The sequence below is a fragment of the Perissodus microlepis genome, chromosome 9 (assembly GCF_051167445.1).
Source record: "Perissodus microlepis isolate ML-2025 ecotype Zambia chromosome 9, ASM5116744v1, whole genome shotgun sequence".
Taxonomy (NCBI): Eukaryota; Metazoa; Chordata; class Actinopteri; order Cichliformes; family Cichlidae; genus Perissodus; species Perissodus microlepis.
The window spans coordinates 17,491,380-17,563,468 of NC_140469.1; the positions used below are offsets into that span (position 1 = coordinate 17,491,380).

Below are 72,089 nucleotides of genomic sequence, written 5' to 3' on the forward strand. Positions count from 1 at the left end.
AGGCTTTTACCCCAACATTAGGGTAACGAGCTGCTGGCCACCTGCACTAGACGCGTCTCCTCCTTCCTGCCACTACAACCACAGAGTGCATCTTCAACCTCATAACTTTTGTTTTCAGAAAACTTTCAGAAACCTTTATCTTATTATCATGCCTTCAAGGATTATTGTATTAATTTATACTGTTGTAAGAGTGGATATACAGTAATGGTTTCCAAACAAAGATGCCTTTAGGCAGCTTTTTTTTTGTATTTGCAGGTACATTAAATTACTGTGAGTGATTATTCAAGCTACCTTTGTGCCATTTTATGTGTCAGATGTCTGTAATTTTTTGCAGGAGTTTGATTCAGTCTTGCCTAAGTTCAGAGTTATAAGTGCGATCCCCACGCAGGGAACAGGGAAGCTGGGTTCCCTGTTCCTAGCTCCCAGCTAAAATGTCCAGGCTTAGTGACTTAAAGTTAGATGGTCACTTTATTTGGTAGGCAGATGTTAACACAGGCTGCTAGAGATTTGCTAGGTCTAACCTCACCTAATTCAAGCATTTCATCTCTGTTTTTGGAGCGTTTTCAGTGCAATTACCCAGCAAATGATACGTCTTCTTGTAGTTAATTGTTAACAGAGTACATTCAAGAAGTCTGCACTGATTTTTGTGTGAGTGAAATTCCATCCATCCATTTTTTTTCATCTAATTCAGGAGGGCGGACTGGAGCCTGTCTCAACTATCATTGGCAGTTACTTGCAGGGTACACCCTGGACAGGTCCAATCCATCACAGAGCTATCACATTAAGTGTGCCCTAAGCATCCTTCGAAGGACGTGGCCTATCACGAGGAGCCGAAGTGAGCGGTTAAATGGGATGGTCTAGCCTACGATGCGCCGCTTCTGTTGCCTAGCAGCTACAGACCTTATCATTGCTCAACATAGATGGAGGAGAAAATCTTCATTTTGCCTCATTTGTTTTTACTTTTACTAGAGGAAATTAAGATGTCTGTGATCTGTCTGAGGCTGAGAGACTATAGTCACATAAAAACAAGACTGTTAGCCAAATGTAAAACGTTAGCTTGTAAACAACAGCTAGCTAATGTCATTTATGTGACTGGTGTCATTACAATATAATTTGAATAATATAAAGGGGCCTACATTGACAATGTTATATATATTTTTAATCAAAAATGACAAGTGGTGCAGTTTAACTCAGATGACTCATACTGAGCTTCAGTAAAAGTTCAAGATACATTTGCATTTCATATCACTGAATATCATCACTGCTCTATCTCAGCGATAAAAAATATTGTTAATATAGCGCAACCTACATTTGTCTGAAAGCTTAACTTATTTATATCTTCTGTCTTTCCCCAGGCTGTCGGACTACCTTACTTCGATCACTACTCAATTAATGTGTTACAATAAGGCACTTACTTATACAGGCTATAATAGCTTTGCACACTGGACTGAATATAAGCATTTTGATCATGAACATCATGATCCACCTACATATTGCATTTGCTCCCTTCTTGCTCATAACATTTACATATTTTTGAAATTCTGATTTGTATCCTAATAATATCTGTAGGCAGTTGGTATATATTCCTATTGTGTGCACTTATATTAATATTTATATGGCTATGTATGTATTGCATATACTATTCTATATTTTATTTCTGTGTCACTATTTTATTACACCATGACACCGAAACAAATTCCTCCTGGTTTACATTTAAGCGCAGTATCCCGTAATTTTAGCAAAAGTTATAAAAAGAACTAACAAGATGTGACCATTTTATGTTTCTCATAAAGTGAAGGACAAATTGATGCTCTTAATATTTCTTTACTGAGTTATAAAATAATTTCATAACTACCATGACAGGGACAGCAAACCATTCACACCAACAGACAGTTAATAGATAAGTAAGCACATGTTATTTCTTTATTTAAAAGCTAAATGCTAATTACCTTAAAAATCTAACTCACAAACTTACCCAACATGCATAGCGGTTCCAGCCCAGGACCTTATTGCTGTAAATCAACAGGGCTAGCTACACAAAGTCAAAGTCTAGCAATATTTTATTTAAAAGTTAGCAGAGTTAGCAGCTATTGTCTGAATGCTACAGCAATACAGATGGATGGGCTCTGATAACCAAGCTAGCTTTTCTTAGCTTATAACGCAACACTTCACTGCTCCTGTCCAAACATCCAGCTGCAAAAGATAAAAGTGCTTAAACCAGGCGTCAGAACCTCTAATCTACAAACCAATGGGTGTCTTCGCAGTGACTTTCTCTGTGTCGTACTGTATACAAGCATATACAAACATTATGCTTCCTTGCAGTTAGTTTCACAGCCCCCTCTTGATTTACATTTGATGGTAGTGAAATGCAAAGTAGTGACGCACCGAAGAAGAAAACACTAAGCAAGAAAACAATACGACAAATATTTAGTGAGTCAGCTTGGTAAATATTTCATGTTTCAGGAAGAAACATAAAATTGTATGTCATGTTTATTTCTGATTGTAATATTCTCAGTCTCTCCATAATCAATGTTTTGACTCTTTGAATAATGCAATCATCTACATGCAACACAATACTTCATAAAATCTGCAGGAAAACACCAACCCACACTTGCAGGGTTTATTCCGCAGTGTGTGTTGTCACTAGCCCCGCTGTCGGCGTGTTTGTCTACAAAAGCATGCATTGTGTTCACAATTAACCAGCCTGACAGACTTGTCAGCAGTCTTCAGGGACGTGACAGGCGGCGTGGAGTTGTGAATGGGAGAGGGGGCGGGTACAGGGAAGCAGACGCAGCTCTCCTGCCGGAGGAGCGCACACAGAAAAGCGCAATCCGATGGAGCGTAGGCGGTTTACCTCACACACCTAAACACGCGTAAACATACGCACTCACTTCTCCTCAAACACTTAAACCAGTCTCCAAAGGAGTTTTTTTACCCAAAGAAAATAAAAAAATCTAAGGACAGGATGGATTCTGCACAGCTGCTCCTTCTGGTGTTGTGCGGATACCTGCCAAAAGTAAGTCTCTGTCTCTCTTCATACGGAAACCATTAATTTATACTTTTACTACAGGCATATTAGATTAAATCCGCTTTTGGACTCTTAAAAATTTTTTTCGAGTGTGTTTAATGTAATAAAACAAAAACCCTTTTACTACTATTTTACTTTTCCTGCTCTATGATATTTCCTGTTCATCTCCTCGTAAGACATCTGGCTTTAGAAAGATAAACTAGGCTGCTTTCACCCAGCAATATATGTGTGGTTAGGTAATTTCAGTAGCTGGCAACGTGAACGGTTGTTTTTTTGTTTTTGTTTTTTTCAAAACTGTGAGTGTAGTAAAATAAAAAGTCCTCTAAATTCTTAAAGATCGCACATGATAGTGGTTCAGATCAGAATTCGTTGTGAAACCTTTGTGTGTGAAATCCACCAGCCTGGCTGCTTTTTACTTTGTTCCTCTGCCTGTTTGATTTATTGTATACAAGTGGACACCTCATACAGGGCTCCCCACACTTTTCATCCATTCTCCCAGGTGGATGAGTGGAGTAATTTACCCAGGCTCTATTTTTACTACTCTAGTAAATAGTTGTACTCTCTCTAGGTTTATATAATTACATAGAAAGCCTTTGAGCGTTGCCACCTGGTAATAAGTCACCTTTTAGTGGCACTCAGTGTTGCTGCAGGGAGTTTTTCTAAGCCTGCACTGTGAGTGATGGATGCATAGGCTTTCCCGCATCTCCTTAAAATTACACTCACTGTAGACGTAAGCAGGAGTGAGGCATGAGTCTCTGCTGGTCTGCTCGGTTGTACCTTTCGGTCCTTTTGTGAGCAACAAACTGAAGCGCCGTCAGGTTTTGCCTCATTTTTCAGAAATGTTATGTCAATTTCACTTCAGTTTTATTTTTTTACTACACAATAGCACCGGTTCACAACAGTCAATATTTGAGAATATTTGGAATATGAAGAGGGCTCTCACTGCATTTCAGTAACTGAGGGCAGAGATTTGCTCGTTATTCATCTGATCTCTGTCAGGAACCTGTAGTTTCAGTGAACTGAAGAGGCTTTTTGTTACAATTTTCAGACATGTGGGAGAGAAAAGAAATAGACAAATATCTACAAATAGTTATAATTTTGTGCTGATCTGAGTCATCTGTCCCTGAAGCACGGCTTCCTCAATGCTTTCCACAGAAGCTCTCTTCAGGCAGACTACACTGTGAACATTTACTGTATTTGTCTGTCTGAGAATTTCTCCCCGCTCACCTCTCATGACTCTTTGATATCAGGCTCAGCCTGACGTTTTAGCTTAGCCAGATGTGTGATTAGTTGACATACTTTATTGGCTCATATGCAGTATATTTGTCTCTTCCCCCCCCCCCCCAAGTCCTTAGATGGCTGCTTTATAATAACACACTGTGACATGTTTCATCAGTATGTCCAATAAGGAGTTGTGGTGCTGAGTGAAGTGAAGAAAGTGGTTAAAAAGGGTATGTTAGTGGCTGGATGTTGCTGTTATTGATTTAACAGAATGCAGATGAGAGAAGGAGAAGAGCAGGGACAGGGATGACAGGTGGTGGTGGGGGGTGGGGGTGGGGGCAATAATGATTTCTCTTCCTCGTCTCTCTCTGAATATGAAACCAGGCGAGAAAAACCTTAAGGAACTTTTCTTCCAAATAATCACAGAAACCCATTTACGCTGTGGGGTGGTGTGGGAGGTGCAGCACAAACGTATTTTATTTCTTCAAACAGTTTCCGTTCCGATGCTTGAAAATGACTTTTCTGTTTTGGTTCAAGTGTGGAAAAAAAAGCAAATATATTTTCTGCCTTAATATCCTTATGTGTCTGTACCAGTGGCTGAATGTAACTAAGTACATTTACTCAGGTGCTGTTTTGAATTTTATGATAATTTAAATCTCTACTCCATCTCAGAGACAAATATTAATATTATGTATTTGTCCGTAAGCTTTAGTGGCATATTAAAACTATCATATTCCTCCTCTCAAGTCGAGGCAAACCGCATATCTCCAAATTTGGAGATTTTAAAATAAAATCAAGCTGAAGGATATAGTGTTCCTTTGTTGGCTGACAATTCTTTTTAAATATTAGCAGGTTATAAATGTAAAATAAAGCTAGAAAATGCAGAAAACAGGACTTTGAGATGCATAGTTCTCACAGGGCTCTGATCCTACAAACACATGGTGCAGATTAAACTGTCCAACAATTTATGAAGTTTGTTCAAAATAACTCAACCTTAAATTTCTGCAGCAGTAAAACTCAGCAAACACATTAATGAATCAGCTATATTACCCCTAAAACATCATGGAAGATAGTAAAACACTTTTACTTGTGGAGTATTTCAACAGTAGTATCATATTGCTTCTTAAAGTAAGCAAGTGAAGGCACTGAATACTTCTTCCACCACGGGCTCTTAAAGTTTAGAGATGTTTCCACTCTCTCTGCAGTCACACAGTAAGTCAGCATTTCCAAACTTTGACTGCGTAAAAATAGAAATGAAAATATCTGTAGCATTGTAGGATTACTTTCAAAGGATAAGCATAAAGAATGCTTCAGAAATAATGGTGTGCAATCAAAAACAGTTGTCTAAGGAAGCAGAAGGCCACAAGAATGCAGTTCAAAGCAGACCTATATTTCTAAATGTGCATGTAATATGATCTTTTTTTAAATACTAGCACGTGCAGATGTTACAGTATTGTTTGGTCTCTTCATGCTGTTGGCAAACTGTAATACTTAATCACATTGAAAAAACAGGGGTTGTAAATCTTATTTATATAAATAAGTAAAAGATAAATATGAGGCCTATTGTATAAAAATTAATCCCTGCAACACTCAAAGCCTGCTCTATTATATAAATCTGGCTATAGTCTACTATTGTGTTGTCCATTATGTAACCTCTTATGGCAACACAGTGGCATCATAATATCTACATGTCATAGTTTTGTGCATATAAATTAGATGTTGCTGTGCTGAATGTAAAATAAAACAATGATATGTTATAGGTGCACGGACATTAAAAGTTATTCATTTGAGCCCATCGGTAGGTGGTTGCTAGGCAACAGGATTACATCATATATGTAATATTGATAAGAACCTTCTGTGGCCGGAGAGGTACCTGTGTGTCAAGTTTGGTTGTTCAGCTCCTGATTGTGTTGGAGGAGTTTGTGGACCAACAAACAAACAAACAGACAAACAGACGTTTGGTCCATTAGGATGTACATGGAGAAAACTGCGCTGTGAAAGACTGATGTGAAATATTCCAAAATTTTAGCTTTATTTATCAAAGATTGTAGTTCACAAATACCGCACAATTGATGAAAGCTCACTCTGAACTGATCATAGAGCAACAAGTTGTGTTAAAGCAGAGCTGCTTTGGGTTATTGGTTACAGATATGTGGCAGCAGCTACTCCGTCAGCTAATTTTGGCACTTGTACTGGCAACTGGAAACAGCACTGCATAATTGGAACCACATAAATCCACAGCCTGATGTTTGATCATTCAGAAACAACATGATAATCACTCAAGCTCTTTGAAGACCATGCATAAGCACATTGTTCTCAGTAACTGAGAGCAATTCAAAATACTGCTCAAGTCGTGTCAGACGTGTCCTGTGTTCTTGTTTGTTTGGCTTGCAATACTTCGTTTTTTGTCAGATTTTTAACAACAGGCAACCATTATGTAGATGCTGCTTTATTTTTGTTCAGTGAAGTTTCGAATTGGGAAAAACACATTAGTCCACAATGTCAGACACGAGTTTCACCTTTCATTCTTCTGTCAGCTCTTCCTCCTTTTTAGAATTTGATTGTTATCTCAAACAATGCCAGACTGGGAGCCACTTTGAATAACAACAATCACTAAATACTTCCTTGCACTGCTCACGATGAGGTCTACGCAACCAAAACTTTAAATCCTGCAGGTATTTATGCAACGTTTTCCACACTGAGACAACGTGCATACGTGTTCTGTGTGTATATGTGCTTGTAGCTAAGTCTTTGGTCCACTTATCATCTGTACAATTTTGCGTAGTTTGGCGCTGACATTTTGATTCATTCCTCAATACAGTCATCTCCATAGTTGGCTGTCTAAGTGCTTGGTATTAGTAGGTTTCCAGTATCTCAAGCGGCAAGCACTTAGTTTTTGTCTCCTCCTTTTTGAGCCCAGTTATAGATCACTGTCGCATCTCCTCCCCTCCTGTATCACTCCAGCTGTATGAATCCCTTGCCGTGAACTCTGATGACTGTTTTATCATTGGTCTACCTCTTTGTGTGCTCTGGCTCTATTCACAATATACAGGATTATGTGAACTAATAAACTACCTCCATGCAATAGAGAAATCTTGATCCCAGCAGCCTACAGTAGAAAGCCATGCTCACATTCCACCGCTATGTCTGTTTTCTTCCCTGATGAGGGACTTTGTTTCAGTTTTTCTTCTGTTTATGCAGCATTAATGGCTTTTGGGAAACGTCACATTCAAAATGAGTTACATTTTGCAAAAGCTGCAAGACACGAAGCAACTTTAATTATCATTGACATTTTTAAAATTGTTGGCTGTTACCCAGATCTTTTTATTGTTATTATTATTATTATTATTTTTTTTAGAAAACACAATTTATTCAAATAAACATAAAAAAAAAGAATTTAAATGCAGATTTGTCATTGTAAAGATAACACGCGTGTTGGGTGTTAATGAGATTCAGGATGGCCCTGTTATACTGTGGGGAGTCAGCATGCATAATCACTAGAGTTGAAAACACAAACAGATAAAGTTTAATTATTTAAACTTATTGAGTCTCTTGCTTTAAGTCCTTTGGTTAAACCCTGCCAGTAGGGGGCAGAAGAACAAACGTGAAATACAAAATATAAGTACATTAATCTCTATAAGTAAATATTTGCATGTTAACAGAGTCTGTATGAAAGGGACACAATTTATTGTCCTGTTTTTTAAATTTTATGTTGTAGTCTGATTTCTATTGACCAATCACAGTTGACAGACATCGACCCGAAGTCCTGAAACAGTGGCCATTCAAAAGACACCAGACGCCAAGTAATCAGAAAACACCTGACAGTAGATTACAAGTCAAATAAATTTAGATTTTCACACATAGTTAATGACTTGGAGGGATTTTTCTAAGACATTAGGACATAAAACTGCTTTTTGCTCTATTTTTGGTCCCCACGATAAAGTACCTGATAGGACAGCTGGGACTCCGGAGGTAGAGCTGGTCACTTTCTATACAGAAGGTTGGTGGCTTGATCTTCAGGTCCTCCAAAATTTCAAAGTGCCCTTGGGCAAGACACTAAATTTCACTTGACTCTTGATGGATCCATCAGACAGTGTGACATCCATGTGACTGAAGTGCTTAAAGGCATAGAATAAAGTGCTGTATGAATGGGTGAATTAATCTTTTGGTAAAAACATCTTCTGAAGACTCAGAGTAGAAAAGCACTCTATAAGTACCAGACAATTTACTTTTTGTTTGGCTGCTAAATTCTGCAGTAGGTTAGCTGCTTAACACACTAAATAACCAATGACAAGGCAGCAACTCAAACCATTTAGGCTTGTAGGGATGCTCAGAATGACCTGCTGAGGCTCAAGCTGAGTATCAGAATGTGGAAGAAAGGTGATTTAAGTCACTTTGGCATGGTTGTTGGTGTCGGTCTGAGTATTGCAGAAACTGCTGATCTACTCGAATTCTCTCACACAACCATCTCTAGGGTTTACAGCGATCTGTACAACTATCAAACATCAAGTGAGCTCCAGTTCTATGGGTGAAAATGCCAAGTTGAGGAGAATTTGAGCTGATAGGAAAGCAACATTAACTTAAATTATCACATGTTAAAACCAAGGTATGCAGAAGAGCATATCTGAATGCACAACATGGTAAATCTTGAAGCAGATGGGCTCTGGGAACAGAAGACCACACCAAGGTCTACTCCTGTCAGCTACAAACTCAAAACAGTGGCTCAAACAGTTAGTTCGTGGGGCTAAAATTGCTCAAATCTGCAGCAACTGCATGACACTATCATGTCACTGTGAACCAAATCTCTGATGTTTCTGTCACATAATTCATGATTCATGAAGTAGCCCAACACAATACAAGTAAGGTATAACTAAAGTGGCCAGTGAGTGAATATTTGACGCTGGGTAATCAGACTGCTGTGGGGTTGTCCAACATTTGGCGACTACAGATGCAAATCAGCTTTAATCTACATTTGCCAAAGTAAATATAATGTTTTGATCAGTACATTTAGTGCATTGGTGAACCCTATTACAGTGATATCATTACTACACCATTTTGCACACATTTAATAACACTATACTGATAGCAAACAAATATTCTCAATGGTGTAATGATTTTTTTAAAAGGAGCTTTTAGTGACTAATGTAACCGTCACTGTACTTGACATTATAATTGCAGTGGAGATGTTAAATCACTCGCGCACATAATAAAACTTTCTGTCACAGACTGGAGGAACTTGTAGTCTGCAATGTAAACTCACTATGAGGATAGTATTTTCCACTCAGAGAGGTTTCTGGACCCAGATCATCTCTAAAGTGCTTCATTTTTACATTGCCTTACAATCAACATCATTCTAATGAAAAACAGGGTTACTGAAAGGTCTGCCCAACATGAGAGTTAGCAGTTTTCTTTCCTCTCAAGCAGTGCTGCTACCATTTCCTGAGGATATGTTGGACTTTCTGCTGTAATCAGTCACAGGCAAAGACTCTCATCCCAAAGTTGTGTGGATTATGAGAGTGTCAGGATGACCTTCAAGAGAGCAAGCGAGGCAATGAGTAACACTCAGGGAAGGCAGTGCAGTGTAGACAGGCAAATTACAGCGAGGTTTTACATGGTTCGTACCGTGCACTGAACTTCATCAATTAAAATTTTGCTAACTTTTTAAAGGAAAGCCATCTTATTATACTTTACAATGTTTGAATTATTAATATCCAAGAAGGAAGGACTCAGTCTGGGAAAACATGAACCATAGCCCTGGCAGAACAACAACAACATGCAATCTCAATTTTTTAAATGTCATTCTTCTGATTGCCGACCGTTAAACAGTTTGTAAATATACAGAGAGTGTTGTTCTGCTTGAAAACGCATCAGATGAGAAAATCCTTATATGTGCTCTCACTGGAGGCAATGGTTTGCCATCTTTAGATAGCCGACAGATATCACAAGGTTAAACTAAAACATATTAAGTTTAACATAGTGTAGTGTAGTGGTTTGCACATTTGCTTAAAAAATGACCCCCCCCCCCCCCCCCCCCCCCCCCCCCCAGTTTGATCTTGGGGGATGACTGGAAGGGTAACTGGTGTACAGACTACCATGTCAAACAAAATCAAACCCACTGTGGTGATTCCACAGCATACGGGAGCAACCAGAAGTAGCTTCTTCTGACAGCTTTTCTTGTGTTTGATCAATCATTGTTTGCAGGTCAGTCACTGGGGGCATCTTTTAATTATCTTTATGTTAGGTTAGCAAAGCTGTGACAACAAAGGTGGCTTCCTAGATTCACAAACATCCTCATCAGTTATATATAGTTTTCATCAATTGTCAAAGGTGGGGCCGAAGGGAGGCCCCTGGAACAAAATGCAACAATGGGTGGAAGCTACACAGGGGATAAAGAGGTCTCGCTAGTCCTACCACTCTGTTAAAATTAAATATATTTACTGTTGAAAACAGACTATTTCTTATCCGGTTAAATCGCTGTAAGATCTTGTGCATCAGGGCACCTGCTATTAAATACTGGTCTCCAAATGTATGGAGGCAGGAGGTCTGTGCTCGTTACCATCATTGTAACTCAGTGAATGGTCAACATCTGGTAGAAACAACCCCCCACCCCCCTTACTCATTGCTGGATCCCCCTGTGCCACCCGAATCTAAAAAAAAAAAAAATCCTGGAAGTGCTCCTGTAAGCATTATTTATGCATGAATAAAAACAGAGTTGTGAAGTAAAGCACTCCAGCCTTCCTGATCTCATTCAAGAATAATTTACTGCTCTTCATAATATTTTAATCTAAGTCTAATATAATGAGTAGGGAGTTGTTTTTGAACTAACTCTGTTGTTGCCAGAAGCATTGAGGCTGCACTAATTTGTTCTTCCCAAAGCTGGATCCCACTTGGATTCTACTATTTGAACTTTAACTAAAAGTAAAAGTAGGTGTCGCTTAAAAGTTCAACTTGAATAGATTTTTACTACTAAAAAAGGCTGATGGGGTATTGTTGTTACCCTGTCGGGCAGCTGGACAACTCGATTTCATAGATATACCTGCTAAAAATCTCAGCCGAACTCGAATCTCAGTGACCTCGACCTCAAGGTCAAGTTTTCGGAACATTTTGTGAATGCAATAACTGTAGGCGTGTCTACTAGGGCACAGGGGTAGCACTGGGGGCTCCCAGTATTTTTAATGTTGATGTAGTGGTCCTGAGTGCATGTGATACTGCTTATTTTTGATACTGCTTACTGAGTAACCTCAATTTTAAACAGGAATGTAACACTGGCAACCAGTTAGGTCAAGTCTCCTATCGCAAAGAAACACGTTGCAGACAAGTTGCACTGATCACAGCAGACACACTCAGACTGATTGTAATGTCATAGAAATCTGTGTTTATAAATTAGATGGCAATTGTTTGCAAAGCTTCACTAATGAAGAGTGTTTGCAGTCAGTCCAAGTCAGACGATGATTGTTTGGAGACAGGTTGCTTCCCACCAGGTGTCTTGAGCAATCACCTTGACATCGAAAGTGGTCATCTAGAGGTTGAGTGTATTGCATGCTTAACCTATGAGCGACCAGTTAATCACCCCATCTTCTTGTAATTCAATTAGGTCACTGGGAATCACACGGGTTAGTGTTCTATTTTTAATCTAGTGTGACTGTGCTTTTTGTGCTTCTGTTTTTGTTTTGTGTCTCCCACCTGCCTCTGTGTTCTGCTTGTAGGTCCTCTCATCACTGTTTTATGACAGCTGATAAAGCGGGACATTTTTATTAGCACGTGTAAATGTCACCTCATTTGGTGTTTGACCTTTGGCAGTTAAGACGAATATTGGGCTCATATCAGCGTATGATAATGTAACACTGACATATCAGTGTTCGTGCTGCGAGAGGATCACTTGTTTAACAGATGAACCTCTGACTATCCCATGCCTCATTAAACTACTAACATGAGACGTGTCCTTTTTCATTTGTGATGGTTTGAGGTGTTTCTCTCGCCCGGGGTGCGCATTGCATCGCTGACTGCTGTTTACAGCAACGTAATATCATTTGGGAACTCAACCCTGCACTAAGTAGGACATTTCTGGATGATTGATGAGGATCATTTGATGTTTGACAGCTCAAAGGTGGCCAGGACTCGTGACGGACCACTTATAGAGAGGATGAGTCGAACAAGCGTAAATGCATCTTTGTGCTTTAGCCCTCCTCACTGTGACCTTTGCTGCTTTGAGCGTTGCCGCTTGGTTAGCAAGGTGCACACTGAAGCTCTTCACTAGGAGTTCATGAATACGCTCTGCTTCACGTCGACTTTTCTCTCCTCATCTCCAGTGACCTTCTCAAGCTCCTCACTGCTCGTCTTACACATTTTCATTGACCCACCGGCTCTCCACTAGCAGCTGTCATCCTGCATTTTTCAGCGTGTGTTGACACAGATGAACAGTCACAGCAGATTACTCAGTGGCTCCCTTCTCCTCTCCCTAATTTATTTGCACAAGACAATCTATTTCCCTGGAAAAAAAAGGCTCAGTTTGAGAACATTTCTTTCTACTTAGCGTATTATTAGTCATTAGTTCAGTCTAATAAAATATAGCATGAAAAGCTGGTGACGGTGACGAGAAAATGTTTACTAATATAACTGCAAGCTCATATTTTCTGGTGTTCTTGTGTGCACCTTGCTAAATAGAAGTTCTTTCTGTTGCAGGCCAATAGGGGCATTTTTTCACTCCTGAAACTTAAATGTGCTTTCTGTTTCGTCCGTAGGTGCTATCGGTGCAGATGTGCGACGTGGTGAACGAGATCCAGCTGGAGAAAGAGCGCTGTGAAAATAGCACCTCTGGGAACGTCACTTCAGGTCATTATGGAAAACATATGTAGTCTCTCCAGCTCTTTAGGGTGTGCAAAAGGCTACTTAAAGAAAAAGGGAGGCATAGTTAGTAAATATATAGTAAGGTGAGGTCAGACAGTGTGTGAATTTATATTTCAGAAATACATTTCTTCAGGACATAACAGCCACATTAAGACATGAGAGGGAAAATAACTTTCAAAATAAAACAGGAAGAGACTGAAATAGAAACATGTAACACAATGACAGACAAACAGCAGGAGAAACAAACAAGGAGGCACAGCAGTAAGCCACATGCATAACAGTAGTACACTTTTATCCTGTTAAAGTAGCTAAAAATACACCAATGCCTTTTAACTCAGACACCAATTTAGATTCAAAATGTAATGTATGCTTCTCTTTTTGGCCCACTGAGATATCTGCTTGGCCGTCCTTCCTGTGACTTTAGGAACGCAGTGAAATATTGATGTTAAACGTTGTTGGCACTATCTCCATTTCCTTTCATTTTAATAAAAAATCACTACACATGCTGTATATACGGCATGCTGCGTTAAGGTAACAGTGGAAACAGCGTTCTTTATTGCTGTAATGGCCCTTATTTTTCTACTTTCTTATCTACTTCCTCAACCGGAAGATAGTTGAAGTGGCAGTCAGGGGTCACATCCTGAGTAACTGAGTTAACATGAGTGTTTGTGGGGAACCATAAGCTTACAGACTATGGCGGTGCAACATAATACATCAAGGGATCCTTCAGCAGTTCCTTGGTTTTCTTATAATATTTTAGACATTAAAACATTTTGATTGAAAGTAGATTTTAGCATGTAGCATTAATCAAATATAAACATTTTATTAAAGGACAATATGGTGATTGCACAAGATGTCATAATGAAGCTGTTTGTTTGCTTTGCATTGCTCACGTCATCATTTCCTGGGGTTAACTCGGGTGTTATAAGTCAAGTAAGTCATGTATTTGAAAGGTGCAGCTGAATAACACTTTCAGACTGCTAGGTTTTCACTTTTGTTTTTCAAAATTATTATTTAGAAATTTGTATTTTTTATTAGATTTTATTAGATTAATAAAAAAAACTAATTATAAATAAAATAATAAAAATGAATTAAGAATTTAAAATACTTAAAATAAAAACAATTAAAAATATGTTCAAAATAATAATAGATCAAAGAAAAACAATGGTGTGCTTGGTTTCAACGTAACTTTATTCTTTCATGAGTTATTTACAAGTTTCTGACCACTTATAAAATGTGTTCAATGTGCTGCCCATTGTGTTGGATTGTCAATGCAACCCTCTTCTCCCACTCTTCACACACTGATAGCAACACCGCAGGAGAAATGCCAGCACAGGCATCCAGTATCCGTAGTTTCAGGTGCTGCACATCTCGTATCTTCACACCATAGACAATTGCCTTCAGATGACCCCAAAGATAAAAGTCTAAGGGGGTCACCATTGTTTTTCTTGTGACATTACCAATAAGTTTGATGTGTCACATGGCCCTCTTCCTATTGAAAAAACAAAAGTTGTATCCAAGATGGCCGACTTCTAAATGGCCACCATGGTCACCACCCATCTTGAGGAGTTTGCCCCCTCACATATACTAATGTGCCACAAACAGGACTTTAATATCACCAACCATTCCCATTTTATTGCGGTGTATCCATATAAATGGCCCACCCTGTAGAGTCAGAATTTGATGTAAACAACATGAAAGCATGGGTCCATTTTACCACGTATCACCATGTCACAAAGCTCGAATCATTTTAAACTCAGTATCATTTCTTATATATGACAGTGAGTTCACTGGACTCAAACGGCATCCACAGTCACCAGATCTCAGCAAACCTGCAGCAACTGTGGATGAAAATCTCCATCTTTCCCCCCAAAGTTGTTTCATCTATAGAATAATTATTATTAAGGTAGGGGCCTAACTCCATATTAGTGTCTCTGATAAAGTTTCCACTGAGACTCTCAGGCAGTCCATTATATCAGATAAATGTCAAGCTGATTAAATATTGATTGTGACAAATCAATATGTTTAAAAATAAATTTCATTTGTTGCTTGAAGATTGGAGGCATAGAAGATGAAACCACCATGAATGAGTTTTTCTTTAACCCATATTATGACATTTACAAAACTGTAAACCTGTAACTAAGTCCCTAAAGTGAAACTGAGTGATAACACGCAGCTGCTGCTTGCCATTAATTATTTATTCAATTTGGCTTCAGTGTTGAACATGATTTCATTTTGTAATCGTGATGTTGGTGCTTGCACGTGTGTCTCTTACAATATGAGCGATGCCATGTTGATGTTATTATGTTCACCTGGCAGGGTGCCAAGGCATGTGGGACATCATCGCCTGCTGGCCTTCAGCTCGGGTCGGAGAGGTGGTTACAATAACCTGCCCGCCTTATTTCAGCTACTTCAGTGACCATCAGAAAGGTAAATCGTTTGCATTCAGTTTATGTAAGTGCACAAAACAAGGAATAACAGATGTTCTCTATGTGCTCTTCCGTGAAATAACAAGCTCGAGAAGAAGAAAACTAACCGTCATTTAAATGTATGTAATTTTCTTTATGAAGGAAATAACTGCTTTGTGGCCAAAAAGCCTAAAGATGCCATAGCAGGACTTCGCTCAGCAGTGCTGTCACGGGCTAACACATTTATTTATTCTTTTATAACTGTGAGTATTTTCATATTTAAAAGGTTATTTGCATACAGTTGAGCCTTTGGGTAGAAACTGAAGATAAAATTTGCTCCTTGCATACAAATGGACATTTAAAATATCAAGGACAGTCACTGCAAACATCTCAGGGGAGATTGGATTGGATATTGATTCATGAGGCCCATAAAGAGCTTCATTTCATCATTTTTGACACGACAAATCCATAAAATATCAAAAGGTTTTGCATGTATCCATTTTATTAAAATGCAAAAGGAATAGGCTGAATTTAACCATGTCAGCCTAAAATCAACCAAAGCACATGATTATCAACTTTAATGTTAAAACAGTCCTGTAATAGTGGAGCGGGAAACACAGACAGGATAGTGGGGAGAGAGAGAGAGAGTAAGGGAGGACATGCAGGTTGAATCAAAGCCAGGCCTCTAGACATTCGGCATACTGTCGTCTGCTCACCCACTGAGCTAAACTGATGCCCACTAGCACAGTTTTTAAAAGTTGACTACTGTTAGTGAAGCTTACCGATTAGCTGTAGAAGTCAGGTTGGTGCTTGGAAGTGTTCAGCTGACTCAAGCCTCTGATAAGCGGAATAAAACCATAAATATCAAACATCTCAGGGGCAAGCCGATGCAAGCAATTGCAAGGGTTTTAAAATGAATCCTAAGCTGTACAGGTAGCCAGTTTAACGATACCAAGGTAAGTTTAATATGTTCATCTTTTCATTTACGAGTAGCAGCATTTTGGACTAACTGCAATCGTCATAAACGTGCCTGGAACGCTGTGGCATATAAAGAACTGCAGTAATCGAGTGTGGCTGTGGTAAAATCACGGATCACATTCTGAAAGTTATTAGAAAAATAAAAGGTCTCATTTAGCTTTCACTGAGAAAAGCTTAAAAAAAATCTAATCTGCAAATCTCATTTCAGACTCTGTTCAAATTTGTCTTTTTCTACCACATTTTCCCTGATTCCTGATCACGTGCTGTGAGGGTTTTCTGAAGGAATCGATTTTGCAACTTATTAAGCTGTGCTTAATACCTCAAAGGAAGTTGTGGAGTGAAGTTTTACTGTACAGAATTTACCTGCATTCAGTTGGTTATGCAGATGTATAAATGCATAAATTCTTTTACATTTGACTGTAATTTACCACCAAGTCTATTTTATGCTGCTGGAACTGCAGGTAAAAGAGTAAAGATGAGAAGACTAAATTAAAGAATAATTCAATTTAACTTGGATGCGACCACAAATTACATTGATTTCAACATCTCTCTCTCTCTCTCTCACTAGGATATGCACTCATGTATAAATATAAATATGTTGTCAGAACTATAAGGTAGCAGCTGTCAAAGAGTGACGGTTAAGAAATAAATGTCAAGCACACGAGGGTTAAGATAAACATATTACATCTCTAAATATATTAAGTCTCTTGACTCATTTGTAGGATCTGTGTTGCCTTTTGCGATTATATTTTCACATCCCATTCTTTATCTGTCCCTATCACCGTTTTTTCTGATAGTGTCTTTGACGAAAATAGGCAGCCTTCAATTGGCCCATTTTGTGCAGAAGGAGAGCCAAATGACACCTTTTATGTGAGCGTGCACACAGCCTGAAGCAGAGAGAGCTGATAAGCACTGTCATAATACCCGTCATGTCTGATTGAGGTTTTAAGCTGATGTGTTGTCAAGCTAATGCACAGAAAGCCTATAGCTATGCTGAGCTTGCTGCACAGTGAACTGCACTGTTAAATAACTGTGTCATCGTGCTGTGTGGAAGGACATTGTTCTGATTGAAGTGTCTGCACATAATACTAGTGTTCTGTGTTGAACCTGCAATGTGTATGTATGGTGCATATAGAATTTGAAAAAGCGCTTGATGTTAACGTTAAAACTTCACTGAGGTTACTGTAGATGTAATGAATGGACAAAGCCGAGGACTAGATGTAAAGTCTGGACAGACTTGATCACAGATTGGAAGAAAACTGCTTAGACCCCTGCTTAACCTTTATTCTGGACGAGGTACAGACACAAAGGAGAGGAAGGGGCTGCTGCTGTTTCAATGAACTAAGACAAGAAAAATAAGCAATAAAACTTTTTTAATATCATCTACAAAGTCCAAAAAGGTTATATATAAATCACACTTTTGCAATTGAGCCAAGTTTCTTCAGAATCAGAATCAGAATACTTTATTGATCCCTGGGGGAAATTATTTTTTTGTTACAGTGCTCCATTATAAACCAACATAAACCAACATTAAGACAAGACAGACAATACGCTAACTAAGAATAGTACAATATATACATATATATATATATACATACATAAGTCACTTTCTGCCCCTGCTCCCTTCTTACAGTAAATTAACACTTTTTACATCACCAAGAATGTTTGATCTTGTTAATGGCTCTACATAAGAAAAAAAGCTGAACGGTCATTTATCTTTTTGCAATTACATATTGCCTGTCTTGGATTTTTTTTTTTTTGTTAGCTTTACCTTCTTTTTAAACTCGTGTCCTTCAGATTTACTCTCAATGCCTTTACAGCCGAAGCTTCACATCTGTGACTAAACAAAGAAATCTCATTTCTTGAAAAAGAAGATAGATATTGTCACAGATGGTCTGCTTGAATGGACAGACTATAGTGAATCACTTCAGCATCTGTGCTGCATTGATGCCTTTGTTTTCGAAAGCGAAACGGATGTTTTGTTTTGTGTGTTTTAGGGGTTAAAGTAGGATTTGACAGACCGGAGAAAAGAATTACATCAAGGCTGGGTAAGGCTGTGATCAGCTGACCTGTGCTGCTCCTCACTATTCACTACTATTTTACTATTTACTGCTCTTTGTGGATTTAACTAAATTCAAAAAGATACACTCTGAAAAAAATAAATGAAAATTTCACTCTCAATATACAAAAAGCAATAATTCAGAGTAAAATGAAACAGAAATGTATAAAAGCAAAGGTTTATTTATTTGAATACCTAATCTGTAAGGAAAATGTGCTTGGTATAAACTGAACGTGTACAAATCAACATTTTACACTGTACTTGTGTAACAAAATTAGGTGGAAAATTTACATGTAACTAAACTAAATAAAGTCAGCAGTTTGAGCAGAAATTTTTTCTTTTCACTCCTTATACGTTGTTGTTTTATGAGCTGTATTCTAACTCATAGACACTATAAAGCTAGTATAAAACTTAAACAATGGCATAAACACCTTAAAGCTGCAATGTGTAAAATATCAATACTAGATATAAGTAGATTGCAGATTGCAGTCAAGTGAGTTTTGTTTTGTAAGCCTCCCAGTTCAAGTGCATAATCCTAGCTAAGTTCACAGCTAAGTTCACATGAACTAAGTTCAAAGCTGTCAGTCAACGTCTGTTTACTCTGCAAGAGGCTGAAAACTTTGTGAAAGAAGTCATATATGAGTCAGTGAAGCTCTCTTCTGTTCGATAACAGCAAAACTGAAGTGAGTTGTTGAGCTGAACTTTTACTGTCAGTAAGTGCTGCTGTTAGCTACTGTTAGCCTATGTTAGCTGCTGTTAGTTAACATTAGTGAAACTGTTTTTGAAGTGGATGTAACGTCGTTGTACTGTGGAGGACCCTATTTAAGATGTATAAAAACACGAGTTCTCTTTTCCTCCGCCTTTGAGATGCTACATATTGAGCCGGTCTTTAGCTACATACATAACTAGGTTAGGCAGAACTCAAGATAGTGGGGCAACATGGTGGCATCAAACTGGTACCTTATGCACTTTTAATGGCTTGATTAATTCAGTTCAATCCAGTTTTATATATATAATGCCAAATCACAACAGCAGTTGTCTCAAGGCAATTAATTAGAAGTTCGTTTGAATGTGACAGTTTGTTGGAAGACATAATTACACAGTGTTAATGTCCGCTACCTTGATGTACCCTAGTAACAATACCCTAGATGCAGCCAGTCTAACATAGTGCATTGCTGTAAACTTTGATGCAGTACTCCAAACTAACCCACCTTTGAATAACACTGATTCCGTTGGTTTCCCAAGATGTTTCACAAAAATGTAATCCAGCAATACATCACGTAGATCCAATATCTGAGTTAAAAACTCTAAAATGATTAAGGATATTACTTGCAAATATCCTTAAATTTCCAGTTCATAACTTGCAGGGATGTCCTTACCTTTGAAAATAATCTCTCGTCTTCCTCTGTTTTCCTGTCTTTCTTACATGTTTCTCCATCTATCAATGCCGCACATTAACGTTTTTCTTTCTTCTCCCTGTGAAATATAGCAGCTGTAATTTAGCTCATTTTGTAACAAGTAGCACACAAACAATTTGTGTGTTTGCTGGTATTTGTTGAGCTGTTTGAAAAGTTGCATTTGACATTTTCTGCCACTTAAAAAAAACGTTATTCCGTTTATGCACGCTCCTCTTCAGTACCACTAGCTGTCCACTAAAGTACCACCAGAATTTATTTACATCTGAACAAATAAACACAACACAGGAGGAAGAAAATGGTGAAAGCAGCAACAACATTATTTTCTCATCACTGAGCAAACGTCTCCATGCTGTCACTGGATGTAACACCAGGCACATGAAAAATCAACTCATTTAATAGTAATATGCATTAATCTGCCTACTGGATTTAATCACTCATCAATGGAGGTGCCAGTCCACTTTAACCCCTGGTTATATGAATATAACCAATATAAATATTGTTGACAATGTTTTTATTTGTTTCCCATTTTTAAAAAAAAGGCATCTTGTATACTTTTTATTTGTATGTACTGCCAGGACTTGTGGGTAAATGTAGAGCAGTGACTTGGTAGTCAACATATGTGCAGTATTACAAACTATCATCTCTAATTAACCTTTTCAACCAATGCATTTGTTGCCTAAAGTTATCATCAAGGGTCTGGATGTGACCCTGGTTGAGCTTTACAAGCTCAGGTGTTAATTCACTAAATATTTTCTGAGGTGCCTGTAAGCTAGAAAGAATGGGCATTACAACAGTGTAGGTTGGTAATACGTTTGAAGTTTAAACTAAGAGAATTGCCTGTTAAATTGTATACCTTTATGATATTAGTAAAATGACTAATTTTAATTACTATATGACTTGTGATGAATGAACAAATAATCTTCGAGTTTCTGGGGGCCTTAGGTGCTGAGGTTGTAGTGGTGTGTCGTTACAGTATATCTACTACGCTGTAAATGTTACTGTAATACACAAAATCTGTGTGTGTGTGTGTCTGTGAACTCATACATCGTCAGTAGTATATCAGATATAATGATGTTTTCATGTTACCTAGCAAACACCTAGCAATGAATTAAAATGACCCAATTGACCAAAACATCTAATTTACTGTACTGCACGATAGTCTCAAGCCTCATTTCTTTATCATTTGTTTCCAATGGGTCAGACTTTCTTGTAATTTTATAAAGTGGTTTAAAGTGGTTTCAAAGTTTTTCTTTGGCTGATTTTTCACTCATTTTCAGTCCAGTCCAGCTTTCCTGACAGACATGAGATTGTATTTTTGCATCATCAAAGCAATTCCCAAAGAGGTATTAACGAAGGAAAATGAAGGAACTAACACACTGACAAAAGGTGAAGAGGAGGAAAAAGATGAGACTTTTAACAACACAAGAAAGGAAATCAGTTAAATCACAACAAAGGAAATATTCAACAAGAAACCAGAACCATGGCACAGTACTCCTTATCCTGCTGATGCTCATATTGGTTCTCTTTTATTACTAAATAATGGTTTTAATATTATTATATGAAAAAATATAAAAGGATGTAGTTTCCCAACCATCAACAGTAATGACTACAGCAGTTATGAAGTCATGAAATTAACTCAGTATTTCATGGGAGTCTAAAATAAACTGTCAGTGAACAGGAAGTAATATTTCATGAAAATGGAGAGAGAAGTTTAAAAAAGGAGGAGAGTCGTCCTCCTTTCTCTGCTCCTGGCGAGTTGGGTGTCAGTCGCTCAGACATCATATTGTCTTCAAAAGCATGCTGTGATTAACAGGTAATGCAATAAATGAATCTTGCTGTGATTGTTTTGATTCATTTTGCAGTAATGAGTGAAATCAAGTAGAGCATTATCTCTCACTTGAGTTTAAACCATTCATTTGTCTCACGTGCTGTGAGAGTCTTCTAATGTAGAGGGAACGTGATGATTAATCAGGTGTTAGCACCAGCTTAAAGAGTAGTTATTAAGGTGATAGATGTGGATGCATGGTGCATGTAAGTAAAATGATTTCTCTTGGTTTTTGTGGGTTAGGCAGAATGTGGTTGTTACACTTCATACTTAGGTGATGAGGAAAATACGATTGTACGCCACTGATGAGAGTTTTCTCTCTCTTCCCGAAAGATGATTAACTTGAAACTTTACTGAAGTTTTCAGTGAAAATTTTCCGTGACTCCCAACTTTCTCAGACCAACATACATTGTAAATATTAGGCGATATTATGTTGCGCAGCCTACTGACAGGGATTGGGGACCTGCTACTGTGAATTTGCTTGCGTTAATCTTGCGCTGTTGAAGGTTAGTGTCAGCGTGTTGGACTGATGCATTTGACTGTGACCCTGGGCTGTATTGAGACGGATCGTTAAACTCTAGTTTGTCAATTCAAGCATTATTACTGGCATTCAAGCTGTTTAGGTTGTGAAAAACCTGCAGCAGGTGACTGCATTTTTCTATTTTCATTGCATTTGCATGTACAGTAAACAAGCTAGAAACATGAATAGAAAAGTTTGGCACTTTATTATAATAATAATAATAATAATAAGTGTGTGTTAGATATAGGTATCATTATTAGGTATAAGACTAGTAAGGTAATAGCAAGCACTTCATCATTTAGATATCATTACTCCTCCTTATCATATCATTTATAAATACAGATATGCTTATCCATCTGTTACTATTATACCATATACAGCTGTCAGTGTTGCTACATCACTGCTTGTAATAATCATAGTCCTAATAACATATCTGTATTTATAAATGGCCTACTAAGGAGGAGTAATGCTGTATAAATGATATATAATACCTTACTAATACCTTAATATTGCTCAATAGTGTGCTATTATTATAAAGTTCTGCAAAAAATTGACTTGTGAGTGCTAATAAATGTTTACCCCAACAGGAAACAGGAAGCCACACGATGGCTCTAAAGCCTAACGGTGACGTTTCATCACCTGGGATGTCTAGCAGAGTCCCTGCACCACGTTTGTATCCACATCTTAAATAGATATGCAACTTTTATCCCTCAGAAACAAACACAATGTGCAGCTTGAACACAGTCAGTTTCATGTGCACGCGCATGTATTTGGCACAAAGCATGAAGAAGGATCTTAGAGTAGTTTCGGTAAATGAAAAGAGTTTATTTTATTTATTTATTTTAATCAACTTTATTGTAGCACTAAAGGTGTAATATAATACTGTTTTGTCAAGCTGCGGGGACACACTGGTTCACTATAAAGATAGTTTTTGCCATAATCTCGTAACACATGGATTCATATTCCCAATTGCTTCTGATGACATTTAACTATGCCCTTAAAATCTTTAAACCAATTTTTACCGTCTCATATTCAGACGTGTTCCTCCTCTGTGTAACCTCTCTAGCTTCAGTTATTGGACATGCAGCTTTTAATAGTTTGAGAAGTATATTAATTCACTGACGTTCTTTACACTTCTTTTTTATCTGCCTCAGATTAAATGTTTGGAGATTAAATTAAGCATGGCAGGTGAACAGTGAAGCACGGGATCAAATAACATTTCCTGACACAAACCTCTCAGTCGTTTCCTTTCCTCGCTGAGAGCCATTTTTAAATTGGTGCTGATAGATAGCCATTACTTCTTTGCAACACCTGCAGGCTTTCTCCCTGCTCCTGGCTCTGTGACCCAGCAAGTTAATGTTACCCTGACTGATATGTGCTAATATCCAATCACTGACAGCTCCACTGGATACAAAATAGGGCTGATGGGGCTTTTACTGTTACAAATCCACTTACACTAACTGATGTTCCTCACAGACAGACAGACAGAGAGATAGACAGATAGATTTGATTTAACCATTAACATAACATAGAGTCATAAAATGGTATGTATAAGGATGTAGCTTCTGGGTATGAGGCCTTAAACCTACATCATCTGGTTATAAAATAATTGGTTAATTATTAGAGACAAAAAGGATGTAAAGCAGACTTTAGACAGTTTTTTTTTAATTTTGTTTTTTAGGATATAAATAGCGTGACAAAAATAGCTCAGGGAAGACTAAACATCTCAAAATGTCACTGTTGTTCTTTGAGGGCTGCTTCTGTCTTATTAAGATGTTTTTAAACTCACCTGTGGTTTGGCTTTAGATTAAAACCTGGCCTGTTGTTCTGATTATTTGTATAATGTATGTTTTATCTACACAAATGAATCAAAATATGGTAACAAATTATTAAAAACATGGGAATTATTTCATCTTCTGCACTTTTATTGTCAGATTTTGCACTCAGTGTAGTAAAATGTGTCCTTGAAATATCTTTGTTTCATCTACACCCACTCCTGAGCGTCATAGCCAAGCAAAGAGAGACTTGAGCTTTGTGCAGTGGTTAAAAAATGTCATTTAAAACCTCTAAAGTTGAGTAATTAAAATGTTAAAATTCCTTTATTTAACCTGTAACAAAAGCAAAATGGAAAAACACCAGCTTCTGTTTGTCAGGGATTTAGAGACGCTTGGTTTTTTTTTTACTTAGCCCGACAGCTGATTTGTCTTTTCCAGTTTTAAGGCTAAGCTAAGTTGACAACCTTCATATGTAACATCTAACTATTGAAAGTGAAAGTGGAAAGTGGAAAGTGAAATGGAAAGTGAATCAGTATCTTAAAAAAAATGAATCACTCCTTTAAATTGTGTTGAACTTGTGTGTTATTTATTTCTGGAAAACGCTTCACTCCACAAATTGTGCCTTTTCTTACTTTTCTTACTCTTAAACTTTTTCACAAAGTTTCCAAACTTAACACCTCTCTGTATATTTTCCCGGCTTGTATCCAAAAAAGCAGATGTGGCTTTTTCAACGCTGCATATTTTTTGGGTGTGATGAAAGCCAATCCATCACCTTTTAAACAGCCAGTCAAAATTCCCCTGAGCTTTTTCTGCAAGCTGATCTCTTCTTTTTTTTCCCCTCTGGAAGTGAAGATGCACTCATACCTGCATTAGCCCCTCAGAGAGTCAAACAGCAAATTAGAGTCCTGGGGAAATGTAACACTTCATAGACGGTAGATGGATTTTCAGCACTACATGTACAGATGCCTACGTGAGAGAGGGTGAATTCAAAGCTAAAAATCTTGGATTGGTTTAAATGGACCTGTGAGTTTAAAATCACCACAGGCAGTATTGCATGTTGGCCAAATGTTGGCAAAAGACAATGTGTTGTGACAAATATAGTTTTCTTAATGGAAATCTTTATGTTTCGTCCCTCGATTTTCTGTTATTCACTTTTCGCTCTTTTTGCTTGCCCACCGTCTTATCTGTCTCTCAGATTAAAACCACGATTGACTTTTAGCTACAGCCACTCTTTTGTGATTGCTTCACCTGTAATAAGAGGCATAAGTAAAGAGAAATGGCTTTTACCCGAATACAACTTATCTCTCTCATTTTGTGTTAAAAAGCTGTCTTTTCTATTCTTTAATCTTCGGTGCATTAAGGAGCCATGTTTATCAAAAAGCCCAGACTGTCCATATTTAGTAACAGACTTTTGTGTTTCAGTAAAATTTCTGGGAGCTTATTAAACCCAAAGCGTACTCCTCTTATCAGCCTTAAAACGCAAGGATTCAGCATTACACTTATGTCATGTGTTACATTTAGAGATCTGGGTCTCTGCTGTTTTTGTTCCCACCACTCACCAACACACACTGGATTAAAGTGAGAATATTACCTATTAGTTTCTCATTCAAATAACATCATAAAACTGTAACTAAACTATTTTTTTTATTATTTTGATTTCATCAGTCTCTTATATTAGCAAGCCTCCCTGAGTTTTTGCAGTGAATTTTGCAGGATTTCCTTTTGGGATTTCAGGATTTCAGTCATCATTTTGGGAATAAATATCTTTCGAAGTGAAATCCATTGCAGTGCTAACACAGACAGATTGACTTCAATTCACACTGTCATTCATATCTATGGCCGAGTCACCACCTAAACTTCACTAGCATTTTCATCCACTGCTTGCATCTTGGGTCCTCCTTCCTCCACACCACACGGCTCGCCTCCTCAGCCGTGACAGTATCCTGTTCAATGTCTATTTTAAAAATGTATTTATTTTAAATATATCTACATTTCAGAAAATCTCATCATTCGAAACTGAGTAAATCCAAAATGTTTCACTTAATCACTTTGTCAAAAGATTAAAATTTCTTGTATTTAATCTTTCAAAATTTGGTGTAGTTATATTCTTGTCTGGTAACAATAATAGACTCAGCTGGCTCTTTTCTCTTCTCTCCATTAAAAAAATGCTACATTGTCTCCTTCCACACATAAATCAATGTATGTTTTGAAATAAGTTAAGATACAAAATATCACATTCTGCTTTATTAAACGGTATTCTGCCATGTTCAGATTTTTTTGAAAGGTTTAAAAATAGGTTACACATTTAAATGAAACACGAAGTTGGTATGAATGTATTTGTTCAACTCACAGACAATGAAATCAAACAGAAATCAGGGCATGAAATATAAACATTTTTATTGACATTAACTTGAAGCGCTGAATTAGTTGTGTTTTCTGTTCAATTCAGTTCACTTCAATCTGTAAGGGAAAGTAAATGATGGTCTTTTCACACTGTAAGGTTTCCTTACAGTAATACACTGTAAGGAAACCTTACAATGTATTACTGTAAGGTTTGGTACCTTCCAGTGTTAAAAAGAAAACCCCAGCAGACACACCCCTCTGAGCAAGCACTCGGCGACAGTGGGGAGGAAAAACTTTCTTTTAAGAGAAAGAAACCTCCGACAGAACCAGGCTCAGTGAGGGGACGGCCATCTGTCGCGACCGGTCCGCGGATTTTCATAAATGATCCAATTAATTAAAGAGCCACTATGATTTTAAAAATGGCTCCAATTAGTTTTTAAGAAATGTTTTTCAGTTGATTTCCCTACATTACAGAAACCTTATTGTCTTTTGCTCCGGCAAAAAAATTTGCGTACAGATGATAAAAATTGGCGGATGGAACCCGGTTTCTTAGATAATTTTGCTATTTCGTTTTTGAACACGTCCACGATTGTTTCATCAACTATTGGGTATGGTAAGTGCATGAACGTGAGAACGTTCTCTGGCGTTTCATACTTTTTGCAAAGAGATTTGTAAACCAGCTTGCTGAGCTTTTTAAAGTTCTCCAATGGAACTTTAACACATTCTTCTTTGAGTTCTGTCCAGACTACAGTGGTAAATCTGTTTTGGATGGCTTGAATCCTGTCTGGGGGCATGAAAATGCCTGCCTTATCAAAAGCACACCTAACCATGTCCCCATTACAGAGTTCCACAGAAAGTCTGTATTTTTCTTCTTTTTCACGTGCTTCAACTTGACACGTGTCTGTTAATGCCAATAGGTGTTGTTTGAACACACAAAAAACTGTGGTGTCAATCAGTGATTCGTCTAAAGCAGTTAATTTTTCATTTAGATCACTGAAAATGTCCTTGGCAACCTTTTCCAGCACTTCTGGGCCTAAAGGCACTTTAATGTTCTGGATTTCAGCCCAGACCTTCTCCAACAAACGTTCATGCAGAGAATCGGAAGAGGGGGACACTGATATTTTAGCAAACTGTGAAAACACAGTTTGAATAAGTTTGCTCAGCCATATTTTATCCTCAGAGTTGTTTTCAGCCGGCACGCTTTCGTGTTTAACAGGGGATTTCTGTGGGGTTGGAGCTTTTACCACAGAGCGAGTTTCTGCTTTTACAGAACTAGATGTATATTCAGAAGATGGAACCAGGTGTTTTTTGAATGTAGAAATGATCGTTTCTTGGTGTTTTTCGTCTAACACCATGGTGGAGAAAACAGCATGCTCTGGAATAGCCAGCTCCTTACAGATGTCAGAGAAAATGACAGTTTCCACATTTTCTGCGATTTCTACATCTTTAGACTGCAGCTCAGGCCAGAGTTTGTCAAACATTTCTTTCTTGTAATTTTCAGCAGAGAGATGTGCTGCTTTTTCGGCCTGTAAAATCACACCGTCAATGACTGAGTGTACGGTGTAATCCTTAGGAACGTCACAAGGTGTTACATTGACTGGTTTTTCTATGGCGCTTTCAAGTCCGTCTGCGGAGCTGACAGAACTTGACTGACGCCTACAGCACATCCACAGGTTTTTGCGTTTTTTCTTTAACCCACCGCCACGTGCAGTCTTCCTTCGCTTGACTATTTTTCTGCCAGCAGTGGCAGAGGGGACGTCAAGTGCAGGGGTGGCCTGGGAAGACCCCTGGTTTGCAGCTGTCGACTGCGAGCACAGGGTCACCATGTTTGCCACAAATTTAGAGAGCTGTTGTGTGGTGACCTTGTCTGCGCGACCTAACAGAAACTCGTCCCACTGCTCCGGTGTAATGTTGTCGAACAACTGGCCCACAAGTGATTTCACAGCACTTACTGTGTCACCAGTTGTACAATTATCCAGATTACTCCTAGCTTTTATATTTTTCATTGTGTTTAAATTTCTCTTTGCTTCGTGAAAATTTATTTTAGGTTTGTTATTAAGCAAGTAACTGCGTTCGAACCCAACACAAGCGGTGTGTGTGTCTATAAGGGTTTTTAAGACGTTGCCTTGCCTTTTAAGACGTTCCATGTGACGTCACTACTCCTTCGATCCCTGGATTTGATGTCATTTGATCTGCGTTTAACCCCGCCCACCCTCAAAGAAAAAACGAGAAACTGTTGCCTGGCAACCGCTACACGCTCTCTGACTGAGCCGCAGAACCGTTTTTTTTTGTTTTTTTTTTTTTGTAAATGTAGGGAAAAATGAATTGCATGGGTCTGCGTTACTCTGCGTTACTCTGCGTCCTGCTCTTCGTCCTGCTCTTCGTCTGCCTCTCATATGCTCCCAGGTCTGTTATTTTAGTTATCCCAGTTTAGGTGTCTTCAGTTATTTTGTCATGCCCCACTGCTCGTTTGCCACTACACCACCTAACAGGCATTTCCTTGGACAGTTGGTGGAAACTCATCTCACCTCTAGTACATTTTTGATACCACAACATCAAAAGTAGGAGGGAGACCCAAAAAAGACAATATTCTGCTGACAGTTTTTAAACGTTTCTTTCCCAAATCAGCTTTTCTGTATTGGAGTTCACTAATTATCTAACTTCAAGTAGAACAGATTGAAACTGCTCCCACCAGAAAAAGTGGGGTTTTTTTGTTGTTGTTGTGGATTTAAACCCACCTCCTTCCTTCCAAAAAGCAATTTTTTTTTCCAGTTCATGTTTTTTTGCTAAATTGTGTTGTGTTCTTTTGTGGCAGCAATACCAGAGACACAAACTAAAGGCAACCATGGAAAAATTACGTTACCTTTGCTGTCATGGTGGGGGGATTTCCCTGAGCGCTTGTGATAAAAAAGCTTGTTTACTGACATGCCTGGTGGACAAATCACAAGCTTTGCTTGTTGTGAGCTTCTTGTGCTCTCACAGCTTTACACCTGAGCTGCAGCTGACATTTGAGTGGCAGCGTTAGCGCTTTGTCAGAAAAGCTGTGGAATTTATTTAAAGTCCGAAGTTCTGAGTTAGGTAAAAAGTATATATGTAACAGTCAGGGAGGTCAGTGGCTGCAGTCATTGAATATATGAATATCTGGAAACCTATTACAAAGACAAACAGCTAGAGAGATAAAAATGTGTACATGAAATAAAAAGCTTGATGGTATTACCCGCTGATAACAACGACAAAGAGTGAATGCAAATAGGCAAATAAACAGAGAAGGAAATAGTTTGAGGTAAAGTCCTCTCGAGGGATACAAAGACTGCAACTGCATGTCTGCAATAAATCTCTTTAATCTTCAAACTCTAAGCGTATTGTAAATATTATTTACAATAGTCACATATTACATATTAAATATTATAGATGTTGCGCATGTCAGCATCTGGATGTGCTGCGTCATGCTGGGCATCATGATTAGCTAGCGTGACTTTAACCAAAAAAGACAACCAGGACTGAGCCGCATCATTTTCCATCTAAATATCAATCTGACGTCAAATCCCAGCACTTATATTTGTAACAATCTACTGGCTCGTCAAAAATTCGATTAGAGAAAATTGCGAGCTACTAGACTGTGGCTATTAGAGATCAAATGAGTAGGAGATTTCTTTGTGTCCCAGTGCTTATTGAGTTTGCAGTTTGGCAAAGACAAATACCCAATAAAGAACAATCAATATCAAAGAGACGAAAATAATCTAATAAATCTTTGCCCTCACTTGAGTCATAATTGATTCGAGGGCAACTGCAGCCTTTGTGTGAGCTTTATTAAATACGCTCATGTAAATGTACTCATATTTTTTTTTGATGGAAATGACAGAGGACAAAAAGGAAATTAAACAAATTAGCATCAGAAATGATGATAAATCCGATATTATCCTTCATACTTGAGGGACGAGTGAGATAAGTTTTACTTTGCTGTAAGTTCATTCATAAATGGCATTTGAAGATGCTCCTCATAGAGACCTGACCATGGTGGTGACTATGCTCCAGCTCTCAGAGGGCTCTCCGTTTCTCTGCAAATGGCTCAACCCTGTGACCAGACAGCAGATCTCCACTTATGCAGCCTGACAGCATCCTGACAAAACCTTCGTCCTGCATCAGAATTCACAGATTAAGCTGTTAGTCAGCGTAATGGGACTCTCAGAGTCCGCCGGTATCGCCTCTTATTATTATTGTGAATTGTGTCCATGCAATGAAAAAACAAACAGCAATCATGGATGACTTTATTGGTGTGTTTCTGCTGAAACTGTTAACATGCTAAATAAAGTGAAGAGTCCTTTGAAATCAGTTTTCTAGCTTTTGTTTCTGTACTTGAAGGTGGTTGAATTAAAATTTTGCTTTTTCTCCCCCTCTTTTCTTTTAGAGTGGGATTTGTTTGGATTATTGTCAATTTTTTACCTTATTTAGCACTTTTTGTTAAACCTTATTCGAAAACATCTCTTATCAAGTAGTGGGTGCTGACAGACAGCCTATTTTCCAACTCTTTTGGGACATTGGTATATAGAATTCTTTCTGTAATCTAAGTGATCCATATAAACACAACATTTGTTCAAGGGCTCTATGCTTCAAAGTTTTATTTGTGAAATGGTCTCGAGTATAGGTCAGGTCACACTGCTTCTTGGCGATTTTCTGCTTTGCCGTTCTGCAATACCCTGGAGTAAATCTAGTGGAAAGACCGAATCCCTTCCACCCAGACTATAAATGAACATGAGTCCATGTGCCTATACGATTACTTCAAGCCAGCTTTAGTCAATGTATTCATTCAGGATTCTCTGGAGGATTTAGCTCGTGCCGTTCGCTTCAAAAAATGTCTGAAAAGTTCTGTGGTGACAGATGAGGAATGTGGAAGATGTTGATTTAATGAGCCTGATGTTGTGTGTGTGTGTTTACTTACGCATCCATGAAGGTGTGTTTGGCAAATTGGGAAATTGATTTATGGTAAAATAAGACTCAAGCATCTGAGCATGATGCGTAAATGCAGTCACAGAAGAGGTATTTCAGTCACATGACCGCTCTGCGCTGAGCGGTGTTTATGCTGTAGAAACAACCTCCTGCTGCACATTCTTTCATTAGCAGCTCACTGCCTGATATCATTTGGTTATAAGCGGCTTTGTTTATATGCACAGAGCAGCTTGTCTGTCGGTCACATTAAAATTAAGGTCTTTTAGTGGTTAAGCTGTTTACATGAACCTTTGATGCCCCATGAATGAATAAACCATGAACAAATTTCACAAATAAACCAAATGACAGAGTTTCTGCTGCAGAGTGAGAGAAATAGTAACTAAACATCCTTAAAATAACGTGGCTCAATATCTTTTGTGACCATCTAAAGAAGTCTCTATAGGAAATCCACAAAAAAGAAGAAAAAATAAACTCAATCAGAAATGTTAGAAGTGAAAGTTCAGTTCCATACAAATCAATAGAAACCAGGTTATGGAAAGCAGATAATATCGGTCACAGATTTGTGTGATTCTCTTTTATTGCATACCTCATTACAAAGTCAGGAGGTTTAAAAAACAAAAGAAAAGCTATAATGAAAAAAAAAAAGAAATAGAAAAGAACGAAAAACTCAAAATATCACCCTGTGACAGACTGCGACCTGGCCAGGGTGTACCCCGCTTTTCGCTCTATGGTAGCTGGGATTTCTCAAGAAATTGTGTGTTTTCTAGGAGTGATTTATACCAGTTTTGAAAGAAAGTCTCACACCATCCAGTCAACGCTCTCTGTCAATATATTATGGAATTATGTTGTAATTAAATTAATCTGGTGAGGCGCAAAATGTTGAGACGTGAAGTATGAATCACTCAGAAGGTTCCAGCAGAATCATTCATTTATTGTTTTTTGCCTACATATATCATCTTACAATAGAGCCAACCTGATATATCAGCATGGTCAATATATCAGTACCAGCATTTACAACAGAATTAAAAACATCAAGAAGAAATAGAAACACCCTTCAGCCATATTATGAGTCCTGAGTGCTGTTTCATAGTTTACCCACCAGAGGGCACTCTGCAACCTTACTGTCACCAACACAAACAACCAGCTGAATTTAGCTGACAGATGGTACACAAGTAATATATACAATTTGTAACAATTTTTTGCAAAAAAATCTATCTATATATAATATCTATAGTAGACCTATCATGATTAACATTTTTAATTATTTTTATTCATATTATCATCAGATGTTAAACAATAGGCTGTTAGAGTAAATTTTAAGCAGTATGTTGTGGGCATGGTAGTATTATCTGGTGCATGCATTCTTGCCTGGATCATTATGTGGGGTTAGATGAATGGCAAGATACGGATCAGTCAATATCTGTAACAGCAGAGTGCCTTTCTGCAGGCTCAGGTAAAGTACAAGTCAATAGCGGCTCACATTAGCAGGAAAGACTTTTTGTGGCACTTTGCAGAGTTTGATTTTTTTGCCGTTGTTTGCTGTTTGCAGTGACCTGTTGGGTCACTGACAATGTCACAACGTGTCCAATTTGAACCTATTGGTGGGCAGGCAGAGGAAATGTAACGCTTGGGTGGCTGTGACCTCTTTGGTTCTTCTCCGTCTCCAGGTAACCTTTCGAAAACCTGCACAGAAGATGGCTGGACCGAGATGCATCCTATTGACATTGCTGTGAGCTGTGGATACAATCTCAACAGCACTAGTGATGATGTGAGTAGACTGACACAGTCTCATAGTGAATGACCAGAGCTGCACAGCGGGAAATGGTGTCCAGAGCCAGCGGTCAGGAAGAATTGAATGAGAAGCTCTTTTCTTTGCTCTGTGGGTGGGTGTTATTGGCTGTATTGGGGAAATTACTGTATTGATTGGTTGCCACTGTGTACCTCATATACGCTTTTGTTCACTCCTATGTATTGAGTTGCCTCACGTGACTGAGTCTACAGAATATATAGGATGAAGCTGCCAAAGAATACTGTTTATATTTTCATGTACAGGCTTTTTATTATTGTTGGACTAAATGTCAATATAATATAGAAATGCACATAAATGTCAGGAAACAGCAAGATGAGGAAATTAATGAACAGCTGTTCGTTAAACTGCATTTTAATAAATTTTCTTATAAAGCAAAAGTTAGCAGGAACACAGCAACATGCCCAACTAACTTAACAGCTTAATGCAGTATGTTCCTTAGTATACAGGTAACTTGCCAATATACTGAGGAAGGTGCATTAAATTCACTGATTCATAACTGTGAAGTGCTGCGTTAGAACCCGGGATACTTTAACTAGTTCAATATAAAGTGTGGAAGTAGATAACCTGCTAGTCTTTACAAAGCTAAAGATAGCATTACTTAGCATTACTGCATTGCTAAAGCGTACTTATTTCTACATACTGTATTTACATAGTCGCTAACTTAAAATTGTAATCTGATGCATGCAGATTACACAGGTCTGCAAAAAGTTTTCCAGCTGCATGGGATATTTTGGTAAATTTTATGTTTTTTAGGTGGTGAATCCAAAAATGATCTCCATTTCCCTCCATCACGTACAGTTTTTTTTTTTTTTTACAAAACAGGAGGAGTTTACATTAAACAAAAGCGCAACAGCAATGAAAAAAATAAATATTTTATTACAATTAACTATGTATAATTTTTCGGAGATTCCTCACCTTTTGCTATGAACAAAATAAACCTTTTGGGACATGATCATCTGAGCTCCTCCCATTGCCAAACCCACCGTACACTCCCCCTCCTACTGAAGAGTAACAATGTGTTCTGATAAATGTATATTTTAACTGTAAAGATAACCAGAGTAGCTGTACCCTGTGCTAGTCATACATTGGGAGAAAGATGGGATTAGAAAGAAAATCTATGGTTATAAGGTAATTTGGTTTGATGCTGTAACAAAAACATTCGTATTGTAATTAAAATACGAATGTCTTTGAAACACACTTGATATAATTGACACAGACAGGTCAGTAATAACTCCCGCCTCCGTTATCAGGCATTATGAGTCATTAGAAGTTATTCAGAATCCTTCCAGGAGTAGGACCAGAATAAATAAATCAAATGCTGCTCTTATTTAGTTCAGTTTTAGTGCAGCCAGAGCTAATCTTGTCCGTGTTGACGAAGGTGGAGCAGAGTGAAGAGTGGATGTGCACTGCAGGGTGGTAAAAGCTTTCTTGGTGGGCACTTTGCTCTCTGAGTCAAAGAGGCGGCCTCATTAGTATGCCACATAGGAAGTCAGGAGGGACCTGGCCCGGTGAAGTACTCTAAAAGGAATTTGATGTCCGTCTTACTGCAAACATGATATGTGTGAGTGTGCCAGAGGATGCAGGAGATCTTAATTTAATTTCCATCAAGCGCACAACATACAGTGGCATGGCAGTAACGTAGCGAAGCTTCTCTGAAAGGATCCAGAAATTCAGGATGCTGTGACAGTATATCGCATGACTGGACTGATCCAGTATTTGGTAAGAGAGAGACACAAAACCGTGGTTCAAGAGCTCTTCAGTTACAACACTTAAAAATGACAGGAGTGGAGACTAAATGCTTAACAACAATAATAAAAGACATCTCTAAGCCAAAAATTGAAACAAATCAATGTTTTGAATGGTTAAATCAACTAACACAAGTGATGTCACTGTTTGAGTGTGTAAACACGCACCGGCTGTTTCCTTTTCTTTGATTTGTTCTCTGTTTTATGTTTCTTTGTGCAGGGAAAGTTTTTTTGGCAAGTGAAGATCGGCTACACCATCGGCCACAGCGTATCTCTCGTCTCGCTTACTACCGCTATTGTGATCCTCTGCATCTTCAGGTATGTAGATGCACAATAGCTCAGCTGTTTTATATTAAGTACTTATGTGCTATTTAATTGCACTCACTGTGAATTTCATTCCATCTGGATTAACTTCTTTTTATGTGGTCAGTTGTTTAGAAAAACGATGAACGGAACAAAAAGCAAGACTTTTGTGAAGAACATCAGTACGAGCTATTATCTGCAAAGCACGCTAACAGTGGCATTATCCCTGCCGGCTGATGTGACATGAACATTGTGACAAATTGCACATTTCTGTGTCACGCGTCAAACACTTTTCACTGGAATTTGATCGTCTCTGATCACTGCAGCTTCACACCCCAGTATAATAGCAGGCTTGAACCAAGATGAAAGATACAGATAGTTTCCAAATGAAATAAACTGTCACTCAAACTCTGCTATCTTTTGATGGCGCATGCAGCACTTTGAAGGTTAGATGTTTGAAGTATTGCAGGATAAAAAAAGGAACGGCATTTTTGCTTGATAAGCCAGGGAACGATTGTAACCACCTCAAGTGCAATTACAGTTCTGAGAAAGAATAAGAAGCCAGCTTTAAATTGCAACATCTTCACCCTAAAAGATAATGAATGGACATTTCAAGAGTGACTCACATAATACCGCACATTACTTTTTTTGGAAAAACTGCTGTATGCAATTTGTCTGCCTGAGTAGGACGCGAAGTGAACTTTTCTTGCTTATGAATGCTGCAAAGAAATAACTTTTGTGTACAAAGACTGTATGTGTAAATGGGTGGGCCACATTCGAGCACTTCTTCTTCCTGTGTGCTACACCCCCTCCAAACACTGTAAACACTCTATACTCTTTTTACTGTGCAGCTGCAAAAATCCCCACCTAAGTGCATGAGCTGTGAAATGATGTGTGCTGATTTTATCTCCTTCATTTTCAGTGATGATGCAACAGGTGTTTTTATTTCTTACATGGAAGCTGGTTTCTCTCAGTGTACAGCCACCCATTTCTCTTCATGGCCGCAGTGGTGGAGTAACATTTATTCTGTTATATGGATCTGAATTTTATTTTTGGTCACATTTTTCTTTTTGAGTCTTTTGCCGGTCATGTCACTGGAAAGTGCCTTATTGAATTAGTTGCTGATAAGAGGCACTTTTCATGCTTTCTGCAAAGACAAGCAATAGGTGTCAAAGTGTGTCCACCTGAGAGTTTTGCTCACCGTCACGCACCCAAAGTCACAAGGCCGGCCACGGTCAGGGAGATAAAAGGTGTGACGGTGTGAAATCAAAACAACCCACAGATTTGAGCCAGAAAGAGAGTTATGACCGTGGGGTATTATGAGCAGTATTAGTGCTATATGGTTCACTACACGCATTTCTAAAAGGCAACATATGCAGGAACCCCAACACATTAAAAGTAGATTGGATGAACAGTTGCTGAGCTCATACAGACATTAAAAGTCAGGTTTACAGTTTCTAGAGTCAGATGTGAGACCGTCTGTCTGACAGCTAAAGGCTGGCCAAAACTGAATAAAGAAGAACTAGAAGAAAGTAGAAGTAGAAGAAAAATAGGGATTTAAATGAAATAGCAGTTGCTGTTTGATGTGAGTATAAAATCTGGATAACATTGGTATCATGGCAATTTACTCCCCTGGGAATGAGGTACGGTTAAATGAAACTGTTATGATGTCCAAGGGAACATTAACTGACTGGGAATGTGCTGTACTCCAGGCGAATATTTATCTGCCCAGACAACAACCATTTCTGACATAAAAAAGTGATTGAAGCTATTAGGAACCTGTTTTCCCCAATTACCTCTAAAGTATCATAATGTAGTCAGCAGAAGAAATGTTAAAAGAACTGATGTTTTAGGACTACTTGTTTCTACTACTGTAACTTCTTGGAAATCCACCTCTCCTGCCTATTTTCAAAGGTGTGTGAAGAACCATAAAAACCATTTATTGTGCTCTAAAACTGATCCACCCACACAGTGAAAGGGAACTAAGAAACTTAATTGATTTAACTGTCTGTGAATTGCTGTCATTTTAAGCTATTAACTCTGAGGACATTGTGTAATTAGCATGCAGGGCCTCTTTATTAAATTCTCCGCGTGTCTTGTCGCTTTGTCTTGATCTGTTTTCTTGTATCTCTCATTCTGTGTGTCCTAGGAAACTCCACTGCACAAGGAACTACATCCACATGCATCTATTTGTTTCATTTATCCTGAAGGCCATCGCTGTCTTCATCAAAGATGTGGTTCTCTACGAGGTCGGGGAGGTGGACAACTGCTCCTCGGGCTCTGTGAGTTAATGCTGCTTGTTAATGATTGCTCTCCTAGAACTTCAGATAACTCAGCAAGACCTCAATACATTTAGTATTACAGTACATTCAGTACAGTATTAGTACAGTATTGTAGCATCACTGATCATTATTGATAATTACTGACATTTAAGTTCTCATATCATAGCTGATGAATAACTTAAAAGTTTAGAAAACTGCTTGTGTCAATTTTCAGTTTCAATCTCACAACACAAGTATGTTAATATTAAAATAGTAATAAAAACATGGACTTACAGCCCACAGTCTTTGATTGTTGTCCTTTGGCTTTCAACCATCACCCCTTCACAATGAGCCACAGTCCAGAGCCCCGTCAGGTGTGTGGCCAATAAACATGAGGTTCATGTTACAGAATTTAGCCACACAATGAGCAGAGGCTCACTCTATTTGTTAGTGAGCTTTGTGGTCGTCTGCACTACGTTAATGGACTTGCTGGGTTGACAGGAGCCAGCTGCTATCATGGCACATTTGAAAGAGACATTATAGAGACGGGTCTGGTGCTGCGGTGCTCATCGTGACCCCAACATTAGTTCCATTACAGCTGTTAGCATTGCTCCTGCTGTGTTTGTCTGTATGTGTGCAGGTGTTCTGCATGCTTCATTCATTATCTCTTCTCATACAGCTGGATGTTTGCCATAGTTAAACACCCGATTAATTCAAAACATATTTAAAAAATGTATTTTTTAAGGTACGAGCATGGATCCGTGTCTGAGCTTCCTGTTATTCCCTGTTTTTCCAGTGGCATAATATCTCACAATTTATCCTCCTTTAGCGACTAACGGCAGGCTTTTTAAAACTCAGCTCCAGCAATCAATTTGTACTGATTTGCACATATTAAACTAAGCAGCAAGGCTTAGTCAGCCCATCTGGGTCCATTTTCTTCCCCCTCAACATGCCAAGTGGGAATCAATTTATATGGGTTACAAAATTCCTGTCAGCCCAGTAACAGCTGCTTCAATGAGCTGTCCCAAACTTTAACTCCATGCACAAGGACTAAAACAGAACAAGACATTTCTGGATTATGTGAATATTTTCAATACAGCACATGTTTTTGGAGAAGCTAGAAGCAAGACATTTCATACATAAAGACTTCTGTCTACTCAGGTTGCTCGTTTTGTCTATATTCTGCCTGTGTAGAACATAGACTGCATACAAAAGATTGCCAAGGCCACTGAAAACAGAAAAAAAGAAATCACTCACCCATACTGGAGACTTTTTAGACAGGCTGCAACATATTTTTGGTATTAAAAGTGCTGCAAACAAAGTCAAGAGACCCAGTTCTTGGATTTAAATTAACTGAGTCGATGACTAGCAGAGAGCCACCAGCACAATGTCAGCTTCGAAAGCTAGTTTCTTTAAGTCTCCTAGTCATAAAAAATCCTCACGTTCAAGCCAGATTCAGATATTATCAGATAGCCATAGATGATCATGTTTATTTAGCTTTCAAAACCTATTTCCCATCAAAAATAATTTTTTAATTCAACATCTAAACAATATCTCCATCTAAAATGTACTACAGTAGAAAGTGTCTATAACAGAAAGCGTGTCATGATTGCATTTTGCATTTTAGATTTTTTGCATAAGAGGTAGGTTCTGTCCAACTACACATCATGATTTGTTTGTTCTTCTTTCAACTCTATTGTCGTGACAAAGACCTGACAGCTTTTTCTGATTTTCTTTTCTTTATTGTGACTTTATTGTCTTCTTTACTGTCCTCTTTTTTTTTACCCATAATGCCCTTCAGCCCAGCCCTTCCTATTCTGTTGCTGTTCTCCAGCTGCTAAAGTGCTCAATGTATTCACTCTTACGGGGTCTTTTTAAAGGAGCACAGTTTATTGATTTTTCTTATCCGTGTGATGTCTTCTGCGTAGGATCTCCGCGTTGCTCACTCTAAAGCTGCTTGTACACGCTTGTAGATCTGACCAGCAGAGTGAATTTAGAAACACTGCAGGCAAAATCAGCCTTTTTATACATGTCATTGTGTAACAATCTCAATAGCAGCCTGCCTCCCCAGCATTCAGCATCAGCAAGCTCAGTTTTGAATGAACTCATCCACCCTCACGCAAACGTTGTTCAGCCAACCAGAAGAGATCTTATTGTGTTTTCCTGTGTTATGGAAATCTTGTGAATGCAGACTCAGATGTCTTACGCAGAAACATTTTATTCAGCTATCATAATATCAAGCAGAATAAGCACGCCCAAACAGGCTGTGAAGGTGTATTGTTTCCCAGCGAAGAAGCTTATTCCCTATCAGGGCATCTACTACTACTACTCATAAATCTACTAATTCAGCACACTTGCCACTTCAGTCACACTCAGCTTCGGCTAATCTCAGAAGCTATGGGTCATTTTGTTCTTTGGAAAAACATTCTTTAAATCCAATCTTTCGTAAATGCTTCATGAGTGCTTCAGTGTTAATCCTGCTCACTTCCTGCATTATATTTCGGAACATTTCTGCACTTTGGCAGCTTTTCTTTCACTGAATGAGGCAGAGAGCTTATAAAGTGCAGGCTGAATAGGACACAGATTTGCACTACCTTTAAAGCCATTATTTACAAAAGTTTCATAAGTAGTAACTCACTTTTTTAGTGCAATATGTCCATGGAATTTATTGATAATAAAAGAAGCATTTGAGTGAATCTCTGCTTCCAAGTTATTAATAAGGGCACAAGAAAAACTAATTGTCATTCTACTGCAGTCATAGGATTCATATTAATATAAAAGAACACAGATATATACCTGCTTTCACCAACAGGAAACAAACAACTCCAATTTATTCTTTCGTTTTCTAAATGCAGTTTTTGGCCACAACTGGGAATAAATTTCACCGTATCATCTTCAACATAAGGTTGTCCCTGTTAACTAGATCATTGTATGATTCATGCTTTTGTGTCCATTGCCAGGTTGGCTGCAAAGCAGTGATTGTGTTTTTCCAGTACTGTATAATGGCCAGTTTCTTCTGGCTGCTGGTGGAAGGCCTTTATCTGCATGCATTGTTGGCCGTTTCCTTCTTCTCCGAGAGGAAGTACTTCTGGGCTTATATTCTGATCGGCTGGGGTGAGAAAGTCTTGTTTCTTGTTCTATTAACGAGATCTTATAGAGTGTCAGCAGTACATCAACTACAGGTCGAGAACCTTACAGCTGGAATCCAGAGTAACTTTTGGTTGTACACTTTTTTTTGCCCCCAGGCGGTCCAGCAATTTTCATCACAGCTTGGAGCATCGCTAAAGCCAACTATAATGATGTGGGGTGAGAGACTAGGGAACTGCTAGACCAGAATCGAGCAGAAAATACTATTTTTGTGTTGTTTTGTTTTTTGAGGGGGGTTTTTGCTTTGTTTTGCTACATCTTATACATTAAAACTCTTTCACGTCTTACCAGGTGCTGGGATATAATAGAAAACACCGATGTGTTCTGGTGGATCATTAAAACTCCTATTTTGGCATCAATTCTGGTAAGTTCATGAGCTTTAAAAACATTTTCATGGTTTACATCAGCACTAACCAGCTTGAGCTAGCTCTTTCAAAGTAAATGGCACTAAGAGTGGAAAAGTTGTCTTCATTCGTCTATTCTGACACAAAGACTGAAAAAAGCACTAGCAAACAACAAAAACCTATCTCTAGTTAAGCTGCATACAATCCAAGATATATACAGATGTACTGGTAAAAGTATTCCCTTGCTATCCAAATCATTGAATTCAGGTGTTCCAATCACTTCCATGGCCACAAATGTATAAAAGATCTAGTCATGCAGACTGCTTGTACAAACATTTAGGAAAGAATGGGATGCTCTCAAGAGCTTTGTGAATTCCAGCGTGGTACTGTAATAGGATGCCACCTGTGCAACAAGTCCAGTTGTGAAATCCCCTCATTACTAAATATTCCACAGTCAACTGTTAGTGGTACTATAACAAAGCCATGAAGTGGTAGGCCACGTACAAATCACAGAGCGGTGAACTGTGCACCTCAGTTCACAGAACTCGCCAACTACAGATATCCAAACTTCATGTGACCTTCCGATTATCTCAGGAACGGTGCATAAAGAGCTTGATGGAATGGGTTTCCATGACAGAGCTGCTGCCTTGCATCACACAGTGCAAAACAGTGTTGTATGTAGGTTTGGCAGTTGCCAGGAGAACGATACTTGTCTTACTGCATTGTGCCAAGTGTAAAGTTTGATGGAGGGGGTATTATGGTGTGGGGTGTTTTTTCAGGAGCTGGATCTGCCCCTTAGTTCCAGTGAAGGGAACTCTTAATGTTTCAGCATACCAAGACATTTTGGACAATTTACAGCTCCCAACTTTGTGGGAACAGTATAGCAGTATGCCACTTCCTGTTCCAACATGACTGTGCACCAGTGCCCAAAGCAAGCTCCATAAAGACACGGATGAGAGAGTTTGGTGTGGAAGATCTTGACTGGCCTGCATAGAGTCCTGATAACAACCTAGCAGAACACTTTTGTGATGAATTAGACTGGAGACAACAAGCCAGGCCTTCTCGTCCAACATCAGTGTCTGACCTCACAGATGCACTTGTGGAAGAATGGTCAAAAATTCCCATCAACACATAAAGCCTTCCAAGAAGAGTTGAAGCTGTAATAGCTGAAAAGGGTGGGATGACATCATATTAAACCCAATGAATTAAGAATGGGATGTCACTTAAGTTCATGTCCTTGTGAAGGCAGACAAGCGAATATATTTGGCAGTATAGTGTAGAAACAAGTTATAGTATTATGCGACAAAAGGACTCCAGAAGGCAATAGTGTCCAGTCAAACCAATAATTTAATCCATCATACTCAGTAAAACCACAGATATGGACTTTTACACTGTGGTTCTGTACTCGTATTCAAGTCTTTGATGAAATTCAGACAGAAATAAGCTGTTACAAGCAGCTGCTTGCCTCATTTTTAAGTCATAGTTTCAAAGTCAAGATAACAGGCTGCTGGAAAAAAGTTTAATATTTAGCATGCAAATTTGAAAGCAGAAAGGTAATTTTAAAAATGAGTTTTTCTCCAGTGCACGGATCAAAACCCCAAAAGATAAAAATGCTAAAGTGTGACAGCTCAGGTGCAGATTGAACCACATCTCTAGTAAGAAAAACAGACTCTAATCTCTGCGTGAGTGAGACTATTTCAGAGGTGTGCAAAGCATTCAGCGGATCCCGTTGAAATACTTCTTCCTTCCTTCTCTTAAATGTACTAATGTGCACCCTCATTGATGTTTTATTTTGCAGGTCTGTAATTTCCTAACCATTTTTTGTTCAAATAAAAGTTTACAACAGTGCACAAGAGAGGTGAAGAAGAGAGTGCAGGCAGGGTGAAAAGACTTGTGTCAAGGGTGATTTGTGACAGAAGGATAGCAGCAACAGTGAAAGGGAAGCAGAGAGTGGGGAACAAGATGGTAGTGAGACCTGCTATGATGTATGGTTCGGAGATGTGGCAATGACAAAAAGACAGGAGGCTGAGCTGGAGGTGGCAGATCTTGAGATTTTTATTAGGAGTGACCAGGAGGGACAGGATTGGAAATGAGTACATCAGAGAGACAGCTTAGGTCTGGACATGTGCAGAGGAGGGATATACTGGACAAAGGATGTTGAATATGGAGCTGCCAGGCAGGAGGGAAATAGTTCAATTCAATTCAATTCAATTCAATTTTATTTATATAGCGCCAAATCACAACAAAAGTCGCCTCAAGGCGCTTCATAGATACAGAGAAAAACCCAACAATCATATGACCCCCTATGAGCAAGCACTTTGGCGACAGTGGGAAGGAAAAACTCCCTTTTAACAGGAAGAAACCTCCGGCAGAACCAGGCTCAGGGAGGGGCGGCCATCTGCTGCGACCGGTTGGGGTGAGAGAAGGAAGACAGGATAAAAGACATGCTGTGGAAGAGAGACAGAGGTTAATAACAGATATGATTCAATGCAGAGAGGTCTATTAATACATAGTGAGTGAGAAAGGTGACTGGAAAGGAAAAACTCAATGCATCATGGGAATCCCCCGGCAGCCTACGTCTATTGCAGCATAACTAAGGGAGGATTCAGGGTCACCTGGTCCAGCCCTAACTATATGCTTTAGCAAAAAGGAAAGTTTTAAGCCTAATCTTAAAAGTAGAGATAGTTTCTGTCTCCCGAATCCAAACTTGAAGCTGGTTCCACAGAAGAGGGGCCTGAAAACTGAAGGCTCTGCCTCCCATTCTACTTTTAAATACTCTAGGAACAACAAGTAGGCCTGCAGAGCGAGAGCGAAGTGCTCTAATAGGGTGATATGGTACTACAAGGTCATTAAGATAAGATGGGGCCTGATTATTTAAGACCTTGTATGTGAGGAGCAGGATTTTGAATTCAATTCTGGATTTAACAGGAAGCCAATGAAGGGAAGCCAAAACAGGAGAAATATGCTCTCTCCTTCTAGTCCCTGTCAGTACTCTTGCTGCAGCATTTTGGATTAGCTGAAGGCTTTTCAGTGAGTTTTTTGGACATCCTAATAATAATGAATTACAGTAGTCCAGCCTGGAAGTAATAAATGCATGAACTAGTTTTTCAGCGTCACTCTGAGACAGGATATTTCTAATTTTAGAGATGTTGCGCAAATGGAAGAAAGCAGTCTTACATATTTGTTTAATATGTGCGTTGAAGGACATGTCCTGGTCAAAAATGACTCCAAGGTTCCTCACAGCGTTACTGGAGGCCAAGGTAATGCCATCCAGAGTATGAATCTGGTTAGATACCATATTTCTAAGATTTTCAGGGCCGAGTACAATAACCTCAGTTTTATCTGAATTAAGAAGCAGAAAGTTAGCGGCCATCCAGGTCTTTATGTCTTTAAGACATTCCTGCAGTTTAACTAATTGGTGTGTGTTATCTGGCTTCATGGACAGATAGAGCTGGGTGTCATCTGCATAGCAGTGAAAATGTATGCTATGTCTTCTAATGATGCTGCCTAAGGGAAGCATGTATAATGTAAACAGAATTGGTCCTAGCACTGAACCCTGTGGAACTCCATAATTAACCTCAGTGGGTGAAGAGGACTCTCCATTTACATGCACAAATTGGAGTCTATTAGATAGATATGATACAAACCACTGCAGTGCAGTACCTGTAATACCTACAGCATGTTCTAATCGCTCTAATAGGATATTATGGTCGACAGTATCGAACGCTGCACTGAGGTCTAGCAGGACAAGCACAGAGATGAGTCCACTGTCAGAGGCCATAAGAAGATCATTTGTAACCTTCACTAAAGCTGTTTCTGTGCTGTGATGAGCTCTGAAACCTGACTGAAACTCTTCAAATAAACCATTCCTCTGCAGATGATCTGTTAGCTGTTTGACAACTACTCTTTCAAGGATTTTTGATATGAAAGGAAGGTTGGAGATTGGCCTATAATTAGCTAAGACTGCTGGGTCTAGAGATGGCTTTTTGAGTAAAGGTTTAACCACAGCCAGCTTGAAGGCCTGTGGTACATAGCCGACCATTAGAGATAGGTTGATCATATTTAAGATCGAAGAATTAATCAATGGCAGGACTTCTTTGAGCAGTTTTGTAGGAATGGGGTCTAAAAGACACGTTGATGGTTTGGAGGAAGTAATTATTGAAGTTAACTCAGAAAGATCAATTGGAGAAAAAGAGTCTAACTTAACATCAATGGTACTAAGAGTAGCTGTAGATAATATTACATCTGTGGGATGATTACTGGTAATTTTTTCTCTAATGATAAAAATTTTATTTGTGAAGAAGTTCATGAAGTCATTACTAGTTAACGTTAAAGGGATGGTTGGCTCAACAGAGCTCTGACTCTTTGTCAGCCTGGCTACAGTGCTGAAGAGAAACCTGGGGTTGTTCTTATTTTCTTCAATCAGTGATGAATAGTAAGATGTTCTGGCTTTGCGGAGGGCTTTCTTATAAAGCAGCAAACTATTTCTCCAGGCTAAATGATGATCCTCTAAATTTGTGACACGCCATTTCCTCTCCAGATTACGAGTCATCTGCTTTAGGGTACGTGTTTGAGAATTATACCACGGAGTCAGGTACTTCTGATTAGAGACCTTAGTTTTCACTGGAGCTACAGTATCCAGAGTCGTACGTAGTGAGGAGGTGAAATTATTAACAAGATAATCAACCTCTGTTGGGGTAGCGTTCAGATAGCTGCTCTGCTCTGTGTTGGTACAGGGCATTGAAGATGATAACAGTGGGTGGATTATATTCTTAAACTTAGTTACAGCGCTTTCAGAAAGACATCTACTTTGATAAAATCTACTCTCCACCGCTGTGTAATCAATTATTGTAAATGTAAATGTTATCAGGAAATGATCAGACAGGAGAGGGTTTTCAGGAAACACTGTTAAATGTTCAGTTTCTATGCCATATGTTAAAACAAGATCTAGAGTGTGATTAAAGTGGTGGGTGGGTTCTTTTACATTTTGAGAGAAGCCAATTGAGTCTAATAACAGACTAAATGCCATGTTGAGGCTGTCATTTTTAGCATCTACATGGATGTTAAAATCACCCACAATAATTATTTTATTTGAGCTCAGAACTAGATTAGATATAAAGTCTGAGAAATCAGACAGAAACTCTGTGTAAGGCCCAGGTGGACGATAGATGATAACAAGTAAGACTGGTTTCTGAGTTTCACAGCTGGGGTGGACAATGTTAAGCATCAGGCTTTCAAATGAATTAAAAGTCTGTCTTGGTCTTTCATTAATTAATAGGCTGGTGTGAAAAATTGCTGCCACACCGCCCCCTCGGCCTGTGCTTCGAGGTTTCTGGTAGTTAGAATGACTCGGGGGTGTTGATTCATTTAAACTAACATAATCATCCTGCTGCAACCAGGTTTCTGTAAGGCAGAGTAAATCAATTTGTTGATCAATTATTAAGTCATGTACTAACAGAGACTTGGAGGAGAGAGACCTAATATTTAATAATCCACATTTCACTGTTTTACTCTTTGGTTCAGATGTGGATACTGTATTGTTCTTTCTTTTTGATTGTTTATGTTTAAGTTGTTTGTTGCTGGTTTTTAGTTTGTTTTTTGTCTTTTTGGAAGCTGACACAGTCTCTATGGAGATGGGTTTTTGGGGGGGTAGCAGGAGGAGAGAAGCTGCAGAGAGGCGTGTAAGACTGCAACTCTGCTTCCTGGTCCCAACTCTGGATAGTCATATTTTGGGGGGGTTAATAAATTTGTCCATATTTCTAGAAATGAGAGCTGCTCCATCCAAAGTGGGATGGATGCCGTCTCTCCTAACAAGACCAGGTTTCCTCCAGAAGGTTTGCCAATTATCTATGAAGCCCACATCGTTTCTGGGACACCACTCAGACAGACAAATAGTAAGACCATAAAGAGTGTTGAGGGAAATAGAGACTGATGATCTGTGGTGATGAGCAGTTGCAGTAAAAATAAATGTTTAGAGACATATGCAATAGAGAAATGTTACCAAGCTCATGTGTCCATTTGAACACAATGAACATTAAAGCTGCATGTTAGTGAACACTGTTAGCTTCACACAGTGTTAGTTAGCATTTACACAACCCAACACATGCTAGTACTCAGGTTTTTCTTTTTGCTAATACAAACTTTGTGCTTGAATTTCATTTAAATGGTTTAACTTTACTACTTGAACACTTGTTTTGGTCTATAGTATGCTAATACTCAAAAGTGGCCCACTTTTTAGAAGCCTGCCTATAGCTTTACTCGAGCATTAAGCTAATTTAACGATACCAGAAGCATTATCAAAGTTGAAAAGCAGAACAGACTCTGGCTAACAGCATGCAAAAACCAGGCCAAAGTCCAAAAATGTACATTTTTCACTTTTAAATTAAGAAAACAGATTTATTTTCTATGATTTTTTAACTTGAAGGTCATCTAATCTTTAAGTTATTGTTGTTTAGTAATGATGTTGTCGCCATGGTTATGAGATTTCTAGTAACTGGCATAACATATGTGTGTTGTCACATTACCTATTTGGTCACTCGTGAAGTGACCTGAAGTGAACTTAGCATCTTATCAGCCCTCCTAATGGAAGTAATCGCTATAGTAACAAACACTGGAAATATTGTCCGGTTGCTCCTGATTACGTCATTTCTTGGCCATTTTTGTGTAGCTGGGGTCCACAGCCTACGTCTTTTTGTGTACTGCGTCACATTTATAGAAAATCTAGCAGATGCTTTTTGAACCTTTTGCAAAGAACCAGCTGTTTTCTGTGTTTAAATATTTGTGGTTAGCTAAACCATGAGTGAGTGGTACTGATCTTCTCATGGAAGGCGAAAAAAAAAAAGCTTTTAATATAATTTCCAGCTATTAAAAGCTTGCTCTGGACAAAGTGTCATAGCAGACGCCTACTTGTGTCCAGATGGGTCTGTTTAGTTATTTGCTAGCAGTTGTTCCCAGAGGAGGGTCAGCTTCATTATTTAACATGAGTGTCAGCGGCATTACTGTTAGTACACTCTGTTTTTCTGTACTTAGCCAGTGACTGATAGCTGGGAGCGCATCATGATGACTGATGTGTTGCCAGTTCACACTCACAGCCCAAATCATCAGTTTAGAAATGCTCATTTTCCCACAGGCCAGCACCACAATCCAACGCTTCTGTTTATGAGTTGAATCTCACAAACATCTCCCCATATACATTAGAAAAAACACCCAAATCTTGTGACCGTCTTTGCAGTGTGAAATGCCTCAGTGCTTTTCTCACATGACTCTTGTAATGTATTCTCCACAGATGAACTTTATTCTTTTCATCTGCATCATTCGGATACTTCGCCAGAAGATAAACTGCCCCGATATTGGAAGAAACGACTCCAACCAGTACTCGTGAGTGTAATTAAATTTCTTTTTCATGCTGGAAGTTTGTTTTATGTATCAGCTAATAAAGGATGAAATGTCACTGATACGAACGAGGGTGTTTGGAAAGAGCTCCGCCACTTCTGTCTCGGTGGACATTCTGTGAACATTAGCTGCTGTTGTAAGGATAAACAAAGATTCGTTTGAATAAACTTGCAAAGCAGCAGAGTAGCACGCACTCCTGAGTATTCTTCCTGTAACTATTGCTGCAAATGTAACTTTTGTTACGCTCAGAGCGATGCAGGGATAACTAGTCCTTTTGGATTTCAGAAAAGAAAATCTTAGCATGCACAGCACACTGTGGTTTTGCGCCATCCAGCAGCTGCTTTACACAGAGATGTAGTGCTATATGTATTTAAGTGGTTTTTCATATGATGGAGAGCATCTCATAAGGCAGTCATAATGCATGAGCTATTTTCCAACTGACACTTTTAATGGTGTTCCCCCCCCCTCCGTCTCTGGTCTGCTGAGCTGAAATTTAAAATGAAAAGTACTCCTGAGCTGCATTTCATTATTGGGGTATACAGAGACAGATTGGATGCTGGTTTGACTGGCGGGAGGGATTTGAATTTGTTTTTGCCTTATCATTTCAGGCGACTGGCAAAGTCAACGCTGCTTTTGATTCCTCTGTTTGGGATCAATTATATAGTGTTTGCATTTATCCCCGAGCAAGTGAAGACTGAGCTGCGGCTGGTTTTTGACTTGATTCTGGGATCATTTCAGGTATGAGATCAAATGTTTTTGAGGAAAAAGTGATCGTTAAAAAAAATACCTGTAGATTCCTTGAATCCAGTGCCTTAAAATAAATGTAGTCTTCTAGAAGTGTGGTCGCTTAAACTTTTAAAAAATCCAAAAATAGTGATTTGGCATGCTTTCAGCCCTGAACTGGCGAGTGCTACTATTAAAGAAAACTGCATCAGGTCTCCAAGCACTTTGCTGGCTGGCTCAGTGGCACTGTCACTGTTTAAAGCTCTGATGTTATTTCAGTTCATCATTTAATGAGGAATGATGGAGAATGCAGCCAGACAGCACAGCTGCATTACAACAGCTTGGAAGATATGGAAACCTTTCCAACACATTCCTCTCCTTACTCCTTTTATTCCCCCTTCTTATTACAACTCCACTCCCATTTGTTTTGTCTGTGTAGTACATTTATGACTGTCATGACTGCCACATGTTATTTTTTACAGCTTTTCCTCTGTTGCTTTGGCTTAATTAAGACAGTTAAAGCTGTAAGAAGGTATTTGGAACACAAACACAACTGTCTACAATCTTTATAACCAAGAGAGATTAAGTCTTCTTCATGAGTTAAATAGTTGTGCTCACCAACTACTTTGTTAGGTACTCGTTGCTAATACTGGACTGATCCCCCTTTTGCATTCGGAACTGACTTGATTCTCCGTGGCACAGAGTTCCTCAGAGATTTTGGGCAATATTGACATGACAGCATCAAACAGTTGCTGCAGATTTGTTGGCTGCACATCCATGATGTGAATCTCCAGTTCCACTACAACCCAAATTGAGATGGGGTGACTGTGGGGGCCATTTGGGTACAGTGAATTTGGCTAATAAAATATCCCCAAACACCATTACACCACCATCACCAGTAGTCTGGTCTCTCGATACAAGGTAATCCAGATTCATGCTTTCATTTTGGTAACACCAGCCTACCACGTTTTTCCAATCTTCTGTTGTCCAATTTCCCTGAGCCCGTGAGAATTGTTGCCTCCTTGTCTTAGCTGACACGAGTGGCACATAATGTGGTCTTGTGCTGTTGAAGCCCAGCTGTTACAAGGTTCAGTGTGTTGTACCTTTAAGCCCCTTTTCCATTAGTACCTACTACTAGTAGTCAGATCATCAAACCCATTTCCCATTAGGTCATAGTACCTGGTACCAGGTACTTTCTTAGTACCTGCTTGCCCGGGTTTCCAAGCGATCTGACCATGTGCTAAAATGTGACATTGTCAGACTGCATGCACATCACAAAGGAGTGTGGAATTTCTCGGGACTTGGATCAGCTAATGTCACATACTGTCCAGTTAGCTAACAGCTGAGGGCCATTAGTAGGAGTGTTGTAAAACACATTTACTGAGCTTTAGCACACCAACGTGTCACCAGTTTGAAAACAAGGAAGAGCCCACTCAGATACACAGAGGAATCGGACTGGACATTGAAGAGAGAAAGGAGTAAGGAGGTGGGAGGGGAAGACGACGTAAAAAAAAAGTGTAGTGAATGTTTGTGGATTATACAGGGGTTTCTCGCTTCTTACACTGCAAGGGAGAGCATTAACCGTGAGGTGCATGAGAATCGGGAGAGCGAGGGAAGTCCAGTGAATCATACAAGTTAAAATCATGTCTTGTTGAATCTCTCAGATAATAATAATAACAGTTCCACAGAGTAGGTATTCAGATTTGCTAAAAACACGGGGAAACCATCCTTAGTGCTAAGATCTTAAAAAGGATGCCTCTGAAACTGAGAAGAACTGTAAAAATAACAAATAATTGATAAGACGAGATGAACAAAGAAGAAATTTAACCATTACATCCTCTGCTCCTGCTTTCTTATCAGTGTTTTTCTTTCCTTTTAGGGCTTTGTGGTCGCAGTCCTTTACTGCTTCCTGAACGGAGAGGTAGGTGATGTAAACACTGCTGATATAAACACACCACAGTACTTCCACACAGAGATAGCCTGCAGTCGTGCTCTCATTCTCAGAAAATGTAGTTTATCTGTAGTTTCTCCGTCGCTCCCTGTGCGCACCATTTACATTCACACACAGTCCTGACAGGTAGATGGAGCGGCGGGTATGAGTCACCGGCGCTTGTCGTTCCAGCTCCTCTCTTGGACCTCCCCACAGCATATTTTCTGCACTTTGCCTGCAGGGTGGGAGGGCTGTAAAAAGCACACAGTCTTTTTGGCAGGGAGCTATTCAGTGATGTCTGCACAGGCTCTCTGTGGGCAGATTATTTATGTTCTCAGTGCTGGGCCAGATTGAATCACAGTGATGGGCTAGATGGCGAGGCTTGACACTATGCTGCCTGAATTTTAATCTCATGCAACTTCCAGGTGTCCTTTACTAAGTGTGGAAGATTTGTGCACTGCTGGTAAGTTATGTTAGGTTTAGTTGTTGAATTCTCGGTGCTTAAGGAATGGCAGACATGTCGATAGCAAGAAAACAAATATTGACAAGGTAGAGGTGGAAGAAAATGACTGAAGAAAAAGCTATATTGATTTTATTTTTGCCTAAATAATGCAAAACAGTTATTAAAGTGTCATACTCTCGTAAAATTCATGCAAAAGAAAAAACTGCTGGACTCGATTGCGAGGCAGGACTGTCTTTAAAAAAGAAGATACGTGGGTCCAAATGAGGGGTTGAGGGTTTTCTGGAGAAGCCGGTGGAGAGTGTGCAGCCAGGTTTACTTAACAAGGAGTTGGCCGAACAAAGAGACGCAGGCTGGTAGAGCACAAGGAAGGACCTAGACTCTAGGTCCTAGAGAAATAAATGTGAAGCCTAAGTGTTCTTATTGCTGCTGCCGATGAAAGCACATGATGGCGAGTGTGTGTGTGGATGACTGTGTGTGGGAGGGGCGGGTTGATTAGTCGATGAGTGTCAGGTGTGCCAGCCAGAGTCCAGTGGGAGCTGGAGCAGTGCCACATAAACAGGGAAACATATGCACACACACATACTCAGAGAGTGAAGGGAGACCTTGGAGATGCACGCACTATTTGGGGGAAAAAATGAATGTAGTCTAATCCAGTAATAGAAGTGTACAGTGTGCAGAATAACACAAACACCTGGCACAGCCCCTTAACCTGTAATACATGACACAAAAAAGCAACAAATTTCCAAAACCTGCAACTGACTGTAGATAATGTTCCAACATAAGAAAATATCTGCAAAAAAACAACAAAAAAGGCACATTTAAAAATATTCAATCCTCCAGCAGAAGGTCTGCTTATTGTTTGGTTCACTTTCCTCCCTCTGACATGGTCTAAACGAAAACTAATGTCAGTGTCGGGTAATGCTTTTAATGGCGCGCCACCTCAGCGCTGGCGGCGTTTAATTCTGTGGATTTTCTCTGGGTGCTTTTCATTTTTTGCCCTCCGTCCTTGAGCTTCGTCTGCTGCTGAAAATCACGCCAACCAATTTGTTTTTCTGTTTAATTAAAATGCAGGTCACCCGCTTTTAAGAGATCTGCAGTTTTTATAGTCGATTATTCAAAATCTTCTAAATTGTCCAAATTTGTTGTATGAAATAAATTCAAGTAAAACACTTGGAGAATGACAGAGGTATGTAGGGAGTAACAGCAGGGCCTGTCCACATGTACACGGGTATTTTGGAAAGCATTTGGCAGCATTTTGTCCTTTTGTTAACATATAAACTCTGTTTTTGGTCGGAGGTGTCAAAAACATTATCAGTGAATTCCCAGTAATGTTTTATGTTGGTAAAGAACATGTAGCTCTACTTACTGAATAAACATGTAATTGTCCCTTTTGCTCTAATCGGTTTCAGGTCCAAGGAGAGATCAAGAGGAAGTGGAGGAGGTGGCACCTGCAGAGATACATGGGCTCAGACACCAAATACCAGCATCCGTCTATTGGCAGCAGCAACAACTTCAGCACCCAGATCACCATGTTGACACGGTGCAGCCCGAAAACTCGCCGGGCTTCATTATCCTGTCACGATGACTTGTCTAGCATCTGAGTCACAGAGACACAGACACACAAAATGCTGTACAAAATGCTCTCATGCCAAACATTAGGCAGAACATCGCAGCATATATAAGCTTTACCATAAGTACTCTTGGGTCATGTGTGTGGTGCAGAAGATGGAAAGTGATGAAAGGATTGGAAAAAGAGATATAAGGACACGATGTGACCATAATCAGCTTTGAAGCAGTTTGTAACTGTTCCAAAAAATACATTTAAATGAGAAGGTAAGTTGCACATTGCTTAACAAACAAAGCGTTTGCGGAGAGAGTCATTTTTGCGCAGGTCACCTGTACAGGTGAATTCAAGTCATATCATTACAGCTCTTATTTTTTAAATATCCTGTGTGCTTAGGTGAGTGGGCTGGTGTAACTCTGAGCCTTGTGCACTCCTGCAGCTCCAAATAGTCAAGTTTGGTGCTAAAGCTTTGGAAGAAATTGAGGTGATGTATTTTTCTAACAGCAGCATCACAGGCTAACAAAGGTACTGTACCAGAACTGGACTGTGAGGGTGTGTTTGAGTGCTGAATGTAAATAGTGCTGGAAAATTTGCTTTAAAACATACTTTAGAGTATCCAAAATAAGCATAATACTACACTTCCCCCCCTTTGCTGTGTAGGAAGACAGAAAAAAAGACAGGCTTACAGAGCAGGAAACTTTATTTCCATAAATGCCAAACAGATTAGTCTTCAGACCAAGTGATGCTGATTCACAATGATGGGTTTGGAGCACAAATGCCCTTCTCTGCACTATCATGCTCATGAGAGACCGGTTGCCCTTTGCCTTCTTTTATCAACACAGCCTTCCCTCTTGGCGTGTGCGATTCTGAGCCTATGATTAGGTAGATATTTTTCATTATTTAGGGCACTGTGGCAGTTTTGTGTCGATCACTGACGAGTGCCTGGGTTTGGTGTGTTGAACAGACTTCTGCGGTCTAGTCTTTGCTGGCTGTTGGGCAGTACAGCAGCTCTGAAGAGGAGATGTCCATATGCAGCTCATTCCTTGAATGTTTACATTTACTTGGGAAGAGTTATAAAAAATGATGCACAGTCAAGTGTGCAGTGTAAATAAACTTAGAATGCTTGTGCCATACACATCACATTGTGGTTATAATAATAGTAATGAATCACTAAGTGTCGTTTTTTCAAATTAAAGCATGACAGGATTCAGAATCTTCTGAATCTCCATTATGAATAATATTTTTTGAATTTTTCAGGTTCAGACTTACTTCTCCATCGGAGGAGTCTGAACTTGACAAGTCAGCAGAGAATGTTAGATCCTGTATGCAAAGCAAAGCAAAGTGACAAGGATGACTGGCCCTGTCACAACGATGCTGTCTTTGTGCTTTTGAGCTCACGTAGGTTTGAAAGTAAGGCTTGTTCATTCTAGAGGGAACAACGGGGGAATCCAGCTTTACACGGGAGGAAGGAAATCATCTCAACCCACCAGTGATTTAAAGGTTTAGATCATCAGTAAGTTTAAGAATAAAAAAAAAAAATCTAATGTGGTAATATGTGTCAAGGAAATATTGAATATCAATATATCGCCTTCAGATTGCTGAAAGTAATAATTATACTTTTAGAGAAAAGGAAAAAGATTGGAACCGCTTTCATATTGTGGTCAGTAGTTTACATACACTCATCGTGCTAATTTTGGCCTATTAATGACTTCTTTGAACCGTTCTCTTTCCAAGGTGGAATGATTGAACAGCATACATTTATATTTAATTAAAAATAACTGGGTGCACACGTTTCATTTATTTTCGGATTTTTGGTGATGAACATTCAAAAGTATCCATGCAGGCTCAAATATATGCGTAAGCTGAACACTGAACACTGGCAGCAAAACAGCCCCAGAGCATGATGCTACCACCATTGACATCACTTGACAGTTTGCACAGCAGTCTTAGTTTTTCACCTTTACTCCTGCAAACGTAATTCTTGCCTTTGTCAACTCAATCTTTGCGTTTGTCTAAAACCTTTCTCCTTCAAACTCGACTGAAATGTGCAGTTGCAAATTTGAGTTTGAAGGTGTCGATTTTGGAGCAGCGACTTCTTTCTTGATCAGCACTTCACTGTGGACAGTGACACTTAATCCTTGGCGGTTCCTGCCTTGTTCCTGAACATCTAACCAATTTGCTCTCATCTAAGGGTGACATTTTCGGTCTTCTTCTAGACCTTGGCAAAGTGGTAACAGAACTATTACATATGTACAATTGTTTGAACGATTTTCCTGGAATCTGCAGTATCTGCATATCAGCCATATCAGTATATGGCTCCAAGAGATCCAACTAGAACCTACCACGTGTAGTCAATCATGATCAGTAACAAGAAGAATAATGGGCCTTGACCTTGTCATATTAAAAGACATCATGAAACTTCAGCACTGTATTTATACTGTTGACACTCTTGGGGTTTGCTACAATTGATGGTAAATTCAAAGTTGTGCACCCAATTCAGTTTTTAAATGTGTACTTTTAAAAATGGATGCTGTACAATCTTTCCATCCAACATTTCAAAAATTGCAATCACACTCATATCAAAAGAACCAGTAAAGTTACTGTACACAGAAAACATGCATTACTTCATTAATTCTTGGTCTACTCACCTTCCAAGGGACAATTTCAAACAACCAGCCCAATTAAACTAGTAACACGAACGTTTGGACTTTTCATTTTAATGTGACGTAATCATTGCAGGTTGGAATAGGTAGGTCAGTTCTTGACCATTATTCTCTACAAGTGCATTCATTAGTATTTCTGGGATGTTGTGGCATGTCCATGTTCTGATTATGCCACAGCAGTTCAGCGGGGTTAAGGTCAGGACTTTAGCAAAACATGAATTTATTGCTGATTTACTTTTTGTGCTTTGGGTCATGGTCTTGGTGCATTAATCATTCACTTTAAGCTTCATGTCATGCGCTCTGCTACCCAGACATGATCCAAATTTAAACTAATAATTTCCTCAATGATTGTTGGGAGTCAGATTTTGTTTCACACGTCTAGAGGAGATTGTCTCTGTTTAGAATAATGTTTTCCTCCATATTGTCCTTCTATTAACCCCATTCTTGTTCAGTGTTCTTAGTGGACAAGGTCTTAACAAGTTACAGGTGTTTTGTTCTCTCTCTTTCACCTCCTTTAAGATTGAATAAAATGTTCACGACACCCACTGAGAATATCAGCAGTTCTTTAGTTAAAAGTTTGTCTTATTGTGCATTTCTGAACACCAAGGTTGTTTGAAATGCTTTAGTAGTGATTTTCTGCTTCAGGCATCTCTATAATGATTCTTGTCTTTGTGGTCTCCTGAAGATGTTTGCGATCAAAGCATGGATCACACCAGCCAACCTCTTTTGAGAAAAGTCAGGCTATTTTTCACTGCACTTATAGCCTCCTTGATTGAAACACCTGACTCCAGATAGAGTTTTGGTAGAGTTAAATAAAAAAATAAAAATAAAAAACACGTATAAAAGTATAAAAGCAAGTATAAAAGCTAAACAAGGACAAGATGGAATCATGATGAAGGATATGCAATTTTGAATAGATGGGTTTTAAGACGTGATTTAAAAGTGGAGAGATAGTTTGTCGTCTGGAGATCTGGTGGAAGTGTATTCCAAAGTCTCGCTGCAGAACAACTAAAGGCTCTGAGTCCCATAGTCAACCTTACAACAGCATGTATGGATGTACCACCCCAGGTGAGCTGGAATGGGGTGCACGTGATAACTCTTGTAATGAGCAGGGGTATTTGGGGGGGTGGGGGTTGTCCCGTTCTTGTCTTTCACCTGTTGCACCTGTTGTAACTGTGCAAATTCACAGTGGTTTATATTTCCTAACTGGATAGATTAGTGGCCCTGAAGTTTAACTTTGTGTTACATTATGATGATTAAGGGTTATTTTTTAACAGTGTAGTTTAGTTAGACTGCGTTTTTAGTTCTGAGTTACATGATGACTAGACCACATAATGCATGAACCCTAGGAATTCCAAATAGTTCCAAACATTACTGACTCTAGCTTCATATTTAGTGTGCACACATGAGTCAATTTAAGTCGCAGCATTAAGGCAAATAGACACATTTGCCAAAAAGCACCAAATCACAACAACAGTCACCTCAAGTTGCTTGATATTGCAAGTTGTAGACCATGCAGAGAAATCCCCAACAATCAGGCGACTGCCTACGAGTGACCATTTGGCGACAGTGGGAAGAAAAAAAACCCTTTAAACAGGAAGAAACCTCAGACAGAACCACACTTGGGGAGGGCCAGCCAGGACAAAAGGCACATTGCGGAAGAGAATCAGAGATTAAAATGTCATTTTCCACGTTGCTTATAAGTGTGTACTTTAATACTCCTATATTTTTAGCGTCTGTCTTTTGTCGTCAGTAACTTTAGTGTAATTTTGTGAAATTTCCAGTATACCTCTTAAAATGGTGAATGTAAATAGATGTGTACAAAGTGGGAAAGCAATTATATTAGACAGTGTTTCTCAAATTCAGTCACATATGTCTCTTGGGTTGATTGTTTTGGTTACCAAACATTAAAAAGGGATAATATATATATAAAAGAGTGCACTTAGAGTAACTATGTGCAATGTAAATCTGATTTTTTGTTAACTGGATAATGTGTTGTGCAAATCTGGGTTTAAAATCATTTGTTTGGTTTGCTGTTGTGCGGTTTGTGTAAGACTGGTGTAAAGCATTACATTGTAAATCTGCAGTTGTACAATTTGCTCACATCTGTGTACACATAAAGCCATGCTTTCCTTTTAAAAACTGCTTAATGTGCTAATTAATTTTGCCATTTTAATGTGTAACTGTAAAGGTGTTATATCAGCAAAAAACTTACCTTACCAAAAAACCTTTCTCCTCGTGTATTGTATGAAATAAATTATTCAGAAACACACGAGAAAGTGGAAGTCTAGTGTCCCTTTGTAAAGTTCCTCTGTGCTTCAGTATTGTTTTAAATTCCTATACCTTTAACGTAAAATGAGCTTTTTTTGTGAAAGATATGCTATACCATGCTTTTGTTACCAAAGTAAGGCTTATTTTCACAAGGGCTTTTGGCTACTCAACAAAGGCTCGGCCTTAACCTCCTAGGACCTGGCGTCCACATATGTGGACATCACATTTTGGGTTATTTAGACTAAAATACTCGATTTTGCTCTACATGGGCCTGATATCCACTTACGAGGACATTATACTGCTACTGTTCTATCAAAATTTTAAACCACTATCCTCATATGTGGCTCTTATTTTTCTTAAAAACATAAATAAGGTATAAAAATAAAATAAAATCTGGTCATTCTTTGTTTTTACATTCATCGGGCCCCAATATGCCCAAATATCAAAGAGAAATTAAAAATGCATGCCGTGGAAGAGTTCACGTCTTAGGCGGTTAAGTCAGTTATTTCTTTATATAACTCTCAGGAACACTCACTTAAAGCAAGTTTTCCATGCAAATATGCTAATGCCTGCAATAAGAACAAAAATCTGCCCTCCTTTCCTTGTATATTTAAATATTCACATTTTACACCATTTCCTCTTTGACCAACAATTCTGATCATGTTTAGCAAATAAAAATGTGTCTATTTCAGGACAAATTTCAGCTAATATGAGTGCGTAATATCATCACAAGGGAGTACATTCGATTCTTGTGGCAACAGCGTGTTTGTAGCAGACAACCCAATGGGTTGAAAACACTCCCTTCTCTGCAGCCCACACAAAAGTATTATCCCAGTAAATGGCTGTACTTTTTCCCTTCATTATGTGCCGTTACAGGTCACAGTGCCCTGAGAAGAACAAAATATCTTAAAACTTACACAATACACTTTTTTCCCCTCCCGGGGCTTCAGCTATTCAGTTAAGCAAAGAAAGAATAATCAGATTTACATAAGTGGGCGACATATATTTATACATATATTTAGAGAGTATCTTTCACCAAGGGCGGGCCAGTGGTTTACAATGGAAGAACTCACTGAAATCTCACAAATCTTGAACAATCCTGACAAAATATAAACTTCTTGACATAAAATAATAATTTATGCCAATAAAATTTGTAAAGACTTGAAGAGTTCAGTTGTTTGACATCTGCGTCATCTGATCAGCTGCTTTTGGGTTTAATTTTTCATTAGCTCTGTCCATGAAGGCAAATTGAGCTTGCATGTAATGTGATTACCAATTCACTGGAAAGGTAGCAAATGTAAATAAATGGATTAACCGCTTTGGAGGATTCTGCATGAAATTCAATGCAGAAAATAAAAAGAAGAACCTTGAGGCTTGTGTGTGATCATCTTTGTACATTTATGCTATGCTGCTGAATATCGTGCAGTCAGATGAAATGTTTGGACTACTTTTGGTCTAGACTTTGAAATTTGTCAATGTAAGGTCACAGCTGTGAGATTTCATGAAGACAGCGTGGGATGCAGACAAGACAGAAGACGGATGAAGTTATTTTCAGATTCCCTGTGACTCTTAAAATGCGAGACAGGTGTCTTGCCTTTGAGCATCATTCAGTATTCATGGCTCTGGTTAAATATTCATGTGACAAATAAGGAGAAGCTTGGAAAGGTGAACGACTGAGCAAACATGTGAGCTCTGTGAGGCTGTTTTGATCACCTCTGCTGATTAAAAGAGACATTGTCTGCCAAATCCGACCTGATCTGTGGCTGAGAGAGTAATAAATACTGAAGGTTTGCCTACTTTCCACAGGTAGTGCAAATCTAGGACTGAGTTATTGTACCCCGTGTATGGGATGGCTCCAGTAACTGGCTGTAATTCACAAAAATATACCCACTAACTGATGACAAATGTTAGACTTTCTATGTCATATGAGGAGCAATAGCAGTGATTTGCATATAACAGAGAGTGTTACAATAAACTTTGATTTCTCACCTTGAACTTTATGACCATTTCACACATTAGCATGCCAACTATGACTTCCAACCAATGCATGGTGATTTTAAAGAACACAGTGGCCCTGAACTGACCTGGCTCAATGACCCCCAAAGATATTCTGCCACGTAAACTCCCCAGTAGTTTCCCTCAAGCAGCCACCTCCACACACTTGAGGCAGGACTGAGAAGACTGCCATGTGCACACACAGCAACAAAGCCACTGTGGACAAATCCATGAATTTGAATTGATTTGTTTTTATCTACATGGTTGCGTGGAGTGTGGTCTGGGGCTCCGATGCAGAGGAGGGGTGGTGCAGTGGGTTCAGGGGCCTGTGCTGGGGAGGCTGGCTGGGGCTGATCCGGTAACCAGCCTCTCCCTATATCAGGAGGTCACTGGGTCCAGATGAGAGAGAAATCACTGCAAATAAAATGTCACCAACCCTTCAATATTGTATACATGACGGGTCCTTTGGTCACAAACACGAAACTATATTGTCATTTTTTCAGGTAAATCGCCTAATAAATAACTGTATAGTATTACTTTTAAACAACTTTTTGACAGACATAAAAAATAGTGTTTTCTTATTTTTATGACAGGTAGTCTAATAAATCTGTTACAGGTAAGGTCAGTGCCACCGCCTGACCCCCTCACAACTAGCTGATTCACTATTTATTTAATTAATGTAAAATAACTTTGGCATCTTTAAATAAACCATGAAAACTTACAGTACATATGGGTCAAAATTTTGCATTTTTTGAGTATTTTTGAGTCCTTGTCACTTCAGAAACACAGGAGATATCCACCTGAAATTCGTAAGGAGATGTTCAGTGCTAAAATATTTTTTTTTTTCAGCACTGTTGCACTAACATCATAATAATGGGATATATATTAGTTTAAAGCAAACCTCCACCAGTGTGATGTCAAAATGCTGATTTAATGCTAAAAGTGCATTTTGTGTAAACTTATATCATCATGTGGGATACCAAGTGGTCGGTCAAAACAGGTTGCAGCACATGAAGGGACTCTTTTCATCTACATTTTGAAACCAGGCTCTATAACATAGAGTAACAGAAACAAGCAGATTGATCACTGAGGTCAAAGTTCAGTTTGCAACCTCTGACACCTGTAATGTAAGGTATAGGATGTCATTTTTCCTTTCGATCTCTATGGCTGCCGAGCTGCTCTTTCATCTTGCTTTTAAAAAAATAAATGCTCAGCTATGATTAAATCACACCCCAGTTAATTAGAATGTAATTTTTCTAACACATGTGCTCATATTCAGTATACATACAGTGATTTATCACCACCAGCACATTTGCCTGGTTGGGCATGATTCATGCCTAACCAGGCAGGGTGTAAACAAGCTTGGGAAATTACACCACACATTTATACAATCACGGGAAGCTTGATCTCACGTATGAAATGAATGCACAATTCATCTATGGAAATTATTACTCACATAGCATTTAAAGTCTTGTCTGGGTCAAGTATTTGTATTGTTTGAAAGTTCTTGTGCCTTCATGTGGAATTTCTTTGCAGCTAAATCAATTTAATTAACTCTTAACACACAACTGTATCCAAAAATAGGTTTTGCTTGCATTAACAGATTTAGATTTAAAAGCCCTGCAGCAATGTCGTGAATCCACCAAACTTCCAACTTCAAATTTAAAAAAAAAAAGAAACTAAAGAAAAAACTAAAATATACCTGTTTAAAAAGCAGACTGTGTTTTGAAATAATGACTTTTCATCTGATTGCTTTTCTAATATTCATTTGCAGCAGCTTTGTAGATAGCTCACACAGGAGCGGTTAGTGTGGGACTGATAGAAGAGCCAATTTCTGTCTATCTCTGTGTTCTTATAAAAGGACAGGAGGTGGATGAAAGCAAAAAGAGTAAAGTAATGGGATTGTGGGGGGTATTTTTTTAAAAGCATGTTAAGGCTTTACATCAACACCAGAAAAGGGCAAATGAAATACACAGAGCTCAACGTGTGCTCTTTACATGCATGAAAAGATGTTTAGGAAAGTGCAGACTTTCAGCTTTAATTCAAACGCTGTAACAAAAGTATTGCAATAACCATTTAGGCTTTACAGCCGTTTTTATTCACAGCCCCCCGTTTTCAGAGGCTCAAAACCGTCAGTATGCTGAGAAAAATGTGAATAAAATGAAACGCAATGAAACCCAAGTTTTATTCACAGCAAAACATAGAAATCATATCAAATGTTTAAACTGAGAAAATGCCGCATTTTAAGAAAAATATTACTTCATTTTGAATTTGATGGCAATAACACATCTCAAGAAAGTTGGGACAAGACTAAGTTTACCACTATGAAATATGCAGGGCCTTCAGTTGGATGGGAGCAATTGTTGCTCCAAAACTTGAGTATACCTTCAGCACTGATGGTGCCTTTCCAGATTTAGAAGCTGCCAGTTTGATGAAACCACCTACCCACATACTATACATATCAGCCATACAGGCTTTTGAACTGAGTGCTAATGACAACTGATGGTCCTTCTCCTTACTACAAAGTGATTTCAATGACAGAATCGTTCCTGCTTTTAATGCGGTGCTATCTCAGTTCCTGATAATAATGGGCTTCCAATATTATTTTCAACTTTGCGTACAGATATTTCTCCAGATTCTCTGAATCTTTCAATGATGTTATGTGCTGTGGGTAACGAGAGATTTCAAGTCTTCACAATTTTTTATTATTCTGAAATAGTTCCACAATTTGTAGACGCTTTCATTGTTGTTTTTTGTGTGTTGCTTTTGTTCTTTTTGCAGATTGCTGAGCCTCTGTTCATCTTTACTTCTGAGAAACCCTCTGGCTGTTTCATTTTAGCACCACTTAGTTTTCCAGCCTTTTGCAGCCCCTGTCCCAACAATTCACAAACTCATCAGGGAACAATTAATTGAACAAGCAAATTATAATTTCAATTCACTAAACTCTATTACCATTCTGATTGCTCCAGCAACAGATAACTTGACTTTGTGGTGAAATTGGTTCTCATCCGCTGTTTCTAAAAAGTCAAGAATTAACTTTGAGGCTCAGCTTTACAGAGAACATCTTTAAGTCCTTAAAAAACGGAATATTTGTCAGCTTCATGAGTTATAATATCAATCCATGGCAGACATGGATCCTTAGTCAACTCTGTCTGATAGGCTTCAAATCCAAGTGGCATAAAAATAAACGTGTATGTCTATATTATTCTGTGTAGAAATGGCCAAGCTGGATCCCTGAGCAAGGAACATCAAAGACTCAGGGCTTCTGAATTGCTGAACGTATGATAAGCACGAGGAAAATGTGGTTTTACCTTAAGGTTTGGAGTCCCAGACTTAGATTCACCACATCACAGCTGGAACATGATGAGAATGTAAAACCTTAGCCATTATTTTTTGCAACAGTAGACATCTAAAGAGTGCAGACTGCAAAACTGAAAAGGTGTCTGAATGAAAATAATAAGTGCTTCCTTACAGAGACTCCAAAATCTAAAAACATAGGGTTTGAATTTGACAGTGTATCATGGAGGATTTAGATGATTGTGTGTGTTGATATGCCCCTAAGCAACCAAGAACTCTGCTCATTTAAAAACCTGCACTGTAGTCACAAATACAATAAGGAAAATGTAAGCTTTAAAGGTGAAGTTCATTGCTGCCCACAGCTAATGAAATAAAGAGAGAAGGAGAAAAATCCATCATATTTTTTTACACTTTTGATATTGAAGGCCTCCATGGGGAGACTGTAACACTCATGGCACCTGGAATGAAAGATGAATGATGCGCCTGAAATTAATGGGAAAAGCCAAAGTGTAGGCTGTCAGCTGAGCAGTGAACCTGAGACAAAGATTAAAAGGATAGAAATGGCTGTTAGAGTGACTCACCTTGATTAAATCTGAGAGTAATTTCATACAGTCCTACTTCAGAAGACCGGACCCTGCAATCGCATTAAACAGGAAACTTTTGAATAACTTCTGAATAACGTTTTTTTGTTGGTGAGTTTCTGCATGTTAACCCTCTCGGACCGAAAAACTAAATTTAACCAAATCATGTCAACAATACACCTTTGAATGTATTCAAATGGATGTCATTATAAAAGTGTAAATCACAATCAGAACCTCTCTAAGTAATGTTTCCAATCTCACTGCTGATGTTAAGGTGGGTTTGGCCAGGTTTTAGGGGAAGTCAGATTTTACTTGTATGTTTATAATTTATCAGTTTCAACTTATGATTCACCTATTTTCAGCAGTTTGATCAATACTTGGTACTCAAACCTTTTTTTTATCTATACCAAAGAACACATACATTTTTTCAGCTTAAATAACTTAGTCAATAATTTATTTCAAATAATTATCTATAAGGGGAAAACAATTATCCATTATGTACCTTCTTCCTTTGTCTGCTTGCGATTTCTGACACTTAAGTACTGTGGCTGTCTCCCACAGTTCAAAGACATGGAGTTAGTGGGGTTAGGTTAAATGATAATTCCAGATTGCCCATAGGTATGAATGGTGATCTGTCTCTCTGTGACAAACTGGTGACCTGTCCGCAGTAGCCTGCATTTCCCTCCATGACAGCTGGGATAGATTCCAGCCCCCTACGACTCTGAAATGGATACAAGGATAGGTGAATGTATCTACTACTTTTGGGTTTTCTGTGTGAGCTATTTCATTGCTCTATCATTATTCTTCCTATTTTAAAATATATCCATTACCTTCACAATACTGAGACAGCTTACTTCAACACTGTATCCACATTATCCTGAAAAGTTATGCGTTTTTACTAATCTTCTATTATTTATTTGAATTTTGGGTTTTCAAACTTGTATCTATTGCCCTTTGCTTATACTTGTTCAGTATATGCGATTATGGTTTGAATCCTGGACAAGCCCCCATTTGTTATGCCTGGCTTATTTAGGATGTAACAAAAAAAGTAGAGTTACAGAGCAAAAATGTATTGATCATAATTCAAAAATGGTGAACAAAAGAAAACGGATCTAAAGCTACATGTGGCTTAAACTAGGAATAACTACAACACAGTCAAGTCGAAGCAAATGAAAAACAAGTGTTCCAGGAAGAGAAAGACACATTTCTGAAGGAAATCAGCTTGCATATGCTCCCAATCAGGTGAAGTCATTTCCTTTATGAGATGGGAGAGCTGCTAATTAGAACCTGGAAAGGAGAAAACAAAGGGCAGGCCTACTACTGACGGCATAGGACAGTCAAAACACGGAAAAGCACGTAGCATGATTACCCCTGTCATTTGCAATGGAGCCTAAATGAGGCCAAGAGATAGCTTCTGATATACCCATCCTTCACACAGTGGGGAAAAAAACATTTTTCTTGGTGTATATATATTTCTAATGGAGCTACTGACATGAAATTTTCAGCAGATGCTGGTGAACCTAATTGATGACATAGAAAAAGGCTGTTATTAATTTGCACTGATAGAGGGCAGGATTGCTTTCTAAAAACAGAAAGATTTCAGCTGGTTTCTTGAATTGCCCTTTTGCACATGCTTCTCTTCACATGTTCAATACTAATTCACTGTATCACTCCACTTTATCACACATAACTTAATTTATAGAATTATTTGTTTTGATTTCTTTGCATGTGTGGATTACTCGCATTGTTACCAACATCTGGTGAAAAAAACAACTCAATAGCTCCCCTAGAGATACATTTACTGAAAAAATGTTTGTGTTTTGTACTTATTTTCCCCACTGTATGTGGGATACAGGACAAGTGGGAAACCTACCAGACACTAGACATGCAAATAAAGAATAGAAAACATTAATTTAATATTTACTTACCGTATTTTTCAGATAATAAGGTGCACTGTCGATGAACGGGTCTGTTTTCATACATAAGGCACACTGGATTATAAGGCGCATTAAGCAAAAGAAAACAGTCATATAAGTCAAACAACTCAACTCATTCTTCTTGCTTCTTGCAGCTGCTCTATTCCCATGTTGTTGCAGTATATTAAAGACAAAATAATTTAGACAGTTTGTAACTCTCAGTGATGCCGCAGTGCTCGTTTGACTTTGGGACCTGAAGATGACGGAGTTTTGGACCCAGATTACTATGAGTCCACGAGGCTCCTGACTACAGTAGCCATAATGCTACGACAATCCATCCAGCTGTGCGGCTCCGTAGCTTACCAAAGTCGTACTAAAACATTTTTTGACAGATTTTTGAGTGCCGTGTACCACATAAAATCGGTTCGAGGTCAGTAAGCACAACCAGAATTCGTACATAATTCTGTCGATTTTTGAGAAAATTAAAGGATTTCAAGTGTGCCTTATAATCCAAAAAATATGGTACTGAATAAACTGAAAAGAGTCTATTGTCGATCAAACCACTAACACCCCCAAACTTACCTGTCTTTTATCCAAAAAACTAACCTAATAATGGAACTAGCACACAGATCAGAAGGAATGTTTTTAGTGAATACTTCTGCGCTATAGGAACCTGTGCAAAGGCTTCCCAAGCCATGGTTGTTCCAACTTATTTGGAACACTCCACTTGTGGCTCACATTTTACATGCACTCTCTCAACACGTGTGTTAAACCAATTAACATTCAGATTTTTAAAATGTAATTCCATTTATATAACAATAAGGATTTTTAAGTACCCTGTGAACAAGTGCTCCTGGGATATGCAAACTTACACCGTGCAGCAGCAGTACCTTCTTCAAACCACAGCTTGCCTTTTTTACTCTGTAAACTTGTTTATCACCCAAAGCGGATAAGGCAAACAGTGCTGCTGTTCTGTAAACATGTAGGAGGAGAAGCGCAAAAGAAATGTGAGCCATAAATACTTCAACAAGACCACCCAGCTGTTACGTCTATTTGTTAGGGGAAAGAGAGCTTCTCGACAGCAGCAGCCCCCACCAATTAGGATAAAAGGGGTTAATCTCTGCTAATGAGGATCACATCTGACACTCATTGTTTAATTTAGATGCAATGTGGCTGGACTGCACTGCAGGATTATGTGAGCTCCTTTCTAGGTTGCAACTTCAAATATTTCTTTCTTTATTCGATGCGAGAACACTGATAAACACTTAAAAGACTGTGCTTTACAGAGATAACACAAATATGTCAGTGCTTTTGAATTAGTGGAAACAGAGACAATCTGTCAGAGTTGTAGGATACTTTTATGGGTTCAGCTCTCAGATATTAAATAGACACTTGATATAGTTTTAGGCTACAGCTCTTTAAAGACCAATGCACATTTCAATGAAACTACTTTAGCATCATTCCCATCTCTGGAGAGCCTGGCATCAAAGGCTGAATATGTTCTGGACCAAATGTTAAGATTCAGACACCAACAACAAGAGAAGAACAGTTACAAGACACTTTATTTTTATTTAATAAAAGACTGAGAGCTTTTCTCATTACTCTCAAGGCTGGTCCTGTACCTTCAGCTGCATAAAGATTTAAACCCCTGAAAAGCACATCAATGACTCTGAACACTGACCCTAATGTGGAATGCTTAATTTTCCCAGACACAGCAATTTACTGTAAACAGCTTCTTTTTAAAAATCAATTTACATTTAGTCAAAAAAGCCTGATTTTTTGTAATATTCTAAAATATTCATTAGAAACAAAGAATCTGAGGATTTAATATAAACATCCTATACAGTGCGTTTACACCCTAATCTTCTAAGGCTTCTTTTATGGCATAAAAAGCATGTTGTTTGTTCGAGTCAGCACCAGCTAATCTGAATCGACACATTCATAAGGTCAGGCTGGAGATCCTTCTGCATCCCGAATTGCCTTTATTCCTCACTAACACGTCATTGGAAACATTCATCACATAGGTTTAGTCCATGCTGACATGATAGCATCCCAGTTTCTGCAGATTTGTTGGCTGCGCATCCATCTGTGACACAAAACACCCAAACCCAAAGGTGCTCTTTTGGATTGAGATGTGGTGATTGTGGAGGCCATTTGAGTATAGTGGATTCAGGGTCATGTTCAAGTAACCAGTCTGAGATTATTTGAGTTTTATGACATGTTGTGTTATCCTGCTGGAAGCAAGCATTACAAGATGGGTACACCGCAGTCATAAAGGGATGGACATGGTGAGGAAGGATACTTATTTATGCTGTGGGGTTTAAATGATGCTCATATTGTACTGAAGGGCCAAAGTGTGCCAAGAAAAACATCCTTTACCAGTACACCACCATCAGCCTGAACAGTTTATACAAGGCAGGATGGATCCGTGCTTTCATGTTGGGGGCACGCCAAATTTTGACTGTACCATCCAAATATCACAGCAGAGATCAAAACTCATCAGAAGTTTTTCCAGTCTTCTGTTGTCCAATTTTGGTGACCTCGTGTGAACGGTATCCTCAGTTTCCTGGTCTTTGCTGATAGGAGTGACACCCAATGTCATCTTCTGCTTCTGCTTCAAGGTTTAAAGTAATATGTGCATATCTTGGTTGTAATGATCGGTTATTTGAGCTAGTGCTGCCTTTCTATCAACTTGGTCATTCTCCTCTGACCTCTGGCATCAACAAAGGCATTTCACCCAGATAACTGTCGTTCGCTGGATATTTTCAGACCATTTTCTGTAAACCCTAGAGATGGTAATGCGGGAAAATCCCAGCAAATCTGCAGTTTCTGAAATAACCAGACCAGCCTGTCTGACCCCAACAACCATCCCACATTCAAACTCATATAAATCACCTTTCTTCTCTATTCTGACTCTCAGTTGGAACTTCAGCAGATCATCTCCAATACTAAATGCACTCACTTGCTGCAATGTGATTGGCTGATTAGATATTTGAATGAACAACAATATCATAAAGTGGTTGGTAAGGATATATGTGGATTTTATTTAGTCCATGTTTAATGTCATAACTTTAAAGCTTCTCTATCAAGTGTGTTGTGTAACCTGTTGCAACACTAGTAGTTTTATGCACATTTTCTCCCTTCCCAACAGGCTTTATTCTATCTTCGATGTTAAATACATAAATAAAACTATATTTACTATATTATCTAGTGTCACAGGGCTGTTCCACAATATTCTCCATGTGTTTAAAAGCTTCAAAACATTTTTGAGTTTCGTTTGTTTCTGTCAGTGACTGCAAGTCTCTTTGACACTGTAAGAGCTCCATCTGGTGTAATATTTGGAAAGTACACTCAGTGTGGTCAGTGTTTCAGGTGTGCTGTGGCATATTATTTCTAATTTGGTTACTTGGCCAAAATCTTTTTTGTTTTGTTTTGCATGCAATTTCAGATTTAAAATTCTGCAAATAGACATATATAAAAGTTAAATGGGCCCATTAGTCAAAGTAATTAACATTTTTCATGTTGGTACTGTTCAATCACTGCTGCAGGTTTTCCTGCCACGAACTCACAAAGCAAAAATAAGGAAATGGAAAAAAAGACACTATTTATTAATGAAATGTCAGTTTTACCAGAGAGGGAAAATGCCCTGTAATCAAAAGCGTTTTTGGCAGTTACAATAAATGACACAGTTCCATCATTTTCAATCATTATAAATAGAGTCACAAAACAGTAAACCCACAATTTATACAAATAACTGTTCTTCATTTTAAAAGAGAAACCGTCCAAGGATTAGAGACTCAGGCTGGTCTCGCGAACATAAAGGGTTTTCTAACCTGCAAACTTGAAAACTGTCACATTTCAGTTACAGGCTGCATTTGTACTGTATGTTTTCTTTTAAAAACAAACTTTATCCTTCGTTTTCATTTCAAGAGGAGAAAAAAAAATGCTCCAAATGGTTTGGTTCAACATCTTAAAAACATTTTGTTACAAATCATTTGGTCAGCAGTGTATTTAAATACAGTTTCTCTACTGGAAAATGCTGAATCAGTAAAACCTCCTACATATCAAAAATACTAGCATCACCAAAATCCTATACACAAAATATCCAGTAGCGGCTGACAGGCATAGGATTTTTAAAACCAATACCGAACAATATTTTTTCTTCTGGCTTCACAAAACATAAAGTTCCCAAACATTTGTTATCTGTAATTTCTTTATGAGTCCTTACTGAGATATCATGACAGCGTACTTTAAAAATAATCTTGCTTTATTGTCACAACAAGTTGCAGATTACTCGTTTATGCTCAGCCCGACTCTACTCAGATCAGCTGGTTGTGTTTGTGGCGTTCACACTAATGCTGCCCACAGAGATGTTGCAGAGGGTCCTCTGGTTCACACACTACACCAACATCAACATTCATACCATGGATGAAGGGCGTGTTCTCCATCTCTCCTTTACTTTTTAATTTTTATTTATGATGGTTATACATAGATGCCGATATCAACAGCGAACATACCCGCCGCGCCAATATAACAGCTGGACTCAATTAATCAGTAGCATAACAATTAAAAACAAAATTATGTTGTTTGAACAGTTCACTATTCCCTAATCTTAAAATCTACTTGAAACCTCGCAGCCCCAGTGAACTTCAGTGGATCTAAAGGCTTTTCATCAAGCAAATGCCAGGAGTTCAGGATAAAACAACCTTTTTAAGAAAAAAGTAAAGTCTAGCATTACTAAAGGGCACACATGTGTAAACTGAAGCTACATTACAATAAAACTAATAATAGCTTTTTTGTCCCTCTCTAACAGTGCAATAAAGTTAAAGACCTTCAGATTGCTGTAAGAAATGCAGCCTTTAAAAGTCCTCGAACAAGGGATCAAACATTAAAAAAAAGAAAGGATGGATTTTACATAATTCCTGATGCTACATGTTTAACTAACTCTATAAAACTAACGATCTACTTCCTCTGATATTGAGTGCAACTTTTAGCCATTAAAAACGGAGTGCGTAAGAAAAACAAAAACTGACAATAAAATTATTCTTAGTCTACTTCTTCAGCAGCACAGCAGTGGTATTTATCTAGATTTCTATGTTTACATCAATGTGAGAAACAAATATTGGATCTACTCCAGAAGAAGGAGAAGAAGGATTACTTATTGTTGGAAACGCATACATTCAATACAAAATATGCTGTTTAATATCCTGTTATAGGTAGTTAAAAACAAACCTTTCATGTTCTTGTCTACAAATTTTAATAATACCTTTATAAGAAGAGCTTGCTTCTTCTTTTTGCATCTTTGTGAATGCATACCAGACTCCCAAGGCCCGTACTATGAAGCTGGATTTGGCAGACACTCATCTTGCTCCTATGTCTGCAGTGGGTGTGTTGCTTTCAGTCTCTTTTATGTGTTTAACCTTTTCATGTTTCTCCCATTGTATTATTTTATCTTCCTTTGTAAAATCAGCTGCTATACTGCCAGCAGTTATCCACGTTTGTGATTGGTCAGATACTGCCAACACCACCCCTTTCAATTGAAGGTCCAAAGGAAACCCTGGGTTAACTTCAGGGAGTCAATAATTAGCTTCACGTGACTGCTGATTGCCAGCGTTAGCATAAGTGAACAGGTAGCATAAAGACACCCTGGTATGTTGAACTTTCTTCATAGTACAGGCCTCAGGAAGAACAGCTAAGGCTGACCTTAGCAATAGCTTAATAAAACAAGCATATTGATATTATCACAATTTAGAGATCAACTGAAAGGATGCAAGCAAATTTTGGAGATGAGGTGAAACAACTTTCTTCTAACGAGGGGTCTAAAATTAGTCGTTGTTAAAAAAACAAACAAACCTCAAAATCAAACCACAGCTGAACATATGATTAACACATTCCCTTTCAGAACAGACTGTGAAGTTACTAAATAACGGAGCCCTTAAATGTGAACCTTTGCAACGAGAAGCTGAGCACTGGCTATAAAATATATAACAAAATAAACCAAACCCATCAACCATATTTGCACTGCCACACAGAAAGAAGTAAAGCAACCATAGCTTTATATTTACACATTTGATATTTTTTTTTCCTTTTTAGGCTATAGAGTAATTCAGTTAAGCTACATTAAATAATTTAGTTATCATACGCCTACCAGCGCGGGACGGACTATCTTATTTTCTGGGAAAAGTACAACTGAAATCAATTTTAACTTGATGTCACTGAGTGTAAAATGATTATGAAAAGCTAATCAGTGCTCTGTGACAGCAGAAATACTGAGCTGGGTGTGAGAACAAATGCATTCAATTATAAACCCACCAA

The 72,089-nt window shown here is 38.6% G+C and overlaps 2 protein-coding genes across 2 annotated transcripts in view; one reads left to right on the forward strand and one right to left on the reverse strand.

The window, feature by feature from the left end:
• The first annotated feature begins 2,782 nt into the window (after positions 1–2,782).
• On the forward strand, positions 2,783–57,993 carry vipr1b (vasoactive intestinal peptide receptor 1b). Its single transcript, XM_084939358.1, has 13 exons — positions 2,783–3,016; positions 12,991–13,081; positions 15,416–15,526; positions 33,037–33,137; positions 35,145–35,242; positions 37,377–37,509; positions 40,449–40,602; positions 40,734–40,794; positions 40,927–40,999; positions 48,265–48,356; positions 48,980–49,109; positions 50,974–51,015; positions 52,897–57,993. The coding sequence occupies exons 1-13, from the start codon at positions 2,966–2,968 to the stop codon at positions 53,086–53,088; spliced, it is 1,329 nt and encodes a 442-aa protein (XP_084795484.1). The 5' UTR covers positions 2,783–2,965; the 3' UTR covers positions 53,089–57,993.
• An 11,364-nt stretch (positions 57,994–69,357) lies between these two features.
• sec22c (SEC22 homolog C, vesicle trafficking protein) overlaps positions 69,358–72,089 on the reverse strand; it is a 6,534-nt gene continuing 3,802 nt past the window's right edge. Inside the window, exon 7 of the mRNA XM_084939364.1 lies at positions 69,358–72,089. This exon is cut by the window's right edge and continues 541 nt beyond it. The gene's annotated coding sequence lies outside the window, so the exon portion shown is untranslated.

What these genes read in the sequence shown, in the direction of transcription:
- vipr1b (XM_084939358.1), top strand. Translation starts at nt 2,966, where the DNA reads ATGGATTCTGCACAGCTGCTCCTTCTGGTGTTGTGCGGATACCTGCCA. An exon ending in TGTGCGGATACCTGCCAAAA is followed by an intron (nt 3,017 to 12,990) that starts GTAAGTCTCTGT and finishes TTTCGTCCGTAG; the next exon opens with GTGCTATCGGTGCAGATGTG. An exon ending in CTATTTTGGCATCAATTCTG is followed by an intron (nt 41,000 to 48,264) that starts GTAAGTTCATGA and finishes TATTCTCCACAG; the next exon opens with ATGAACTTTATTCTTTTCAT.